Raw genomic sequence first — 72,089 nt, 5'->3', positions numbered from 1 at the left:
AATGACGACACTCCACCACCACCACCACCCCCTCAGTTCGATCCCGCTATGTTCCAGGCAGCTATTACTGCTGTTGTGGCTGCCGCGATGTCACATATTAATCCTGGCGGATCTGGCGGGCAGGGAGGTGGTACTCATCCCCAAAATCATGAAGGTGGTCGGGGACACCAGAAGGAGTGTTCCTATAAGGACTTCATGAACGCGAAACCCACATCTTTCGACGGCAAAGGAGGGGTTATTGCCCTGACCCAATGGTTCGAGAAGATCGAATCCATTTTCGAAATCTGTTCCTGTTCTGAAGCCAACAAAGTAAAATTCGCCGCTTGCACTTTCGCCAACAGAGGACTGACCTAGTGGAATGGTCGGGTCAAATCCCTAACCCTGCCAGTGGCGAATGCTATGGGTTGGGAGAGTTTAAAGGAACTCATGCTGGCTGAGTACTGCCCACGGGGCGAAATGCAGAAACTGGAGCACGAGCTCTGGACCCTAAAGATGAAGGGTTCCGACATTGCTGCTTACACTTCTAGATTTGAAGACCTAGCACTTCTTTGCCCGGGAATGGTCACCCCGGAAAACAAAAAGATTGAGAGATACATTTGGGGACTGACACAACCCACCAAAGGAAATGTCTTGGCTGCTAGGCCAAACACCTTTGACAGTGCTAAGTGTTTGGTGCAGACTCTCATAGATCACGAAGTTGATCTTGATAATGTGACGGCCGCTCCTGAGCCAGCAAAAGGGAGTGGTGAGAAAAGAAAGTTCTGGAAGCAGCGAAAGGGCCAGTCTTCGCAGGAGCCCTCAAAGAAACAGCAAACGGTGGCAGTCCACGTTGCTACTACTCCTGCCGCTGCTCCTGCCATTCAAGCACCTACGAGTAGATATGTTGGTACCCTTCCTCGGTGCGACAAGTGTAACTATCATCATAATCCCGGCCGATGCCGAGAAATGTCATGCACCAGCTGTGGCAAAAAGGGGCACACAGCTCGAGCTTGCAAGACACCGGTCCAACCAACCAACCAGGCATCTGGAGCAGGCATCGGTCAAGCCTGTTATGGTTGTGGAGAAGTCGGGCACTACAAGAGAAACTGCCCCAAGGCAACAACAACTGGTAGCACGGGGAGAGTGCTAGCGATGGGCCAAGAAGAGGCAGTTGCAAATCCCACCGTTGTTTCGGGCACGTTCCTCCTCGACAACTCTTATGCATGCATTCTTTTCGATTCTGGTGCGGAGAGAAGTTTTATTAGCCATGCATTCAAACATCTCCTCAAACATAAACCTCAACCACTAACCCATACATTTACCGTCGAGATGGCTAACGGTGAGAAAGAGAGCACTAATGATATATACGTAGGCTGTACCCTTACCTTGAACGATCATTCATTTCCTATCGACCTTATGCCAGTTTCCATAAAAAGCTTCGATGTCATCATCGGCATGGATTGGTTGAGCCCCAATCATGCTGACATCCTTTGTTACGAAAAAGCTATCCGTCTCAATCTTTCCTCTAATTAAACTCTCATGATTTACGGCGATAAACTCAGTTCAAACCTCCGCATCATTTCGTGCATCAAAGCCCAGAAACTTCTGCGAAAGGAGTGTCATGCATTCCTAGCCCATGTCATTAAAGAGAAGCAGGAAGTTAAAGACCTCCAGAGCATCCCCGAAGTCTGCAACTTTCCCGATGTTTTTCCCGAAGATCTCCTGGGAATCCCTCCCGAGCGCCAAGTCGAGTTTTGCATCGACTTAGTCCCCAGAGCTACCCCCGTAGCTAAATCCCCATACCGATTAGCGCCAGCAGAAATGCAGGAGTTATCCAGTCAGCTCAATGAGCTGCTCAGCAAAGGAATCATCAGACCGAGTTCCTCACCCTGGGGAGCCCCAATCTTATTTTTGAAAAAGAAGGATGGATCCTTTCGGATGTGCATTGACTATCGCGAACTGAACAAGCTTACAGTCAAAAACCGTTACCCTCTTCCTCGAATCGACGACCTTTTCGATCAACTTCAAGGAGCCAGCTACTTCTCCAAAATAGACCTAAGATCAGGGTACCATCAGCTGCGAGTCCATGAGAGTGACGTTCCTAAGACAACATTTCGGACTCGGTTTGGTCACTACGAATTTGTAGTAATGCCCTTCGGTCTAACCAACACACCGGCGGTATTCATGGACCTGATGAATCGGGTGTGCCGTTCTTTCCTAGACAAGTTCGTAATCATGTTTATCGACGATATACTTGTTTATTCCAGAAGTGAGGAAGATCACCGACAGCACTTGAGATCGGTGCTGGAAACCCTAAGGACGGAGAAGCTGTACGCGAAATTCTCCAAGTGCGAATTCTGGATTCGAAAAGTAACCTTCCTAGGTCACGTGGTAAGCGAGGAAGGCATACACGTGGACCCCTCCAAAATCAAAGCGATAGAGAACTGGTCAGCACCGAAGACACCCACAGAAATCCATCAATTCTTGGGTCTCGCTGGCTATTATCGCAGATTTATCCAGAATTTTTCCAAAATTACCAAACCCCTAACCACTCTGACTCAGAAAGGTGTACCTTTCTGTTGGAGTGAAAAGCAAGACACTGCGTTCCAAACGTTGAAGCGGGCCCTATGCAGCACACCTATCTTGTCTCTGCCCGAAGGAACGAAGGACTTCGTTGTCTAGTGTGATGCATCCAATCAGGGCCTAGGCTGTGTGCTCATGGAATGGGGAAAAGTCATTGCTTATGCCTCAAGACAGCTGAGAGCACACGAAGTCAACTACACAACGCACGACCTGGAAGTGGGAGCAGTGGTTTTCGCATTGAAGATATGGAGACATTATCTCTACGGACTCAAGTGCACTATCTGTTGGATTAGATGTCTAAGCCCATAACTATTATTGGTATGTACTTGACCCGAGAGTAGCATGGTCCATTTGGGTTGCATATCATCAGGACAATTTGTTAGGATGGACTTTTGAGAGAAGGTTATTTATGGTTTATTAATATATTATAAGTTATAGTATATTAATATGAAATCATATGTTTTAATTAGTATCGATCAAGAATTAATTTGGAATTAATTTAGTGATCAAAAGAGACTAATTAAATATATGGGGACTAATTATGATAATTAGTTATATTTATATGTGTTGGGCTTATGATCCATGTTGGACCAAGTTTATGTATGGATACATAAAGATTTGGGCCACATGAACCATGGATCATAAAACACATAGGTATGGATTATGGGTTATACCCATGACCCTTGGAATCCTACATATAAATAGGTTACTCCATAGCCAAAATCACCACTTCTTTTCTTAGAGAAATATGGAGGTGTTTTGGTGCATGGAATTCTCTCTCAAGAGCCACCTTTGTCCTAGGTGTGTTGTGATTCCATTTGAGGCATTTCATACAATTGGTGCTAAGCTCTTAAGGCCAAATACATCAAGACTTCCAGCCACATAAAAGGTATGTTTCCCTAACTAGTATATTATATGGTTTATGTCAAATGCATGCTAGTTATAGGTCTAATGCCTTGGAAACCATTTGCATGTATAATTTGTGAAAACATAGATCCAAGGTATTTAGGGTTGTATGTGCACCATAGGATGTTGTATTATACCAAAATCCAACAGTGGTATCAGAGCCATGGGTTGTTTTCTATTATATTTGATACAAATGTATTTTTTTTTCAAGTTGAAGGAAAAAAAAGAAAAAAAAACATGAAGTTTGTCAAATTTTATGATAATTAGTTGATTTTATGAAAAACTAATTATTTATAAAATTTAAGTCACTTTACTACAAGAGTTGAATTAGGTCAATTATTTAAAAGATAGAATGATATGATTATTTTATTTGTTTTAAAAGTTTGATCTAAATGGTTTTAAGGAGTTACAAATTTTGTCATAAAATTTTGGAACTCAAAAGTTTTTTTTAAAGTTATGATCTTAAGAGTTTTGAAACTTCCATAAGTTATGGATGTAAAATGTCTCATTTATTAACTCTTTAGGTTATGAATTCCAAGAGTCTTCAAAGGATAATTGTCAAAGTTTCAAGATTTGTATTAGTTTATATGATTATCTAATTTCTTGAAAATTGTTGATGTGAATTATCTTTACTTATGAGTTTAATCTAGATCATAGAAAAATTATTTGATTATTGTGTTAATTGGAATATTTGATCTTAATGGTTTTTATGAACTCCATAACTTGTCCTCAAGTTATGGAAAGTGAAGAGTTTTTCTTTTTAAAGTGTCATTAAGTCTCATAGGCTATGAAAATAGAAGAGTCACTATTTTTAATGTCATCATTAAATGATTTAATGTCTTCCATAACTTGTCCTCAAGTTATGAAACTTGAATTTTTTTTTTCATTAAACCTTAATTAAACTCATAAGTTATGAAAAATCCAAGAGTTTTGAAAGGTTTCAAAACTTGTCCTCAAGTTTTGGAATTTGTAAAGTTACCCCCCATGTATACTTTAATTCCAAACTAGACCTTAGAATTTTAAAAGTTTAAAATTCAACCCTTATACTATTATTATAATTTTAATTATATAGATATGTATAAGATAAAGTCAATCTTACCATTAGTAGGCCTCATTCACAAAGCCGGTCTATAAGGGGGTATAAGGTTACTGCCTATAAAATGGCAGTTTAATGGGTGTCCACTCTCACCCACCGCTTCCTTGACTGGTGGAGGGTCGTTAGCCGAACGGGTAGGATAAAGACTATAATTCTCCCTTCATTAAAAGTATAATGATAAATACTAAGTAACTAAACACTTATAAATTCCCAATCTTAGTTACTTAGGAAAATGTGAAATGGTGCTAACCCATGAAATTACACTTTGCACCTTTGTTAAGTCGTTAGAGGAGCGTGTGTGGTTAACCGGCACACTAACATGGGACTGACAATGTGTGGCGAAGGGTAACTTAAGTTTATCATAGATTGGTGGAGCGTGTGTGGTTAACCGGCACATCAATTAGGTGATAAAGTTGAGGGTACCAAGTCAATTAGCATGGTTATTCACACCTTGTTTGTGATCCTCGGCATCCCAGTCACAAACTTGAGAGGGCACAATCGAGATTCAAACATGCCATTGAAAGTTCAATGTATCTCAAAAGATCTAGGAGTTTCAAATCCAATTAAAACTTAATTATATTTCGTTTTCATGGTGGAAATTGGTAAATCGTCATTTACCTACCTTCAACTATTTTATAGCTTGGATTACGGCATCCCTCTTCCGATTATAAATAGGTTGTTGGATCCTAGCCTTAATATTTCATATTGGGTGTTATATTAAGGACTTTAAATCAACTAAACTTGAATTTCTCCCATTATATTTGTCTAGTTCAGACAACTATGGTCTTCCCAAATCTTTAGGAACAAGCTTTCCTATTGAAGATGATATCCCACATGGCAATCAAGGTGAAAGATTAATCCCTTTGTTGTGCATTAATGGGACTGGAAATCATGCTTCACTTCCTCCACCTCCTCCAATTATTCTCCCTATCCCACAAGTTCAAATACTTGAAAAGTTCAAGGTCACTCAATCCCTATTGGCAAGCCAGGAGAGTCAGGTGTCGAAGTCTCGAGGTAGCTGGCTGTTGACTTGGTTCTTCAGTCACACCCTGATGACAGATCAAGACATGACCCTTAATGATCTTACCTATTTGCTTGATGCTGCTAAATTAGCAATGATTTGGGGCACTAGTAAAGCAAAATTTTATTGGAAGATCAACTTCCCAAACTTCCATGGACATTGACAATGGTAACATTAGAAGTCCAGAAAAGCTTTCTCTTCCCAATGGAAAGGGATCGACCATGGTCAAGTCATTTGACATAATGGTAAAGAGAAAGGATAAGTCTGAGATAGTCTCATGTGCCATTTCCAAAGAGTCCATATGTTTCTTTTGCCAAAAGAAGGGGCATTGGCTGCGAAGCTGCCAGATTTACCTGAAAGATCTGGTAAAGTCAAAAGTTTGACTCTACTTCAGGTAAAGTCCATTGTGTAACTCTATTAAGTTCCTACTTGGAGATTCTTATTACATGATGTGACTGGGTCACATATTGATGTCTTAAGAGTCAAAGAAAGGAGAGGAAGCTTAAAGGAAGTATATGCTGATTCTGATCGCGAAGATGGATTTCGGTCGCATGGTTCGGTGATCAGAATTTTCGACTGTTACTTAAAGAGTAATGATATATATTGCTTAGGAAAATATAACAACAAGGGTTTCATATGGATTGTAAGGATAAGAAGTTTTTCCGCAAAGTTTTAAAATAAAAGAAAAAGGTTTTATTTTTATTTATTTTAAGTATCCTTACAATGGCATTTGTGAAAAATTGTTGCTTATATGATTCCATTAAGAGCAATATTGGAAAATGGATTTGATTCTTTCATTTGTGGTAGTGTCTAAATTTGCCAAATAAGGAAAGATTCTCATCACCCAAGTTTCAAATTGGACCGAAACTCGGAATCATGCAAGTTGTATAGTATGATGAATGAGAACTTTTAGCTTTGGAAAAATTAAGACTAATTCCTTATGTGAACAAGGAAAGGACTAAAGGATCGAGTACATATTCTTGTGCACTGGTCAAGTCCATCACAAAATATCGATAAGACTATTCGTCATGATTTACTAAAGCTTAGTAAATATGGTTATACTTACAAGTTTAAGTATAATTCTGAAACATTGGAAAAGATTCAATGTATGTCAGAATGAATGAGAAGAATCAAGTTAGGCAGAAAGATAAAAGTTTCTCAAATCTGAAAAGATGGGAGAGTACTTTAGTATCATGTTTTGTGATCATCTTAATGATTAAGAAACTATATCACAATTAGTCCTCTAAGGTCATCTTAGTGCATTCTAATGGCTAAGAAGAGGAGTCTTGAATTGTTGAAGTGGTTAAATCAAGGAGATGAGTCATACTTCGTTCCAAAACAAGTCTTAGAGTCATACTCCAAGATTGTAACTTGAGTGATACGCCTTAAAGAAGGTTTATAACACTAGTCAAATGTAAGAGTAGATTATGTTCTACTCTTGTATATTTGAAATTGGTAAGTTGTGATGTTTTGGATAAAACAGAGACCAACTAAGGCCAATTGTGTGAAATGTTTGTCTTGATAAAGAATCTGAACTATCTCTTGAATATTTGACAAGAGAGTCTTATATGTCAAGAGGACAGCGGGAGTCCTATAGGTCTTGAAAGTCTCAAGAGCTAATCAAGGATAGAAACCTGATGTTCATCACTAGCACACGACTTGAGGTTTATAACCTATCGTGTTGACATTTATGTGCCTATTCCAGTTAAAGTTGGCTTTGCATATGAGTTCTGAAAGTTCTCAATTGGTTGCATAACAACTTGGAAGCAATGGCAGGCCCTTGTACTGCCAGGTGGCAAGAATTTAAGATTGCACAAGTTCAGTCCATATGAGTTTGGATTTGTCATTAACCTTGTCTTGTGATTATGGTTTTGACAAATTCATATGGATAGAACTCATACACCATAAAATCTAAGTGTCATAAGGTTTCTCTCCGATTCATGAAAATGATGGTGAGGAAATACTTTCACTAAGTAGATTTTAAGTAGACATCAATTGTGATATTTGCATTCTCAAAGTCGTTAGTGGAGCGTGTGTGGTTAACCGACACACTAACATGGACTTGTGAGAAATGGCAAAGGTCTAAACAATTGAGACTATGATTACGACATCCCTTTTCATAGTTCTTAAATTATTTAGACACACATGTGAACTATCTAAGAAAAAGTGTATGATTTTGATAAAGTTCTATCAAAGCATCTCGTATTAGAAATCTGAACTTTGGTAAGAAAGTCAATAAAGTATTGATTTCTAGAAGTACAGCTGATTTCTGGATACATGTCAAAGCTAGTGGGAGCATAAGTGTTATGATAATAATCATCATGTTAGTGGGAGCATGATTATTAAGTTTAGTATTGCAAGTTAGCAATGTTAATTATATAAAACAAAAGTTTCAATTCGTGGAGTTGCAGGGGTTGAAAAGTTGTTTTGCTATAATTAAGGGAGAGGAATTTATACTTCATTTCAATTCTAAAAGCTTAGATTGAGGTTTTAATCATCTTTAGTCAAGGATACATATATGAATTTTGTGTTGGAATGGCTCAACATAAGGAAATTCTATATATGGGTCCATTATTTGCGTTCTAAAATTCAATTATGATTACAACATCCCTTTTCATAATTTGAATTATAAGAACTTGGCAAATAGAAATAGAAATATTGTAGCAAAAGACTGGTTTAGTATCATGTCTTTATGTGAGACATCATGAATCGTGTCCCATATGCTTCGGATATAGGATCGATTGCGTGTGCTATAATATTCATCCTTTCTAAATTTTCCAAATGCTTAGGGCATTAAGAAGGGAAAATTCTAGAATTGGATATGACTAAAATGATTAAGCAATTTTCGAGGACAATGTAACGTTTACCAAAGATTGGTTGCTCAAGGACAGTTGGAAGTATAATGTTAATTTTGGAAGGACCATATTGATTTATTCTGTAAGGAGGCAACTCTTATTCAGAAGTGATAGTCAAAATGGAATATGGAAATGTTTCAAAGTTGGAAATTATTCAATCTGTGTAAGATTAGAAAACTTAATGCAAGAAGGATGTTTCCATGGAGTTGATCTTCATTGGAATACTCTGTAATGTCTGTTGACAAGTCTTTGTGACTTTGTGCATAATCATTACAAGAGGATCAGTGCATATAAGTTTAAAATCTAACAGATTTAAGTAAATGGTAGGAATTTGGAATTCTTACATTTACGATAAGGTTTTGGGACTGTGAAATGAGAATCATTGGAGTTATGTTCAATCGATCTATTTCACAAAGTAAAGATCATAAACAAACTTAGTATGTATACTTGGTGTATGGCATAACTAATGTTTGCACAAACATAGTATGCATACTTGGTGTATGGCATGACTAGTGTTTAGAAAACATAGTGTACATGCTTGGAGCATGGGACAACTAGTGTTTTAATTCAAGTATAAAGTTGATAATTTGAAACGGTATACAATGAATAATGTGTAATCATATGGTGATAAATAAAAGGTGTTTTATTTATATTCATAAGTTTTGAGACCATATTGGATTCGATTATTATTGTGTTTCACTTTGCATGTTTTGACTTCCAGAATAACTATGTCGTTCTTCTCGAATTACTAAGTTATTCAAACCATCCACAGTCGATAATACGTTGGAAGTAGGTATTAAGGCAAGACTGTCATGAATCGGGTTTGTAGATGTCCAAGGTAGTGGACATAGCAAGAGTTGCTGCAACATTCATGAGTGCTCATAAGTTCTGAGTATTGGATTCAACCCACGCTCATTTGAATCACTTCATGGATTTTATCACGAGTGAATCATGAGACGATAATATCTTATATTCTTCAAACCTAGAGATATGAGTTGTTACTATGAGTTGGTTATACATTGATTGCACGAAAACGCATTGGTAACTCGATGTTATAAAACGTGTCTTTGTGTATGATTCAACAAGTAGTAGAACAAGCCATATGAGTCGAAGTTTATCCATTCATTTTACCCTTAAAGGGATAAAAGCGATATCTGTGGGCCCCTCGATGATTTAGTGATGACACCCTAAGTGCTTGGCCAAGCTTGGACTGATTTGATTTGTTCAATTAGTCGGTCGTCATAAATCGGAAATCGGGAAACAACAAATGGATAGAGAGAATGATTATAATCCATGTCTCAGTCCATATGATATCTAGAATGGAGGAATATATGATCCCTTATCTAATGGACGCGTCATTGATTTGTTCAGAGTTCGACAGCGACTTTAAGAGCTACGATTGCTAGTCGGGTTATGAAGTCGTACTTGCAATAATAGTTTTAGACTTATCCAAGTGGGAGACTGTTGGATTAGATGTCTAAGCCCATAACTATTATTGGTATGTAGTTGACCCGAGAGTAGCATGGTCCATTTGGGTTGCATATCATCAGGACAATTTGTTAGGATGGACTTTTGAGAGAAGGTTATTTATGGTTTATTAATATATTATAAGTTATAGTATATTAATATGAAATCATAAGTTTTAATTAGTATCGATCATGAATTAATTTGGAATTAATTTAGTGATCAAAAGAGACTAATTAAATCTATGGGGACTAATTATGATAATTAGTTATATTTATATGTGTTGGGCTTATGATCCATGTTGGACCAAGTTTATGTATGGATACATAAAGAGTTAGGCCACATGAACCACGGATCATAAAACCCATGGGTATGGATTATGGGTTATACCCATGACCCTTGGAATCCTACATATAAATAGGTTACTCCATAGCCAAAATCACCACTTCTTTTCTTAGAGAAATATGGAGGTGTTTTGGTGCATGGAATTCTCTCTCAAGAGCCACCTTTGTCCTAGGTGTGTTGTGATTCCATTTGAGGCATTTCATACTATTGGTGCTAAGCTCTTAAGGCCAAATACATCAAGACTTAAAGCCACATAAAAGGTATGTTTCCCTAACTAGTATATTATGTGGTTTATGTCAAATGCATGCTAGTTATAGGTCTAATGCCTTGGAAACCATTTGCATGTATAATTAGTGAAAACATAGATCCAAGGTATTTAGGGTTGTATGTGCAGCATAGGATGTTGTATTATACCAAAATCCAACACTATCTTCACTGATCATAAAAGTCTGTAGCATATCTTCGACCAGAAGGAGCTGAACATGAGGCAACGGCGATGGGTTGAGCTACTCAGCGATTACGAGTGTGAAATCCGCTACCATCCCGGCAAGGCCAATGTGGTAGCCGATGCCCTCAGCCGGAAGGAGTACTCAGGTCGTAGAGTGAAGGCACTGACCATGACTATCCATTCCCATTTATCCGCGCAAATCAAGGAGGCTCAGCTGAAAGCCTTAAAACCAGAGAACATGCCGGGTGAAGCCTTGAGAGGAATGGAAAAGAACCTAGAAATCAAGGGAGACGGAGTCTATTATTTCATGGACCGGATCTGGACCCCAAAGTTCGGTGGTTACAGAGAGGTTGTAATGAACGAATCTCACAAGACTAGATACTCCGTTCATCCAGGCTCGGACAAGATGTACCTCGATCTCAAGAAACTCTATTAGTGGCCGAACATGAAAGCAGAGATCGCTACCTTCGTGGGCAAGTGCCTGACTTGCGCCAAGGTGAAGGTCGAATATCAGAAGCCCTCAGGTCTACTCCACCAGCCGGAGATACCTGAGTGGAAGTGGGAGAGAATTACTATGGATTTTATCACCAAATTACCCAAGTCTCCGAGTGGGCACGACGCCATCTAGGTAATTGTCGACCGACTGACTAAATCCGCCCACTTCCTGCCGATCAAGGAAAACTTCAAAATGGAGAGACTCACACGAATCTACATCCGAGAGATAGTTCGACTACATGGTGTGCCAGTGTCCATTATCTCCGATCGAGATAGCAGGTTCACTTCGAGGTTCTGGCAGTCACTGCAGAAAGCTCTTGGAAGTAAGCTGGATATAAGCACAGCTTACCATCCTCAGACAGATGGGCAGAGTGAGAGAACCATCCAGACCTTGGAAGACATGTTGAGAGGATGTGTCATTGACTTCGGTGAGTCGTGGGACACCCATTTGCCCTTGGTCGAGTTTTCCTACAACAACAGTTACCACACAAGCATCAAGGCTGCGCCTTTTGAAGCTCTCTATGGCCGCAAGTGCAGATCCCCTCTGTGCTGGGCTGAGGTGGGCGACACGCAGCTAGCCAAGGGGTAAGTCCTTGACAGCACTCTCACTGGCCCAGAAATCATCCGTGAAACCACCGAAAAGATCGTACAAATCCGGGAACGACTCAAAGCCTCACGAGATAGACAAAAGAGCTATGCCGATAAACGACGAAAACCCTTGGAGTTCCAGGTTGGAGACTGTGTCCTGCTAAAAGTCTCACCCTGGAAAGTCATGATACGCTTCAGAAAGCGTGGAAAGCTAAATCCAAGATACATAGGACCCTTCGAGATCCTCGCTAGGATCGATCCCGTAGCCTACAAACTTCGTTTACCGCAAGAACTTAGCAACATTCATCCTGTCTTCCACGTTTTGAATCTTAAGAAATGCGTATCCGACGAAACCCTTACGATTCCTCTCGACGAGATTGAGATCAACGAGAACCTGCACTTTGTGGAAGAACCAGTCGAAATCATGGATAGAGAGATCAAACGAACGAAACAAAGTCGCATCCCGATAGTGAAGGTTCGCTGGAATGCCAAGCGGGGACCCGAATTCACTTGGGAGCGCGAAGATCAGATGAAACAGAAGTATCTGCATCTCTTTCCTAATCCATGATTTGTATTCTATGTTCAAATTTCAGGACGAAATTCCCTCTAACGGGGGGCTGATGTGAAAACCCGAAACTTTTTCCGTTATCCTTACCCAGTTTCCATTAATAAAATTTGGGTTTTTATTTAATTTCGTCAAATTCCTTAGTTTGGGAAGGACTTCACGTTTTTAAATAAATCAATTCGGATTTATTTCCGTTCACGTTAGTATTATTTTTGGTCTAACGGAATATTCTAAGCTCAGTTCAATCGAGTTTTGGATTAAAAAACGAGGTTTTCTAAGTCAAAGCATAACATCCGGGCCGAACAACCCTTCGAGAGGAGTTTACGGCCGCAAACTCAGTTTACGACCGTAAACCCTGTTTACAACCGTAAACCCTGTTCACGGCCATAAACCCTCCACCCCACCCCTTGGCCGTAAACTCACCCCTATATAAGGGATGAGTGGCCTTCATTTCTCACTTTACACACTCCAAAAGCTTTCTCTCTCTACTCTCTCTCTCTCACTCTACAAACTTCGAATTTGCTCAAGGATCCTCAAGAATGTAAGTGATTCTTCACTTTGATTGTGTTTCTATCCTTATTCTAGTGATGAATCCATGTCTCATCTCCTAAATTTCATCATTTTCTAGATTTTCTCTCTCACCAAGAACACCAAGAACACACACTAGTTCTTGGTGGCTAAAAACCTCATTCCAAGCTTCTTAACAGTAAGTAACTACCATCTGTACTTGATATCTACTACAAACCATCGATTTTCGCCTAAAATTCGACCTGAAACACATGAACTGAGTGTTTACGGCCGTACACCCTTCAATGGCCGTAAACTCCATTTTTGGTCGATTATTGACCTTTAAACTCTTCCTTGAGCTGGGCACGAGGCTTAGAACACTTCCAGAAGGCTAGAAAGGACCTTGAAACACCGAAAATCGCACCTTTCACCAAGTGTTTACGACCGTAAACCCATGGGCCGTAAACCCATGGACCGCAAACACTTGGGCCGTAAACATATGGGCCGTAAACCCTGTTGGGCCGCAAACCCTTGACCGTACCCTCCTTTTATGACCGCAAACTCCCCATTTTCAAATCACATGCGATTCTAACACTTAGTTTCAAGTGTTTCCTGGTCCCTAGGATGATTTCCTTCCATAACAAATAGTGTTAAGCCATCAGCTAATGCATATATGTACTTTTACATGCTAAATAGGATCCGTTTGTGCCCGAGGCTTTATTTGACACTCAACAATTCCTAGCAACTTACACTCGAATCCCACGTCAAACTGTGAGTTCATACCCCTACGCTTTTTCCGAGTTTTTCATGTTTTCAGGGGGGAATACAAGCAAAAGTACAAGGAAACTTGTGCTCAAAGTATATTATTTTGTATTAAATAATTATATGTTCAGTATGCTTTTAACACAGAAAACAGTTTTACCAAACGATTAAGAAATCAACTCGTAGAAACAGTTTTCAAAACTAAAGCAATGAACTTGTGAATCTTGTCATAAAATGTGATATTTTATAAAGGATTCATACACATCATAAACAGGATTTTCGGTATTATTACATGCAAACTGTTAGTCTAAAGTTGGAGACACGTCCTTGGTAACACTCCCACCGAATTCGAGAGTGTAGGACTAACACTTGTAACCAGAATCACTTGTAGGGAGAGCGTGACTGTTGTGTATAGATCTATACGGGACCGACTATCCCGCACCTTACTGCTTGCTACAGTTGGACCGATAGGTCCAGGGGTGACAAAGTCATAAAAAGATATTGGCCCCGTTACGTGCCATATCAAGTCTAAGTACGGTTATGACACTCACAACCTATACAAAATTTACTTTTATAATAATGAAACAAGTGAACTAACCTCAAAGTAATAACCGATTTGATTACTATAGCGTATTAATAATACCCTTAGGATTTAGTTCACCACATATTTATTAGTTTTATTTATGTAATAAGGCTAATACATCTCTCATGTAGTGAACATGGTTTTTCAAGGAAACTACATCTAACGATACAAGTATGGTAGATACTTGTACACCTCAGACAAGAACAGATAACCAACTATCAGCTTTTAAGGAAAATATAGGATTTTCCTGGGATAACTCAAACTTACATAAACAGGCTGTTAAACAAATAACAAATGGATAATCAAACATCTTTCATAAGAAAATATAGGATTTTCTTGGGAAACACTTTTCAAAGGATCAAAGAAACATTTCTTTGACCAGAACTAAACGCTTATGAACTCACCAGCTTTATGCTGATATTTTAAAACTGCTTGTATTCTCAGGGCAACAATACACAGGTACTCTTGCCAACTTTTGGAGAAGACGGAGCATTTTGGAGTCACGTGTTTTACTTTCATTATATACTGTTATGTACAAAACTATGTTTTCAAACTGATGTAAATAATCATATTAATGTAATGGTTGTGTTTACTTAGCTTGCTATGATACAACTGTTGTGATACTACAAATGACATCACCCGCCCCCGGACGTTTCCGCCGTCCGTTCCGACGGTTCGGGGGTGTGACAGATTGGTATCAGAGCTATTGTTTATAGTGAACTAAGTATACCGAGCCTTACATGGTATACAACTATAAACACTAAGGGGCCGAAGTGCTCTGAAATAAAAGTATACTTTTAAAATACAAGTATTTTTGCAAAAAGTATACAAGTATACCTACATACCAGAAACAATATCATGAGTAGAACAAAACAAAAGTATTTGGATGCTGGACACTGCGGTTAAACCTGGGCAGTTATGAAATCATGTCTAGGGTCAATATAGCCTGATCAACTATATTCATTCGATACATGACCAACATGTGCTTGGGAGTGACTTTGGTGTTGCAACAGGCCTGAAACTTACCTAGTATCCATACAACAAGGTATCAAAAGAACAAAACATACAGCTTAAAATACTGTAGGAGTATTTTAGCCAGAGGCGAATACATTGTAGGAATTCATTCCTAGTGTTGCTACCTATTCGTTTCTTAGCGATGACTTACTTTCATTAGTAACCTTTCTTTGCTTATCGCTTGGTAGAACACTTTATTATCAGGATGGGATATATTTTGTTTCATATATCTTGAGGACTTACCATCCTCTTCTTCCTGGTTGTTTCTAGAACAAGATGCCTCCCCGACGAAGACCCATCAGAAGAAATTACGACACTTCACCACCACCACCACCCCCTCAGTTCGATCCCGCTATGTTCCAGGCAGCTGTTATCGCTGCTGTGGCTGCCGCGATGTCACAGATTAATCCTGGTGCGGATCTGGCGGGCAGGGAGGTTGTACTCATCCCCAAAATCATGAAGGTGGTCGGGGACACCAGAATGAGTGTTCCTATAAGGACTTCATGAACGCCAAACCCATATCTTTCGACGACAAAGGAGGGGTTATTGCCCTGACCCAATGGTTCGAGAAGATCGAATCCATTTTCGAAATCTGTTCCTGTTCTGAAGCCAACAAAGTAAAATCTGCCGCTTGCACTTTCGCCAACAGAGGACTGACCTGGTGGAATGGTCGGGTCAAATCCCTAACCGGGCCAGTGGCGAATGCAATGGGTTGGGAGAGTTTAAAGGAACTCATGCTGGCTGAGTACTGCCTACGGGGCGAAATGCAGAAACTGGAGCATGAGCTCTGGACCCTAAAGATGAAGGGTTCCTATATTGCTGCTTACACTTCTAGATTTGAAGACCTAGCACTTCGTTGCCCGGGAATGGTCACCCCAGAAAGCAAAAAGATTGAGAGATACATTTGGGGACTGACACAACCCACCAAAGGAAATGTCTTGGCTGCTAGGCCAAACACCTTTGACAACGCTAAGTGTTTGGCGCAGACTCTCATAGATCACGGAGTTGATCTTGATAATGTGACGGCCACTCCTGAGCTAGCAAAAGGGAGTGGTGTGAAAAGAAAGTTCTGGAAGCAGCGAAAGGACCAGTCTTCGCAGGAGCCCTCAAAGAAACAGCAAACAGTGGCAGTCCACGCTGCTACTACTCCTGCCGCTGCTCCTGCCATTCAAGCACCTACCAGTAGATATGCTGGTACCCTTCCTCGGTGCGACAAGTGTAACTATCATCATAATCTCGGTCGATGCCGAGAAATGTCATGCACCAGCTGTGGCAAAAAGGGGCACATAGCTCGAGCTTGCAAGACACCGGTCCAACCAACCAATCAGGCATCTGGAGCAGGCGTCGGTCAAGCCTGTTATGGTTGTGGAGAAGTCGGGCACTACAAGAGAAACTGCCCCAAGACAACAACAACTGGTAGCACGGGGAGAGTGCTAGCGATGGGCCAACAAGAGGCAGTTGCAGATCCCACCGTTGTTTCGGGTACGTTCCTCCTCGACAACTCTTATGCATGCATTCTTTTCGATTATGGTGCGGAGAGAAGTTTTATTAGCCATGCATTCAAACATCTCCTCAAACATAAACCTCAACCACTAACCGAAACATTTACCGTCGAGATGGCTAACGGTGAGAAAGAGAGCACTAATGATATATACGTAGGCTGTACCCTTACCTTGAACGATCATACATTTCCTATCGACCTTATGCCAATTTCCATAAAAAGCTTTGATGTCATCATCGACATGGATTGGTTGAGCCCCAATCATGATGACATCCTTTGTTACGAAAAAGCTATCTGTCTCAATCTTTCCTCTAATTAAACCCTCATGATTTACGGCGATAAACTCAGTTCAAACCTCCACATCATTTCGTGCATCAAAGCCCAGAAACTTCTGCGAAAGGAGTGTCATGCATTCCTAGCCCATGTCATTAACGAGAAGCAGGAAGTTAAAGACCTCCAGAGCATCCCCGAAGTCTGCAACTTTCCCGATGTTTTTCCTGAAGATCTCCTGGGAATCCCTCCCGAGCGCCAAGTCGAGTTTTGCATCGACTTAGTCCCCGGAGCTACCCCCGTAGCTAAATCCCCATACCGATTAGCGCCAGCAGAAATGCAGGAGTTATCCAGTCAGCTCAATGAGCTGCTCAGCAAAGGATTCATCAGACCGAGTTCCTCACCCTGGGGAGCCCCAATCTTATTTTTGAAAAAGAAGGATGGATCCTTTCGGATGTGCATTGACTATCGCGAACTGAACAAGCTTACAGTCAAAAACCGTTACCCTCTTCCTCGAATCGACGACCTTTTCGATCAACTTCAAGGAGCCAGCTACTTCTCCAAAATAGACCTAAGATCAGGGTACCATCAGCTGCGAGTCCATGAGAGTGACGTTCCTAAGACAGCATTTCGGACTCGGTTTGGTCACTACGAATTTGTAGTAATGCCCTTCGGTCTAACCAACGCACCGGCGGTATTCATGGACCTGATGAATCGGGTGTGCCGTTCTTTCCTGGACAAGTTCGTAATCGTGTTTATCGACGATATACTTGTTTATTCCAGAAGTGAGGAAGATCATCGACAACACTTGAGATCGGTGCTGGAAACCCTAAGGACGGAGAAGCTGTACGTGAAATTCTCCAAGTGCGAATTCTGGATTCGAAAAGTAACCTTCCTAGGTCACGTGGTAAGTGAGGAAGGCATACACGTGGACCCCTCCAAAATCAAAGCGATAGAGAACTGGTCAGCACCGAAGACACCCACATAAATCCATCAATTCTTGGGTCTCGCTGGCTATTATCGGAGATTTATCCAGAATTTTTCCAAAATTACCAAACCCCTAACCACTCTGACTTAGAAAGGTGTACCTTTCTGTTGGAGTGAAAAGCAAGACACCGCGTTCCAAACGTTGAAGCGGGCCCTATGCAGCGCACCTATCTTGTCTCTGCCCGAAGGGACGAAGGACTTCGTTGTCTAGTGTGATGCATCTAATCAGGGCCTAGGCTGTATGCTCATGCAACGGGGAAAAGTCATTGCTTATGCCTCAAGACAGCTGAGAGCACACGAAGTCAACTACACAACGCACGACCTGGAATTGGGAGCAGTGGTCTTCGCATTGAATATATGGAGACATTATCTCTACGTACTCAAGTGCACTATCTTCACTGATCATAAAAGTCTGCAGCATATCTTCGACCAGAAGGAGCTGAACATGAGGCAACGGCGATGGGTTGAGCTACTCAACGATTACGAGTGTAAAATCCGCTACCATCCCGGCAAGGCCAATGTGGTAGCCGATGCCCTCAGCCGGAAGGAGTACTCAGGTCGTAGAGTGAAGGCACTGACCATGACTATCCATTCCCATTTATCCGCGCAAATCAAGGAGGCTCAGCTGAAAGCCTTAAAACCAGAGAACATGCCGGGTGAAGCCTTGAGAGGAATGGAAAAGAACCTAGAAATCAAGGGAGACGGAGTCTATTATTTCATGGACCAGATCTGGACCCCAAAGTTCGGTGGTTACAGAGAGGTTGTAATGAACGAATCTCACAAGACTAGATACTCCGTTCATCCAGGCTCGGACAAGATGTACCTCGATCTCAAGAAACTCTATTAGTGGCCGAACATGAAAGCAGAGATCGCTACCTTCGTGGGCAAGTGCCTGACTTGCGCCAAGGTGAAGGTCGAATATCAGAAGCCCTCAGGTCTACTCCACCAGCCGGAGATACCTGAGTGGAAGTGGGAGAGAATTACTATGGATTTTATCACCAAATTACCCAAGTCTCCGAGTGGGCACGACGCCATCTAGGTAATTGTCGACCGACTAACTAAATCCGCCCACTTCCTGCCGATCAAGGAAAACTTCAAAATGGAGAGACTCACACGAATCTACATCCGAGAGATAGTTCGACTACATGGTGTGCCAGTGTCCATTATCTCCGATCGAGATAGCAGGTTCACTTCGAGGTTCTGGCAGTCACTGCAGAAAGCTCTTGGAAGTAAGCTGGATATAAGCACAGCTTACCATCCTCAGACAGATGGGCAGAGTGAGAGAATGTAAACTCACCCCTATATAAGGGATGAGTGGCCTTTATTTCTCACTTTACACACTCCAGAAGCTTTCTCTCTCCACTCTCTCTCTGTCTCACTCTACAAACTTCGAATTTGCTCAAGGATCCTCAAGAATGTAAGTGATTCTTCACTTTGATTGTGTTTATATCCTTATTCTAGTGATGAATCCATGTCTCATCTCCTAAATTTCATCATTTTCTAGATTTTCTCTCTCACCAAGAACACCAAGAACACACACTAGTTCTTGGTGGCTAAAAACCTCATTCCAAGCTTCTTAACAGTAAGTAACTACCATCTGTACTTGATATCTACTACAAACCATCGATTTTCGCCTAAAAATCGACCTGAAACGCATGAACTGAGTGTTTACGGCCGTACACCCTTCAATGGCCGTAAACTCCATTTTTGGTCAATTATTGAGCTTTAAACTCTTCCTTGAGCTGGGCACGAGGCTTAGAACACTTCCAGAAGGCTAGAAAAGACCTTGAAACACCGAAAATCGCACCTTTCACCAAGTGTTTACGGCCGTAAACCCATGGGCCGTAAACCCATGGACCACAAACACTTGGGCCGTAAACATATGGGCCGTAAACCCTGTTGGGCCGTAAACCCTTGACCGTACCCTCCTTTTACGACCGCAAACTCCCCATTTTCAAATCACATGCGATTCTAACACTTAGTTTCAAGTGTTTCCTGGTCCCTAGGATGATTTCCTTCCATAACAAATAGTGTTAAGCCCTCAGGTAATGCATATATGTACTTTTACATGCTAAATAGGATCCGATTGTGCCCGAGGCTTTATTTGACACTCAGCAATCCCTAGCAACTTACACTCGAATCCCACGTCAAACTGTGAGTTCATACCCCTATGCTTTTTCCGAGTTTTTCATGTTTTCAGGGGGGAATACAAGCAAAAGTACAAGGAAACTTGTGCTCAAAGTATATTATTTTGTATTAAATATTTATATGTTCAGTATGCTTTTAACACAAAAAACAGTTTTACCAAACGATTAAGAAATCAACTCGTAGAAACATTTTTCAAAACTAAAGCAATGAACTTGTGAATCTTGTCATAAAATGTGATATTTTATAAAGGATTCATACACATCATAAACAGGATTTTCGGTATTATTACATGCAAATTCTTAGTCTAAATTTGGAGACACGTCCTTGGTAACACTCCCACCGAATTCGAGAGTGTAGGACTAACACTTGTAACCAGAATCTCTTGTAGGGAGAGCGTGACTATTATGTATAGATCTATACGAGACCGACTATCCCGCACCTTACTGCTAGCTACAGTTGGACCGATAGGTCCAGGGGTGACAAAGTCATAAAAAGATATTGGCCCCGTTACATGCCATATCAAGTCTAAGTACGATTATGACACTCACAACCTAGATAACATAATTTACTTTTGTAATAATGAAACAAGTGAACTAACCTCAAAGTAATAACCGATTTGATTACTAGAGGGTATTAATAATACCCTTAGGATTTAGTTCACCACATATTTATTAGTTTTATTTATGTAATAAGGGTAATACATCTCTCATGGAGCGAACAGGGTTTTTCAAGGAAACTACATCTAACGATACAAGTATGGTAGATACTTGTACACATCAAACAAGAACAGATAACCAACTATCAGCTTTTAAGAAAAATATAGGATTTTCCTGGGATAACTCAACCTTACATAAACAGGCTGTTAAACAAATAACGAATGGATAATCAAACATCTTTCATAAGAAAATATAGGATTTTCTTGGGAAACACTTTTCAAAGGAGCAAAGAAACATTTCTTTCACCAGAACTAAACGCTTATGAACTCACCAGCTTTATGCTGATATTTTAAAACTGCTTGTATTCTCAGGGCAACAATAGACAGGTACTCTTGCCAACTTTTGGAGAAGACGGAGCATTTTGGAGTCACGTCTTTTACTTTCGTTATATACTGTTATATACAAAACTATGTTTTCAAACCAATGTAAATAATCATATTAATGTAATGGCTGTGTTTACTTCGCTTGCTATGATACAACTGTTGTGATACTACAAATGACGTCACCCGCCCCCGGACGTTTCCGCCGTCCGTTCCGACGGTTCGGGGGTGTGACAGTTTCTATCCTTACTCTCATTTGTTATATTTGTTATATGCTTATCTGTTGTACCTGTGATTAGGTATGTTTTTAGTAAACTCCTTGTCTGCATTGGTGTTATTTGACTCGGGGGCGAGTCGGTCGTTTGTATCTCAGTCTTTCAGTAGGGAGTTCAGTATGCCAGTAGGTGAGCTAGAGTGTCCGTTGCGAGTCTCCATCGCCAACGAACACGGGATTTCTGCTTCTTCGGTCTACCCAGGATGTGAGTTGGAGATTTTCGGAGTGTCCTTTCCGATAGACCTGATACTGATACCCATGGGGGAGGTGTGCGTGATTGTAGGGATGGATTGGCTTAGTCGTTTTGGTGTCATGATAGATTATGAGGGTCAGCGGGTGGTAGTTCGCACCCCAAGTGGGGGAGAACTGATCGTATATGGCGAGGGCACCAGAGTGGGATCGGGGTTCTGTTCAGCTGCCAGGGCTCGGCAGTATATTCAGCACGGGTGTGCGGGGTATCTAGCGTATGTGGTGGATACGCGGGTCGGGGATCCGACTCCAGTATCAGAGGTTCCAGTGGTTAGAAAGTTTGCTGACGTGTTCCCGGAGGAGTTACCAGGAGTACCTCCAGAAAGGCAGGTCGAGTTCCGGATCGACCTGGTGCCGGGTGCGGCTCCTATCGCCAAGGCGCCGTACCGATTTGTGCCACCCGAGATGCAGGAGCTGTCATCACAGCTGCAGGAACTGCTAGGCAAGCAGTTCATTCGATCTAGAAATTCTCCATGGGCAGCACCGATCCTCTTAATCAGGAAGAAGGACGGCTCGCACCAGATGTGCATTGATTATAGGGAGTTGAACAAGTTGACGGTGAAGAACCGTTATCCACTCCCGTGGATAGATGATCTCTTTGATCAGTTGCAGGGGGCGTCTTGGTTCTCCAAGATAGATTTGAGATCGGGGTATCATCAGGTTCGGGTCAGAGAGGAGGACGTGGAGAAGACCGCGTTTCGGACTCGTTATGGTCATTATGAGTTCGTGGTGATGCCGTTTGGGCTCACCAATGCGCCGGTAGTATTTATGGACCTGATGAATCGGGTCTGCAGACTGATGTTGGATCGCTGGGTCATCGTGTTTATAGATGACATCTTGGTGTATTCCAATACTCGAGAGCATCACAAGGAGCACCTCAGGGAGTTTTTGGGAGTTCTGAGATGAGAATGGCTATATGCCAAGTTCTCGAAGTGCGAGTTTTGATTACGGGAGGTCCAGTTCCTTGGACACCTCGTTAACCAGGATGGGATTTTGGTCGACCCGACCAAAATCGAGGCAGTCATGCAGTGGGAGATTCCGAAATCTCCCTCAGATATCAAGAGTTTTCTGGCATTGGCAGGGTACTACCGGAGGTTCATACGGGACTTATCCAAGATTGCAGTACCCCTCACTCGTCTGGCGAGGAAGGGGGTGGATTTCCGATGGGGCCCTGAGCAGCAGAGGACAATCGAGACCCTCCATCGGCGTTTGTGTGAGGCTCCAGTTTTGACACTCCCGGAGGGAGTTGAGGATTTTGTGGTGTTCTGTGATGCATTCATCACAGGTTTAGGGGCGGTCCTCATGCAAAGGGGACGCGTGATAGCCTACGCATCGCGACAGCTGAAGCCGCATAAGACGAGATACCCCGCTCATGATTTAGAGTTGGGAGCGGTGGTGTTCGCTCTCAAGATATGGAGACATTACCTATATGGGGTCTGTTGTACTATATACACAGATCACAAGAGCTTGAGACATATCATGGACCAGCCAAACCTGAACATGAGGTAGCGCAGATGGCTGGATGTAGTCAAGGACTACGATTGCGAGATCCTTTACCACCCCGGTAAAGCGAATGTGGTGGCGGACGCTCTGAGCCGCAAGTCAGCTGGGACTTCCACCCCAGTGATATGTATGAGGATAACAGTGGATTCTCCGCTTGTGAGTTTGATCAGAGATGCTCAGGTGGAGGGCATGCAACCAGAGAACTGGAAACTAGAGAGGATCAGGGGTAAGAACGCCCGGTTTGTGCAGGATAGCCGGGGGTTGTTGACCCGATGCGGTCGGGTATGGGTTTCGATGTCTGGTGGAGTCAGACAGACAATCATGGAGGAGGCTCATAAGTCTCACTTCTCTATTCACCCGGGGGCCACCAAAATGTACCGGGACTTGAGTTTGAGTTACTGGTGGTCGTGCATGAAGCGAGAAATCGCTTGGTACGTCGAGAGGTGCTTGACCTGTAGGATGGTCAAGGCCGAGCATCAAAGGCCGCATGGCAAGCTGCAGCCCCTGGAGATTCCCATGTGGAAATGGGAACAAATCACGATGGACTTTATTACCAAGTTGCCAAGGACGGCGAAAGGGTTTGATGCTATATGGGTCATCGTGGATCGATTGACCAAGAGTGCCCATTTCTTGGCCATACGGGAGAGTTCATCGGCCGAGAAATTGGCCGACGTGTATGTCCGCGAGATCGTGGCTCGCCATGGGGTTCCAGTCTCCATTGTCTCCGACTGGGATGTTAGGTTTACCTCCCGTTTCTGGAAGAAGTTCCACGAGGAACTGGGCATGCGGCTGCACTTTAGCACAGCATTCCACCCGCAGACCGACGGTCAGAGCGAGCGGACCATACAGACTGTCGAGGACATGTTGAGGGCTTGTGTCATTGACTTCTGTGGGATATGGGATTCCCACCTACCCCTTGCGGAGTTCTCCTACAACAACAATTATCATTCCAGCATAAGTGCCCCGCCTTTCGAGCTGTTGTATGGGCGGAGATGTCGCACCCCAGTTTGTTGGGGTGAGGTCGGACACAGGGTGATGGGACAAACGGAGGTAGTTTTGCAGACTACCAAGAAAATTCAGCAGATTAGGTAGCGATTCCAGACCGCTCAGAGTCGGTAGAAGAGTTACGCCGACAGACGCCGATATGAGTTAGAGTTTCAGGTGGGTGATATGGTACTCCTGGAGGTCTCACCCTGGAAGGGTGTGATCCGCTTCAGGAAGAGGGGGAAATTGGGTCCTCATTTCATTGGTCCATTCAGGATCCTTGCCAGGGTTGGCAAGGTGGCATATAGGCTAGAGCTACCAGAGGAGCTTAGCCGGATTCACAGCACTTTCCACGTTTCGTAATTGCAAAAGTGCATTATGGATCAGGAGGCAGTAGTGACGTTGCATGATATTCAGGTCGATGAGCGCCTGAATTATGTGGAGAGGCATGTGGCCATTCTGGAAAGGAAGATGAAAGTTCTGCGGAACAAGGAAATACCTTTGGTAAAGGTGCAGTGGGAGCATCGAAGGGGATCCGAGTAGACGTGGGAGCCGGAGGCTGATATGCGGGAGCATTACCCGACGTTGTTTACCTCGGCGGACTTCGAGGACAAAGTCTGGTTCAAGCAAGGGAGAATTGTAACGCCCCGATTTTTAGGTATTGGTTTATGTAATAATTTTCTTGGTTTCAAGGTCTAATTGACAAGTTGGCTGCCCCACTCGTCGAGTAGCAGCAGGTTGGTCCGCGTGTTTTAGTGATCTACTCGCCGAGTCCAAGAAGGGACTCGACGAGTAGGAACTGGCAGATGAAACCCTAAATACCGGGGTATTGCACCCTATTTAAAGGATTATTGGCCTTCCACGGCCTCCCCTTACAGCTCCTTGGCACCCTTAAACCCTAAATCGTGTGTGTGTGTGTGTGTGTGTTTCTTTGGTGTGATAGAGCTTGGAAGAGAGATCTTGGTGAGGAACACTTGGGGGAACAAGTAAAATCGAATCTAGGAACTCGTGGGAAGCAAAGATATACATCAGTTGACACTCTCTAGAAGGTATTAATCTGTCTCTTTGGCGCATCTCATCTTTAACCTCTTTTTGCGTGGGTTTTAGGAAAGGCTTTTGTGTTTGAGCCAAGATCTGAAGTTGCAACTTCAGATCTGGACTCCCTTTGGTCTCTAGATCCATAAAGGTAGTAGCTTTGGCAAGTATGAGCCTTCCCTCAAGTGTTGGACTTCATTTCAAGTTTAGTTTTGTCATTTTAGGGCCTTAAAGCTTTGCATGCACGTAAAGTTTGCAACTTTACATGATAAGCAGGCCTTGGAAGGTTGGATCTGCAATCTGGAGCCTTTGCATGGCTTAAAAAGCATCTGTATGGATGAAGGTCTGAAGGGACTCGACGAGTGGCATGGTCGACTCGGCGGGTCCGATGAAGTTGGTCGTGGGTTCGACGAGTCGGATGAGTAACTCGACGAGTCCGATGAAGATTGCCCTGGACTCGGTGAGTCAGTGAGTGACCCGACGAGTTGGTAAAATTAGGCAAGAACTCGGCGAGTAGTTGAGGGTGCTCGACGAGTTGAGGTTAACATGGACTTTTGACCTTGCCAGTTGACTTTGACTTTGACCAAGGGTTGACCAGTTGACTTCTGGGGGTATCTCGGGAATTTATGAACTTTGGGATGTGTTGGATATAGGTGGTGGAGTTGGTGGCAGTGATCCGAGAGTTGAGCTTTCTATTTCCATTCGGAAGTTGCAAGGTGAGTTATCCTCACTATACTCAAGGGTCTAAGGCACCAAGGTCGGCCCTTTGGATTTTTATCTTGTTATGTTATGCTAGTTTGATCTGTTAGATCGGTATCCTAGAGGGTAGGATAATATTATGAGGTATGTGGTATGATCTGTTAGATCGATATCCTGGTAGATAGGATGATATTATGTGCTATGTGGTATGATCCGTTAGATCAGTTGTTGTCTATAGACTGTTATTTGATTATCTGTTATATGTGCACATGTTTGTTTGGCGGTTGAGGCTTATCTGCTTTGTACGAAAGCCAATAGACCTGGGCATTCCAACCTGTTGGTTGTGGGCCGTGAGTATTCCATCCCGAGGATGACTGGACTCATAATATGTGGGCATTTCAACCTGTTGGTTGTGGACTTGGGGTATTCCATTCCGATGATGATTGGACCCATAGTATGTTGGCATTCCAACCAGAAGGTTGAGGGCCTGGGGTATGCCAACCCGATGGTTGACTGGACCCATAGTATGTTGTTTATGATTATATGTGTATTGTTGCGGGTATGGGTATTTTGGGGGAACTCATTAAGCTTTCGGGCTTACAGTTTCAGTTTATTGGTTCAGGTACATCAGGGGATCGTGGCAAGGCTAAGGCGTGATCGTACAGCTCCTCACTTTTTATGACTTTGTTTCTGGGATACTCTGATATAACATATTTTGAAAACAAGTTTGTAATGGTTAATAGATTTGAAATGTTTTTAAAAGTTTAAATTTGGCATGATTTTTATGGGTGTTACATAAACTATCTTATATGTTCTTTAGAAAAGGGTTAAAACCACAAAGCTACAAGGATTTTAAGACTTTTATGATGAAGATAAGGTTGTTCTAGCAAAATTGGTTAGATTCTAGTTATTTCACCATTTTTGTGGGATACAACCCAAAATATGTTGTTTTGACCATACATTTTGAAACTAGACAAAAATACCGTTAGAAAGGGGCAAAAGCTCGAAATGGACTTTTTCATACCAATTTCTCATACGTGTGTTAGATGTAAGTTTTTATGACATAATCTTATAAAAACATCTAGACAAGATAACTACTATATATTTATATAAATGATTATATAAATAGGCTTCACAAAACAATCATAATAAACTATAATTGGTATAGTTGGGAGTCGCAAACACTACTTTATCATTTCGGACGATGCATATAATTATTTAAAGGTATAATTATTTTTACACAATGTAATCACTATGGAAGAGTAATACTTTCATTTACAAGAAAAACGGTTTTCATTACACTAGACGTAAACCGGTTAATATAAATTTGTGAGACATTTGGCTTCACCGTACCTACCAGAGTACACACTAAAGTCGTGAATTATAACCAGAGTCTTGGTAAGAGAGTGTGACACTTGTGCATAGATCTATACGGGACTGACAACCCCGCAACCAAGTTGTTAGCTATAGTTAGACCGGCAGGTCTAGGGTGACAAATGTCTAACATTCTGACGCCTAAAGAACGTCGTAGCAGACCACTAGTCGCTAGCATGGTTATGATAACTAACATGGGGTATTAAAAATACATTTGGTTTACGGGGTTAACATACATTCAAATAGTTTTATATAAAGATAAAACTTCATAATACTATTTTCCAGTACAACAATACTTATAGTTTTGGTATTTGGATTTAAGACTTACAGTTCATTTTTAAAGAAAATATTGGATTTTCTGAAAGCACACTCTATCATTTTACAAGGAAAAGTTACCAATTTTTCTCATACAAAACTCTTATGAACTCACCAACTTAATTGTTGACTCTTTTCAAAACCACTTGTATTCTCAGGAAATTAGTGAACAGGTAATCCAAAGAGTTTCGAGGATGGGGCGTCGTCGCATCACGTTATTTACTTTTGACATATGAGTTTAATATCAAGTAAACAAGGTTTTGTGTACAATGTAAAATACTTAATTATCAATATGATGGTTGTATGGCTTTGATCACTATTATTCATTTGTTATGATACTGTACATGAAAGTCATCCACCCCCAGACGTTTCCGCCGTTCTGGTTTGGGGGTGTGACTGATATATAATATATTTAGTAGCACAAACCAAAAGAATTTGAAGTTGACATGGTTAAGGCATCGGGGACTTTTAAGTCTATAAGTTAGGCTCGTGTTCAAAACGCACTTGTACAATATTTTTTTTATTCTTAAACAGGAAAAGACCCTCGAAGTGAAACATCGCAAAAATAAGACCCGAAAAATTCGTTTTTAATTTAGTAAAACCAATATTTCCAAAACAACATCGATACAAGCCAAACAAAATAATGTGTCAAACATCATAACAATCAGAGTAAAACACAGAAAGCGGAACGAGGTGTTGTGTGCTCTGCAATCATCCCGAGCCCTTCCCCTTGGAACTGGAATTACCTGAAACATAAACTGGAAACCCTAAGCACAAAGCTTAGTGAATTCCCCACGACACTGCATACCAAATATATAGCACATAACGGGCCCCGCCCAAAGAGTATAACGGGCCCCTCCCTAACTCGCATAACGGGCCCCTCCTAATGCGTATAGCGGGCCCCGCCCAATGAGTGTAACGGGCCCCACACTAACTCGCATAACGGGCCCCGCCCACATACAATTCATACTACATAACAAGTAATAGCATACATAATAATCATTGGGCCCCGCCCAGTAAGCATAAAAGCACATACACACACTAGTGTCACACAGACAATGAGTATTCTAACATAACATATCATGGTTCGGCATTGGTGCCTTCGACCCGCTAAACATGGTGAGGAAACTCACATCGGACTGCTGAATCACACTGATAATCCTTGGTTGTTGGTTCGACAAATCTCCGAGCTATCAATATCAAATAAAACCCAAAAAACAATTGGAGTCAAATCTATATCCTTCAATCCATACTTAGGGTAAAAAGACTATTTTGCCCCTTACCTAGGTTGGTCCAAGACTAAGGCCCAAACTTTCTATCTAAAAGACCCAAAAACCAATTATCCATCCAAGGCCCACATATGGCCCAATTTTCCAAATTGGGCCCAAATCCTTACATGGACCTTACCCTAAGGCCCACTAATTTTTCCTAATCTAAACTCCTACATTCAGGTGGCCCAACAAGGCCCCAAGCTACTAAGACCAAAGAAAAGCCAAAACCGAAGCCCAGCATGTGAAGTCCACCTGACTGAGTACGCGGGGCGTACCCAGCACGTACACGCAGCGTACTCGCTTGAGGGCTTGTACGCTAAGCATACTTGCTTGTACGCCCAACGTACGCACCCATTCAGCCAAAATTCGATTTCAGACCTTAATGCATTAAAACATAGCCCCAAAACATATATTAGACTTCCTTGAGCTGGAAAATCATGTAAAGTTGCTAAATTTACGTTCATGCGTGGCTAAATGAAGCTCTTAAGCTTAGATATGACTTAACAAGTGACTTAATACATGTATGTGAAAAAAAATCCCATAAAGCTTGCACCTTTTTGCTTAAGGAGTCTAATACAAACTCAGGTCTAAAAGAATAAGCCCCTAAAACTACTTAACTCTTCCAACAACCCAAAAAGGGGACCAGAAGCATAATAAAACAAACTATGAAGTGATCTAAACATTTATAAGCCAAGATGCAAACTTGATACCTCATAAAGCTTGCACACAAGATGATGATTCTGGATCCAAAACCTTCTCACCAAGCAAAGCAACTTTAAGCCTCTCTACTTCCTTCATAAAGGAAAAAATGGGCACCAAAGACTTCTTAATAGCTCAAGAACACCACAAAGAGGCTTAAGGGTCGATTTTAGGGTTTTCGTGGCAATGAAGGTTGGTAAAGAGGCCAACCATGAGGACTTAAGGCCTTTATATAGGGTACAACAATCTAAATTAGGGTTTCAACATAACCCACGTATGCCCCGCGTACATATATGTACGCCCAACATACATGTTCGGAGTCCCATCCCAACCTCGCATCAGTATGCTAAGCATACCAAGTGGTACGCCCTGGGTACTTGCTTTACACCTTGTACGCTAAGTGTGCCAGGTGGTACGCCCTGCGTACTGCTCAAGGACCAAAATGCAAATATTTTAATAACAAGGGCAAATAAGAAACATACCATGCATCAGGTGTTACAATTCTCCCCCAATTGAATCAGACTTCGTCCTCGAAGTCTGTTGTCCCGAATAACTCCGGATAATGCTCCCTCATCTCATCCTCGGGCTCCTAATTCCACTCTGAACCCTTGCGGTGCTGCCATTGCACCTTCGCCAACTTGAAAACCTTGTTCCTCAAGGTTTTCGTCTTCCGATACAGAATCGCCACCGGTCTCTCAATATAATTCAAGCGGTCATCCACCTGAATATCCTCCAAAGATACCATTGCGAAATCATCCACTAATCATTTCCGTAGCTAAGAGACGTGAAACGTGCATAAATCTGACTGAGCTCGGCTGGAAGATCAAAACAATATGCAGCCAGACCCACTTGAGTCAAAACCCTGAAGGGACCAATATACCATGGCCCACCTTGCCCTGCTTCCTAAACTGGATGACACCTTCAGGAGAACCATATCTCCCACCTGGAACTCTAAGTCTAACCGGCGTCTGTCGGCATAACTCTTCTGCTGACTCTGAGCTATCTGGAGCCTGCTCTGAACCTGCTGAATCAGCTCAGTGGTCTTGAGTACCACCTCGGTACTCCCCATAACCCGCTGACCGACCTTGCCCCAACAAATCGGGGTCCTGCACTTCCTCCCATATAGAATCTCGAAAGGAGGTCGATCGATACTCATGTGATAACTGTTGTTATATGAAAATTCCGCTAATGGAAGATAAGTATCCCAACTCCCATCGAAATCCAGAACACATGCCCGCAACATATCCTCGAGGGTTTGAATAGTCCGCTCAATCTGACCATCGGTCTGTGGATGAAACGTTGTGCTAAAATGGAGACGAGTACCCAACTCGTCATGGAACCTCTTCCAAAACCTCGAAGTGAATTGGACATCTCTATCGGAAACCACTGATACGACACCCCATGACGTGTCACAACCTCCCGGATATAAATCTCAACCAACTTCTTTGTGGAGTCCAATACAAACTCAGGTCTAAAAGAATAAGCCCCTAAAACTACTTAACTCTTCCAACAACCCAAAAAGGGGACCAAAAGCATAATAAAACAAACTATGAAGTGATTTAAACATTTATAAGCCAAGATGCAAACTTGATACCTCAAAAAGCTTGCACACAAGATGATGATTCTGGATCCAAAACCTTCTCACCAAGAAAAGCAACTTTAAGCTTCTCTACTTCCTTCACAAAGGCAAAAATGGGCACCAAAGACTTCTTAATAGCTCAAGAACACCATAAAGAGGCTTAAGGGTCGATTTTAGGGTTTTCGGGGCAGTGAAGGCTGGTAAAGAGGCCAACCATGAGGACTTAAGGCCTTTATATAGGGTACAACACCTTAATTTAGGGTTTTAAAATAACCCATGTACGCCCCGCGTACATATATGTACTCCCAGCATACATGTTCGGAGTCTCGTCCCAACCTCGCATCAGTATGTTAAGCGTACCAAGTAGTACGCCCCGCATACTTGCTTTACAGCTTGTACGCTAAGTGTACCATGTGGTACGCCCGACGTACTGCTCAAGGACCAAAATGCAAATATTTTAATAACAAGGGAAAATAAGAAACATACAAGGATTCAGGTGTTACAATTCTCCCCCAATTGAATCAGACTTCGTCCTCAAAGTCTGTTGTCCTGAATAACTCCGGATAATGCTCCCTCATCTCATCCTCGGGCTCCTAATTCCAATATGAACCCTTGCGGTGCTGCCATTGCACCACCAACTTGAAAACCTTGTTCCTCAAGGTTTTCGTCTTCCAATACAGAATCGCCATCGGTCTCTCAATATAATTCAAGCGGTCATCCACCTGAATATCCTCCAAAGATACCACTGCGGGATCATCCTTTAAGCATTTCTGCAGCTAAGAGACGTGAAATGTGCTATGAATCTGACTGAGCTTGGCTGGAAGATCTAAACGATATGAAGCCCGGCCCACCTGAGCGAAACCCTGAAGGGACCAATATACTTGGGGCCCAGCTTGTCCTGCTTCCTAAACCGGATGACACCTTTCTAAGGTGACAGCTTCAGGAGAACCATATCACCCACCTGGAACTCTAAGTCTGACCGGCGTCATTCGGCATAAGTCTTCTGCTGACTCTGAGCTATCCGGAGCCTGCTGTGAACCTGCTAAATCAGCTCAGTGGTCTTGAGTACCTCCTCGGTACTCCCCATAACCCGTTGACCGACCTCGCCCCAACAAATCGGGGTCCTGCACTTCCTCCCATAGAGCATCTCGAAAGGAGGTCGATCGTTACTCGCGTGATAACTGTTTTTATATGAAAATTCCGCTAACGGAAGATACGTATCCCAACTGCAATCGAAATCCATAACACATGCCCGCAACATATCCTCGAGGGTCTCAATAGTCCGCTCAATCTGACCATCATAGTTGTTCTAAAATGGAGACGAGTACCCAACTCGTCATGGAACCTCTTCCAAAACCTCGAAGTGAACTGGACATCTCTATCGGAAACCACTGATATGACACCGCATGATGTGTCACAACCTCCCGGATATAAATCTCAACCAACTTCTCTGTGGAACTACTCTCCTGAATCAGAATGAAATGCGCGCTCTTGGTCTAACGATCCACGATGACCCAAATCGAATCCACTCCGAGCGCAGTCCTTGGAAGCTTCGTGATAAAATCCCATAGTGATATCCTCCCATTTCCATTTGGGAATCTCCAACAGCTGTATCTTGTCGTGAGGACGTTGATGCTAAGCCTTGACTTTCCTACAAGTCAAGCACTGCTCCACGTACCAAGCCACATCCCGCTTCATGCATGGCCACAAATAATCAGGACGAAGATCTCTATACATCTTCGTCCACCCGGGATGAATGGAGAACCTAGACTTATGGGACTCCTCCATCAGAATCTGGCGTACACCGCCCTAATACGGAACCCAAACTCGTCGATGCAGAGTCAACAATCTACGACTATCATAATCGAAGGAAGCCACCTGACCCACAATACGCTCGCTCTTTCGGTGCTCTTCCTTCATAGCCTCAACCTGTGCCTCACGAATCTACTCCAACAACGGAGTAATCACGGTCATCCTCAAACACATATCCCTGATCATAGTCGCGACCACCTTGCGGCTGAGAGCATCGGCCACTACGTTGGCCTTCCCCAGGTGATAAAGGATCTCACAAGCATAATCCTTCACCACATCCAACCATCGACGCTGTCTCATATTCACAACAACGGAGTAATCACGATCATCCTCAAACATATATCCCTGATCAGAGCCGCGACCGCCTTGCGGCTGAGAGCATCAGCCACTACGTTGGCCTTCCCCGGGTGATAAAGGATCTCGTAAGCATAATCCTTCACCACATCCAACCATCGACGCTGCCTCATATTCAGATTGGGCTGATCCATCAAGTACCGTAGGCTCTTGTGATCCGTGTAAATAGTACAACAAACCCCATAGAGATAATGTCGCCAAATCTTGAGGGCAAAAACGACGACCCCTAAATCCAAATCATGCGTCGGATATTTCGCCTCATGAGGCTTCAGCTGCCTCGAAGCGTAAGTGTCACACCCCCGAACCGGAGAAATGTCGGAAACGTCCGGGGGTTAGGGTGACTTCATCTTGTAATACCATCACAATGTATATAATTGAATCAAGACAACATCATCATCACACATACAATAATACAACAATCATTGTTTACATAAGTGTTTTGGTTTACAAGATTACATTCTCGAAATATAAGTGTACGATGATAGCAAAAATACATCAAATCCATGAGTTCTTGAAGGCCAACCTGTTTAACGATTTCCTGAGAATACAAATTATTTTGAAAATGGTCAACATATATAATGTTAGTGAGTTCATAAGCATATTTGTATGAAAATTTTGTATCACTTTATAAACACAGAAAATCCGATATTTTCTGTAAAAGAAATAAATGGTTTGAACGCTTTGTATCACATCTTGTATTAAGGCATGTGTGTTTTTTGTTTTGAAAATGTAATAAGAGTGTAATCCAGAAAATCCTATGTTTTTCCGTTGTAAGTAGAAAGTAATGTATAATGTAGGTTTTTCCCAGAAAATGTGATATTTTCTGCTTGTAAAAGTGTTGTGGTATTAAAACCCAAAGACTGTAAAATAGTGTTTTTATAGAATTGTGACTGTAGAAACATATATGTATTCCGTAAATTTTACAACGGAGTTAATTTCTATGTGAGCCGTTATAACCATGCTTGATGTCACAACTAGCATTTTTAGCTAGGAAATTCTATTTTCATGTAATCAATCAACTTTTGTAAGGCATGTACTCTAAGTGAATATCACTCAATGCTCATTCAAATACATCTGTTATGTTCAATTAAGGGTTGGAAACCCTAGAAACCACAGTTCAAGTTTACTATGGACTAGGATTTTCTTATTGGGCCTAATGGGCCAATAAGCCTTCAATTCGAATACTTTGGGCCTAGAACCCTTAAATGGGCTCTGAAGGGGCCCACATTCATAAAATCTAGTATGCTGAGCCATGCGGGCCTAAAATGGATTAGTTTATCCCTAATGGGCCTTGTTGGGCCATAAATAAATTAATTACCTCTAATAGACCATAAACCCACTCCTTTATACCATTATTGGGCCCATAAAGTCGGACTAAGCTTAGAACGGACCCAAGCTATCTATTCTCATTCCCTTGGCCCAAATCTCGGCCCAATATATATATATATATATATATATATATATATATATATATATATATATATATATATATATATATATATATATATGTGTGTGTGTGTGTGTGTGTGTGTGTGTGTGTGTGTGTGTGTGTGTGTAAAAAAAGAGAAAGATTAATGGAAGGATGCATGGATTAGGTAAATGACAACTCATAATTATACAACAAACATCTAGAAATCACATACATCCATTAGGTTTATTACCCTCCATGCAAAAGTCACTCTTTCCCTCTCTCTTTATTACCTTCGGCCGAGAGACAAGCCACAACACAACACACTCACACATTTTCAAACACTCTCTCAAACACTCAAGAACATCCCCCCCCCCCTTCCATAAAAAATTTTGAGATTTCTAAGTGCTTCAAGAGGATCCTTCACTAACATCATCAACCTTGGTAAGTTCTTACTTAGTTCTATGGGTTAACTTCTTGATTTCATCTACAAATCTCTTCTTAACCCCCATTATTTCGTGATCCATACTCTTGGACTTCATAGAACTCGAGATCAACTCAAGGAAGCTTGCTAGGATCAAAAACTCACTCCATTTCTTCTTCAAACCAAAAACAACGAAGCAATGTGAGTTTATACCCCCTTGTTTTCGTTTTTTTACATGTTTTTGGGGGAGAATACAAGTGTTCATGTGTAGATCTATGTATTGTTGCATGTTGTGTGTGATTTTCTTGGTTTATGTTGTGATTTTATGATAAATCTTGATGAATCTCGAATACTCTAACGAAAATGGGTGAGATTCATAAACTAAAACACTCTAAACATCATACTACAAGGATAAAAGTGTTATACATGCTTTAGATGTGAAAAGCAAAACAAAAATCTTGTATAAGGACCATTTTTGACAAGTAAACAAAAGATTGGGATAATTTTTTCCACTCACGGTTTTTGTAAGGATCAAAAGGGTCAAATTTGTATAAAAATGAGTTTGTATAACAACAATACCTTCCAAAGGACCAAAAGTGTAATATTTTGCATTATGGTCCTCAATTTGGGCCTTACGGCTTTTTAGGCCCAAAATTGCAAAAATATCAATTTTTGGGGATTAAAATGTTATTTAATCAAAACTTGAGCCAAAATTAAGAATAAATGAAAATAAGGGCTGAAAATGACACTTATTTCAAAATTGGGCCAAAAATGGTAATTTTACAAAATTTGGGCCGAAAATATCATTTTATTCAAATAAGGGCTGAAAATATAATTTTCTGCAAAAATGGGCTGAAAATGTCATTATATGTATTTTTGGGCCAAACCAGTCAATTACTAAACATTTGTGGCAAAAATATAAATTTTTATAAATTTATGGACTAAAATGTTATTTTTAATTTAAAATAGACCAAAATGACATTTTATGTAAAAATAAGCCTTTAAATGTTCAAATTAGTTCTTAAGGGACCTAAAGTGTAATTTTTAATAAATACGGGTTCAAATTATAGAATTTTGATGTATCTAACTAAAAATATCATTACAACAAAACACTGGACTTTTTATAACATTATGGATAAATGTTTCGACTGAATGAACTATACTATAGCAAATAAACGAAATACAACAACAGTAAGATTATTGAGCCTAGTACTTGCTATACATGCTTATTGGGCCTTCGTGATCCATTTGCATGTTTATTGGGCCCAATATATTCATTACATGTCTATTGGGCCTCAGTGGCCCAATTAAATGCTTAATGGGCCTAAATTAGCCTTTACATGTTATTGGGCCTTAGTGGCCCATTTACATGCTAATTTAGCATGGAATAATTCATCATGTGCTTAATGGGTTTTAATGTGCCCATGACATACTTAACAAGCCTGGAAATAACTTACACGTCTAATGGGCCATAGTTGTCTTTTCTTCATGTTTGTTGGGCCTTATCCTTTCATATTCATGTATCATCTGTGTTCGAAATTCTAAATACATATAACGTATACATATTCATGTGGCAATAATTGGAATCTAGTGAGACTTGTCGGTTGACTCCATTGAGTGTATGGCCGTAGCCTGTAGTTATAATCAGAGTCTCCTGGAGGGAGAGCGAGAGTTTGTGTATAGATCTATACGGGGGTGACTCCCCCACACCTGAGTTTTCGCTACAGTTAGACTAGGCCCGTCTAGGGTGACAAAACCTTGATCAAAAATCCGGCGTTTGGAAAAATGCCAAAACAGGCAAATCAGTCGCTATCACGCATGGTTATAACGACTCATATAGAGATCCATTACCATCACGACATTACAGAAATTAAAACTCGTAAGTCCTATTGATACAAAACAAATCATACAGTAGTGCAAGGACCGCAACATTTTTATAAATCAGAAAATATCGGATTTTCTGGGGGAAATACTATTATTCATTACCTTCTACTTACAACAGATATAATACAATGAAAATTTGGATCATTTATTTATACATGTTACTAATAATAAATTCACACTTGCATCTACACTCGATTTACACATCATTTTTCAGACTTTTACAGAAAATATCGGATTTTCTGGGTTTTTTACAAACAATACAATGACTTTCATTCAAACATGCTTATGAACTCACCAACATTATATATGTTGACCGTTTTCAAAATAACTTGTATTCTCATGTAACCGTTAAGCAGAAGAACCTTCAAGTGTGTGAATTTATTTTGTGTAATGTCAATCATCGTACAATTTATATTTTGGGAACATGTAACCTAAGACAATGTACTTGATGTGAACAATACCAGTTGTAACATGTAATGTTCGGTGATGATTGTGCTATGTTTCATGTATATTTATTGTGATGATATTTCAATTGATAGTCACACGAGCCCTCGGACGTTTTCGCCGTCTGGTTCGGGGGTGTAACAGGTTGGTATCAGAGCATTGTTTATAGTGAACTGGCATATCTAACCATACATGATATGCAACTATAAATACAATGGGACTAAAACACTCTGAATAAGTGCATACATTAAAAACTGTAACATTAAAAGTCTCTAGAGGGAATGGAACACTGTAATTAAACCCAGGCAGTTATGTAGTTATATTGGGGGTAAATATAGCCTGGTCAACTATATTTATTCAAAATATGACCAACATGTATTTGGGGGTAATTATGGCAGGAAATTGACCTAGAAACTTACCTCATATCCAAAACTTCTCTGGAATTCAAACATAAATAATGAAAATACTATAGGAGTATTTTGAAATTTTATATACACCCCTTTTACACACTTCTCGCTCCCAGTTTCTCGCGCAACCACCATGGATGGAGCGCATCAGGGCATTCTTTTCTATCAGAACCTTGTGGCCCACGGAGTAGTTGAGGAAGATCCCGTGGTGGAGGCAGCCCCTGGTGTCGGACCCGACGAATACGTGGATACGGACTATGAGTTTGAGGAATCCGATGAGGTCACAAAGGAGGATGGAAATGTGAATGAGACACCTAGTGAACCCCACCCCTCGAGAGTCCAATCAGATCTACCCACGATTCAGGAGAGTGATGCAGACTATATACGCTCTCTTGATGAAGAAATAACCAATCTCAAGCGGCAACTCTTTGCGGCCGAAGCTAGAGTCATTCGGGCCGAGCAAAGGGAAGATGTAATCACCCAAGAGGTGAACGAACTGGCCGAACTTCTGATATGTCAGCTCGATGATTAAGCACCATCGTCACCACTACTGATAGGAATTGTTCCTCTGTTTACTATTATGAGTACTAATATATGTAGGACCAGCCGTATCTCTCGCTAGTATTAAGTATCTTTTTATATATGCTACTTTATGTACTATTGACCTTATGTTTAAGTGATTACACTACTTATAGGGTCGTCATGCTGTCGGATTATATGTTTTCCTATGTACTGTATGCCTTCTGGCAAATTTTCATGTATTAAAAACAATTAGTATTAATGGAAATGCTTTATGTTTTCATCGTGATGTTGTTATCTGCTATGTGTTTTATTTCCTTGTTTTATGTTAATGCATGGAATCACTTAAATGCACACTCGATTCGTCGAGTCTATGGAATTCTAAACTCGGAATACGATATGTACTCAACATCTTTCCGTTCTTTGACAGAAAAATGCCTCAAAGACCCAACCGTGGAAACAACGCAACACCGACCCCGCCAGAAATAAACTCGGTTGCATTCCAAGCAGCAGTGTCCGCTGCGGTCACTACAGCACTTACGCAGATTCGCAATGGAAACAACGGAGAATGCAACGGACAAGGAACTGGAAGCACAAATCAAGGAACAAACCACGAAACCACACGAACCTGCACCTACAAGGATTTCACCAACGCCAAACCTCGAACCTTCAATGGAACAGGAGGCATAATAGCCCTGAAGCGATAGATTGAGAAGGTGGAATCAGTTTTTGAAATTTGCGGGTGTCCGGATGGGTGCAAGGTCAACTTTGCGGCCTGCACATTCACTCATCAAGCTCTCTCCTGGTGGAATGGCCACGTAGAGGCCATGACACTCCCGGTGGCGAACGCAATGCCATGGGAAGAGCTTAAAGAAATGATGTTGGCTGAATATTATCCAAGAGGCGAAATTCAGAAGATGGAACAAGAGTTGTGGAACCTCACAGTTCAAAACTCTGATATCGATGCATACATATCCAAGTTTAGTGAGCTATCTCTCTTGTGTCCCGGAATGATCACCTCAGAAGGGAAAAAGATTGAGAGGTTTATCTGGGGATTGACTGCACCTATCTAAAGGAATGTCATTGCGGAAAACCCTGAGACGTTTGATAGTGCCAAGAGACTGGCCAAGAAATTGTATGTTCATGGCAACAAAAAGGGTGCCAAAACAGGAGAGGCGGAGGTTAAGAAAGAAGGTGAGAGCAAGAAAGGGAAAAACAACAAGCGAAAGGGAAAACAAAACTCCGAATCATCAAAGAAACAACAAATTGTGACTGTCCATGCTGCAACTCAAGCTACCACCACACCACATGCTCCAACCTCATCCACGCCAAATGCTCCAAAGCAGTACTCAGGAAATCTCCCCAAATGTAACAAATGCAACTTCCATCATCAGGGGGGAATGCAAAGAGATGATTTGCACAAGGTGCAACCAGAAAGGCCATACAACAAAGTACTGTAGGACTCAGCTTCAACAAAACCAAATGCCAAACAATAACAACAACAACAACAATAACAACCACAACAACAACAACAACAACAACACCAATGTTGGGGCCATTCATACCTGTTACGGATGTGGGAGAACCAGGCATTTCAGGCGCAATTGTCCCAATGTTAACAATCAAGGAGCTGGGGGATCGGGAAGAGTTTTGACTTTGGGACAAGGTGAAGCAGTCCAGGACCCTACCGTTGTCACCGGTACGTTCCTACTTAACAACACATGGATCTTATTCGATAGTGGAGCATAGCGAAGTTTCGTTAGTAACAAGTTTAAACATTTACTAAAACAACGACCCCAGAAGCTCAATGAAACCTTCACGGTGGAAATGGCTAATGGGAAGACTGAATCAACTAAAGATATCTATATAGGATGCACGTTAACAGTAAACAACCACTCTTTCCAAATAGATTTGATGCCTGTAAATGTTAGGATTTTGATGTGATAATTGGCATGGATTGGTTAAGCCCCCATCATGCTGATATTATGTGTCATGAGAAGGCCGTTCGCCTTCATCTTCCCAATCACGAAACCATAATAATCTATGGAGATAAACCCGGCACAAATCTTCGCCTTATCTCGTGTATCAAGGCACAAAAGTGTCTACACAAGAAGAAGTACACATTCCTCGCTCACGTCGTAGATAAAAGCAAGGAAGAGATAAACATTTATAACATCCCAGCGGCGTGCGACTTTCCAGATGTATTTCCTGAAGATCTTCCAGGAATACCCCCAGAAAGGCAAGTCGAATTTCGAATCGACCTCATGCCTGGAGCCACTCCGATCGCCAAATCACCCTATAGGTTGGCTCCCGCTGAAATGCAAGAATTATCAAGCCAACTGAGTGAACTCCTGGATAAAGGATTCATAAGACCAAACTTCTCTCCATGGGGAGCTCCGGTTCTTTTCGTTAAAAAGAAAGACGGATCCTTCAGGATGTGCATTGACTATAAGGAACTGAATAAGCTCACCATCAAAAATCGGTATCCCCTTCCGTGAATCGATGATCTATTTGACCAGCTTCAAGGGGCTCGTTACTTTTCGAAGATAGATCTGAGATCCGGTTATCATCAACTCAAAGTCCGAGATGAGGACATTCCTAAGACTGCTTTTCGAACGCGATACAGTCATTACGAATTTGTCGTGATGCCCTTCGGTCTGACAAATGCCCCCGCTGCATTTATGGACCTCATGAATCGATTTTGCCTCCTATTCCTTGATAAATTCGTGATTGTCTTCATCGACGATATTCTCATTTACTCTCGAAGCGAAGAAGAGCATATCATCTCCGACGGAACTTAGAGACCCTGCGGGCTGAAAAGTTGTATGCGAAACTCTCCATATGTGAGTTTTGGATCCGCAGTGTAAGTTTCTTGGGTCATGTTGTCAGCAAGGAAGGAATTCATGTAGATCCTTCCAAGGTCAAAGCCATTGAAGGCTGGCCAATTCCGACAACACCAACAGAAATTCGCCAATTCTTGGGTCTTGCAGGCTACTACCGAAGGTTCATTCAGAACTTTTCCAAGATAGCCAAACCTCTCACCACATTGACACAAAAAGGCGTAACTTTCAACTGGACTGATAAGCAAGAGATTGCCTTCCAAACCTTGAAGCAAGCCCTCTGTAGTGCACCAGTGCTATCCTTACCAGAGGGAACTGAAGACTTCGAAGTCTACTGTGATGCTTCGAATCAAGGTTTAGGTTGTGTCCTTATGAAATGCGGGAAGGTAATTGCGTATGCGTCCAGGAAACTAAAAAATAATGAAGTAAATTACACCACCCATGACCTCGAGCTGGGAGCTGTGGTCTTCGCCTTGAAGATTTGGAGGCACTACATTTATGGTACCAAGTGCACCATTTTCATCGATCATAAAAGCCTCCAACACATTTTAAATCAAAAGGAACTAAACATGAGGCAGCAGAGATGGGTTGAGCTGCTAAATGATTACGAGTGTGAGATCAAGTACCACCCAGGCAAGGCTAACATGGTAGCCGATGCCCTGAGCCGAAAGGAGTATTCAAGTCATCGCGTGAAAACTCTATCAATCACCATTCAATCTCACCTAACCTCACGTATCAAGGAAGCCCAATTGGACGCATTGAAACCGGATAATGTCGCTAGTGAATCACTACGGGGAACGGATAAGGGATTTGAAGTTAAAGATGACAGAACTCACTACTTCATGAACAGAATCCGGGTTCCTAAGATTGGGGGATTCAGAGAAGTAGTCATGCATGAAGCCCACAAGACGTGATACTCTATTCATCCTGGGTTAGATAAAATGTATCTGGATATCAAACAACATTATTGGTGGCCAAATATGAAGGCAGAGATAGCCACTTACGTGGGCAACTGTCTTACTTGCGCCAAGGTAAAAGTGGAATACCAAAAACCCTCGGGATTATTGCAACAACCAGCGATACCCAAGTGGAAATGGGAAAGGATAACTATGGACTTCGTGACCAAATTACCTAAGACAGCAGACGGATTGGATGCTATTTGGGTAATCGTCGATAGGTTAACAAAATCCGCTCATTTCCTACCAATAAAAGAATCCTACAAGATGGAAAAGCTGACCCGAATTTACATCAAAGAGATCGTGAGGCTCCATGGAGTGCCAGTGTCTATTATCTCGGATCGAGATAGTAGGTTCACTTCAAGATTCTGGCAATCTCTTCAGAAGGCAATGGGAACACAGCTAGATATGAGCACTGCCTATCACCCACAGACGGATGGTCAGAGTGAACGTACCATCCAGACACTTGAGGACATGCTCCGAGCTTGCGTGACTGACTTCGGCAAGTCATGGGATGCTCACTTGCCTCTAATCGAATTCTCATACAACAACAGTTATCACACGAGCATCAAGGTTGCTCCTTTCGAGACTCTTTATGGTCGTAAATGCAGATCGCCTCTATGTTGGGTCGAGGTGGGTGACACCCAACTAGCAAAAGGGTAATCACCGAACAGTACTTTAACAGGACCAGAAATTATTCGTGAGACAACTGAGAAGATAATCCAAATCAAAGCTCGACTCCAAGCATCACGAGACCGACAAAAGAGCTATGCTGACAAGCGGCGAAAGCCATTAGAATTTCAAGTCGGGGATCGCGTGTTATTAAAGGTCTCTCCTTGGAAAGGAATGGTTCGCTTTGGGAAACGGGGAAAACTGAACTCGCGATACATTAGACCATTCAAGATTCTTATCCGGATTGGTCCAGTGGCTTACAAGCTGCAACTACCTGCTGAGCTCAGCAACGTACACCTCGTGTTCCATGTCTCGAATCTAAAAAAGTTCCTATCATATGAAACTCTTGTCATTCCTTTGGAAGAGATCGAGATTAACGAGAATCTTCTGTTCGTCGAAGAACCAGTCGAGATATTGGACAGGGAAGTGAAGCGTACAAAGCAGAGTCACATTCCAATTGTGAAGGTTCGATGGAACGCTAAGCGTGGACCGGAATTCACATGGGAATGCGAAGACCAGATGAAGCAGAAGTACCCTCACCTATTCTCTCATCCGTGAACCTATCTTTCGAAAGAATTTCGGGACGAAATTCCCTCTAACAGGGGGATGATGTCACAACTAGCATTTTTAGCTAGGAAATTCTATTTTTATCTAATCAATCAACTTTTGTAAGGCATGTACTCTAAGTGAATATCACTCAATGCTCATTCAAATACATCTCTTATGTTCAATTAAGGGTTGGAAACCCAAGAAACCATGGTTCAAGTTTACTATGGACTAGGATTTTCTTATTGGGCCTAATGGGCCAATAAGCCTTCAATTCGAATACTTTGGGCCTAAAACCCTTAAATGGGCTCTGAAGGGGCCCACATTCATAAAATCTAATATTCTGAGCCATGCGGGCCTAAAATGGATTAGTTTATCCCTAATGGACCTTGTTGGGCCATAAATAAATTAATTACCTCTAATGGACCATAAACCCACTCCTTTATACCATTATTGGGCCCATAAAGTCGGACTAAGCTTAGAACGGACCCAAGCTATCTATTCTCATTCCCTTGGCCCAAATCTCGGCCCAATATATATATATATATATATATATATATATATATATATATATATATATATATATATATATATATATATATATATATATATATATATATATATATATATATATATATATATATATGTGTGTGTGTGTGTGTGTGTGTGTGTGTAAAAAGAGAAAGATTAATGGATGGATGCATGGATTAGGTAAATGACAACTCACAATTATACAAAAAACATCTAGAAACCACATACATCCATAAGGTTTATTACCCTCCATGCAAAAGTCACTCTTTCCCTCTCTCTTTATTACCTTCGGCCGAGAGACAAGCCACAACACAACACACTCACACATTTTCAAACGCTCTCTCAAACACTCAAGAACATCCCCCCCCCTTCCATCAAAAATTTTGAGATTTCTAAGTGCTTCAAGAGGATCCTTCACTAACATCATCAACCTTGGTAAGTTCTTACTTAGATCTATGGGTTAACTTCTTGATTTCATCCAAAAATCTCTTCATAACCCCCATTATTTCGTGATCCATACTCTTGGACTTCATAGAACTCGAGATCAACTCAAGGAAGCTTGCTAGGATCAAAAACTCACTCCATTTCTTCTTCAAACCAAAAACAACGAAGCAAGGTGAGTTCATACCCCCTTGTTTTCGTTTTTGCATGTTGTGTGCGATTTTCTTGGTTTATGTTGTGATTTTGTGATAAATCTTGATGAATCTCGAATACTCTAACGAAAATGGGTGAGATTCATAAACTAAAACACTCTAAGCATCATACTACAAGGATAAAAAGTGTTATACATGCTTTAGATGTGAAAAGCAAAACAAAAATCTTGTATAAGGACCATTTTTGACAAGTAAACAAAAGATTGGGATAATTTTTACCACTCACGGTTTTTGTAAGGATCAAAAGGGTCACATTTGTATAAAAATGAGTTTGTATAACAACAATACCTTCCAAAGGACCAAAAGTGTAATATTTTGCATTATGGGCCTCAATTTGGGCCTTATGGCTTTTTGGGCCAAAAATTGCAAAAATATCAACTTTTTTGGATTAAAATGTTATTTAATCAAAACTTGAGCCAAAAATGAGAACAAACGAAAATAAGAGCGGAAAATGACACTTATTTCAAAATTGGGCCAAAAATGGCGATTTTACAAAATTTGGGCCGAAAATGTCATTTTATTCAAATAAGGGCTGACAATGTAATTTTCTGCAAAAATGGGCTGAAAATGTCATTATATGTATTTTTGGGCCAAACTCGTCAATTACTAAACATTTGTGGCGAAAATATAAATTTTTATAAATTTATGGACTAAAATCTTATTTTTAATTTAAAATAGACCAAAATGAAATTTTATGTAAAAATAAGCCTTTAAATGTTCAAATTAGTTCTTAAGGGACCTAAAGCGTAATTTTTAATAAATACGAGTTCAAATTATAGAATTTTGACGTATCTAACTAAAAATATCATTACAACAAAACACTGGACTTTTTATAACATTATGGATAAATGTTTCGACTAAATGAACTATACTATATGTCACACCCCCAAACCGGAACGGCGGAAACGTTCGGGGGTTGTTGACGTCATGTGTAGTATCACAACAATTGTATCATAGAAAGCATAGTAAACATAACCAAACATTGACTATATATATATATATATATATATATATATATATATATATATATATATATATATATATATATATATATATATATATATGAAAAAGGTTTACATTTGTCTTAATACATAATTTCGTTCATATCAAAAGTAAATAAAAAGGCGTGACTCTAACGCTCCGATTTCTCCAACTCCTGGAAGTACCTGTCTACTAATTCCCTGAGAATACAAGCAGTTTTGAAAGAATATCAGCATAAAGCTGGTGAGTTCATAAGCATTTAGTTTGGTGGAAAAATGTTCTTTGATTCTTTTTGAAAAGTGTTCCTAAAAAAAATCCTATATTTTCTTATGAAAAGCAGTTTTGAAAGAGTATCCATTAGTAGAAAGTAAACCATCAGTTTTAGAAATGCCAGTGTTATCCTGGGAAAATCCTATATTTTCCCTAAAAACAAGTTATCCGTTCTAGAGGTAGAGACGTAAGTTTAGAAATCCCTTATTACTATCAGTATGTATAAAAGTAGTTTTATTACTCAAAATAAAACAATGAAGAGTAGAGTCCGTAAACCAAAGTTAGTTTATACTTATTTGCGAGTCGTATAACCATACTTGATATGACCTAGAGACCAACGTTAAGTTAAATGACATTTGTCCACCACAGGCATGCCTGCCTAACTGTAGCTAGCAGTTCTGGTGTGGGATTGTCAGCCCCGAATAGATCTATTCACAAATCTCACGCTCTCCCTCCAGGGTACTCTGGTTATACTATGATAGGATTTAGTTCAGTACACTGAAGGTACATTATTGAAGTAGAGCCTTACAATTATGTATAATCTAGTTTACTAGCGAGAAAACAGTATAAAACAGTAATTATTCTTGAATAAATGTACTTTATACTTCTGAGAAAACATATAACATAAACTAAATCAGCCATAGTTTATATATATTCATCCATGAAATCTGATTTGGTAGAAACTGCCTAAAGGTTATCCCAAACTATACCCATTATAGTTTACTAGTGTTGTTATGGAAAATGTTTTGTAAAACCTTTCTGAAAGCTATGAAGTGAGATTTCCAAAATAACAGTTTCCCTTATGCTCAATATGTTACAAAAGGGATAAAATATTCGGGTAAGTTATTAAACATTGAAATCGTTGAGTTGTATTAATAAGTTTAAAACTTAATAAAATACTTTGAGTTTGGCTTGTATTCCCCCCTGAAAACATTAAAAATACGGAAAAATGTAGGGGTATGAACTCACCTGTAGTGAGTGGTTCTGACGTGTGGTTGGAAGAGGAGTGCAGAGTGTCAGGTGTAACCTTGAGCACACAATGATCCTAATAGACACATATAGACATGTATGTGTATGAATTTAGTGTATAGACGATTAAATAAGAAAGGTAACACCCTTATTGGCTAGGAAACTCTAAGATTTATGGGATACAATCACATATGATTGCATAACTAGGTTATATGGCCACCCTATAGAGTTTACGGTGAATGAGGTATGTCCATTGGAGTTCACGGTCCAAGTGTTCATGGTCTTAGGTGTTCACGGTCTTAGTGTTTACGGTTCATGGGTTTACGGTCCAATGACCTTACGGTCATGGAGTTCACGGCCTAATGACCTTACGGTCATAAGGTTTACGGTCCATGGGTTCACGGTCCATGGGTTTACGGTTCATGGGTTTACGGTTCATGGGTTTACGGCCCATGAATATACGGTCATTGAAGGGTGTACGGTCTAAGGAGATACAACCATAAACTCATCAATCTTGCACAAATGATGGTTTTCAAGGGCTTCATTCAAAGGCATCGGATTCTACGGACCATGCTTAGCCTTAGGAAGGGTAAAAGCTATAAGAACACCCTTTATAAGGGTTTACGGTCTATGAAGATTCATAGGACCATAAACTCTTTTGTTCAAGAAAAGAGTGATGATCTTAAGTCCAAAATGAAGGATTTTAACTCGACAGATGTAAAGGAGGATGGTACTTACGATTTGGAGGCAAATGGGGGTGTTTTCGGCCCAAAAGCACTTAAGTGTTCTTGATGTTCTTGAGGATCTTGAAGATCTAGACTCAAAAGATGAGATTTGTGGATGAATTCAAAAGTGAATCAAGAAGAAGAGATGTATTCACTCAAAAAGGGAAGGAAACACTTACATTTTAGGGGATTTTCAAGAAGATCCTATGATACTTGAGAGAGTTTTCGAGATTCTAGGCTTGAAATGGAAGAAATGATCAAAAATGATCATGAAATATATATATATATATATATAGGAAGGAGTTTACGGTCACCCTGACCGTAAACTCAAGGGTCCTGACCGTAAACGGGTTTACGGTCTACACGAGTTTACGGTCGTAAAATCGTCCTGACCGTGAACTCGGTGTTTTTCGAAGAAGTTTCAAGTTTTTCGCGTGATTCCCGGTTCATTCCGACTCGTATAAAATAAATATTATTTATTTAAAACGTAAAGTCTTTCTCAAACTAATAAATTTGACGGAATTAAATAAAAACCCAAATTTTATTAACGAAAAACTGGGTAAGGATAACAGGAAAAGTTTCGGGTTGTCACATCATCCCCCCGTTAGAGGGAATTTCGTCCCGAAATTCAAGAATAGAGTACAATCGTGAATTTAGAAAAGAAGAGGGTACTTCTGTTTTATTGAATCCTTGCGCTTCCAAGTGAATTCAGGTTCCCGCTTGGCATTCCAGTGAACCTTCACTATCGGGATGCGACTTTATTTCGTTCGTTTGACTTCTCGATTCGTGAGTTCAGATGATTCTCACACAAAGTGTAGACTTCCATCCAGTTCGATCTCATCGAGGGGAATGACAAGTGTCTTGTCGGACAAACACTTCTTTAGGTTCGAGACGTGAAAGACAGGATGTACGTTGCTAAGTTCTCGAGGTAAACTTGCTAACCCGGTCGGAGGATATGATTACAGGTATCTCATGAAAACGGATTACTTCTCGAAGGTGTACACGGGTGAGTCTCTCTCCTTTTTGTATTCGGGCTCTCACTAGATGTTTCAGCGGATCTTCATTGTTGTATTCGCTAGTTCTGATTCATACTCTTCGCATGAATACTTTCGGGTTTCAAAGAGAGATGAACTTTCGAAGTTCGCATATAGTTTGTCGTTACGAGCGATGGGAGTTTTGCGATTGAACGATTTAAGACAAAAGGGTTTGGTATAACATAGACTCATTCGAACTAAGCGGGATGATGTTGTAGAATCGCGCGTTAAGTTAGTTTGGAAGGATCGTTTTGTTAGAACATTGATGCCCTAGATGAATGTCTCTGGTGTTTTCTATGTTGGACTCGAAGTTAACAGGTACTACTAACACGAGGGTTCTGGTGTTTTGAAACTATGAACTTTCATGAAATGGTTCTTACTAGATCTCTCTATGATCGTTTGGTGTACACAAGCCGTGTATAACTACAACTGACCCTAGCGTATTCACTAAGCTATCATAATTTGCTCATTAGGGCTTTAAACCTTATAAGGATTTCGTGATTTAATTTGGACGAGGAAGTAATCACGATTATGAGCAAAAAAAAAAAAAATTTTTGGGTTTTCGAAAACGTACCAAAACATAGCAGGGTTCTTTGATGCTTCCTCATTCCCTGAGGTCAGACTCCTCCTGTTTCCTCATTGTTCTTCTCTGTTGGGCAGTCTATTTTGATATGTCCCATTTCGCCACATGTACAGCACACTTGAACTATGCTAGCGTCGGTAGTGGAAGTGATGTGTTAAGTCGGGGTCTTTGCGAAGCGAGCTTCCTGGCCATCCTTAGCCCTTGGACAATTTCGTTTGAAATGTCCAGGTTCGCCACAATTGTAGCAAACCTGACCCATCTTTACACCAGTAATCGAGGTGTTTGGCTGTGCCGGTGCCCTGCAGTAACGAGTGGCGTGTCCTTGCCTGCTGTAGTTCTTACATCGCGATTCGCAGCATTTTCCTACGTGGTGGAAGTTGCATTTCTCGCAATATGGAAGTTTTCCAGCATATTGCCGCGCTGGCGTTGGCATTGGTTGGGCGGATGTGGCGGCTGTAGGAGCTATCTCGAGTTGTCGTTTCTTGGCAAGTTTCTGAGACAACTTGCGCTCCCTCTTGTTCCAAAATTTTCATTTGGCGCTCTTAGGTTTGGGAGTTGGAGTGCCCTCCTGAATAAGCCCTTGTTGGTTTCCTGGTGTGCTTCTACAGTTCAAGGTGTGGAAACTGTTCCCATTCCCATTTGGGTTGTTAGCGTTAAGAACAGCTAGGGCGGCTGCTACGGCTGCTGTGACAGTAGCTTGGAACGTGGCTGAGTCCATCTGAAGGACTGGTGTCTTACTGGTGGGTTGGTTACGTTCCTTCGGAGACATAATTCTGCTACATGACAAGAAAAGAAGCTTGTGAGCAACAATGGTTGCCTCTGGATGTATTCTAAATGTTTATCTATGTACTACGATTTCCCGTTTTGCTATCTGACTTTCACTGACTCGACTCACATCCCCAAGATGTGGTCCTAGCAAGAATAGAAAAGATTCGGACACAATAAACTTCACATACAATAAACTTACGAACTCCGTGTTGTTCAGCTCATTGAGCTGGCTGGATAACTTCCCCCATTTTCTCCGGCTCTAGGCGATATGAAGGGTTAGCAACAAGGGTAGCTCCGGGGATCAAGTCTGTTGAAAAATGTTTTTGTATGTGACCTTGTACGTGACCATCACTGAAATAAGATGAACTTTTTTTGTATTATCTAACAAATATTATCAGTTATTTCAGGTTGCATGAATGCATGATGAAAACGGAAAATACGAAATCGTGCGAAAAACGGAAAATACGAAAACGTGTGAAAGACGGAAAACGCATAAACGAGAAAATTTAGTTGTGCGACTAAACGGTTTCAACAATATATATATATATATATATATATATATATATATATATATATATATATATATATATATACACACACACACATATATGTACATATATATGTACTATGTATATATATGTATATATGTATGTTGTATGTTAAAAAGTCAACAATGTGGAAGTAGTCAACAAGGAATAGTCAACAAAGCAATGGAAATGTGAAGCAAAACCCACACCCACGTTTTTGACTCCTACTCTACCACAACTTGCAGCCAACTCTTTCACTTAAACTCAAGTGCATGAAGATATTTCTTACTCATATATGTATACGTGAGTTTGTATGTATGAAAGTGTGTGTTCATTTTGTTTTCTTGTAACACTTCCTACAAACACTCCCAAGAACATCACCAATCTTCATCTTCTTCAACACCAAGATAAATCCCTGGAGAAAGTGAAGAACACCAAGATCAAACAACAATGAAGTGAAGAACATCAAGATCATCAACAATGAAATGAAGAACACCATCAACCATCTTCATCTTCTTCATTGAAACTCAAGGTTCTTCATCTTCACTACCTTTGTTCATCACACCATACACCACCAAACACTTTCCTTACATCAAAACACCAAAACACAACCATGAAACACCCCAAAACCTTCTGCATCAAGATCAACCACAAAACCCATCACTATTCATCATCATCTTCATAGAAATTTCACCACCATCACCACCTTATATCAACCTCCTTCCAACCTCTAAACAACCTTGAAAACATCCTCAAAACACCATAACACCATTACCTTAGCCAAAACATCACAAACAAAACTTACCTTCAAATCACAAAAATCCCGAAATTGACAGCTGCGTGAACACGCCCCGTGTTCAGCATGCCTTATATCAGACACGCCCCGTGTACCCCTCTGTTTGTATCTGTACATCAACACGCCCCGTGTTAAAAACAAGCCTAAAATCAACACGCCCCGTGTTCAGCATCATCATCAAGAAAACCCTCCAAAACTCTCCTAATCCTTCCTACACGACCCGTGTCACTTATGCCTTATCATACACGACCCGTGTGCATGTTTTTACCCAAAAATACCTCAAATACAAATACATAAACTCATGTATTTTGTACCCTTTTGTAAACAACTTGTTTTATATAAAACCGAGCTTTGAATGAACTCTTTGTTACTTATCAAACACCGAATTGATCTTTGAACAAATATCGACCAGTCGTTCCAAGAGTCCCAATATCGATTAGTCGTTCAAAGAGTCCCAATATAGACCAGTCGCTCCAAGAGTCCCAATATCGACCAGTCATTCCAAGAGTTCAAATATCGACCAATCATTCCATCAGTCCAGTTCAGTCAATTTATTGACGAACCTACTTGATATATATTTATATACTTATATACTTTATTATAGCTTTATGTCATTTAAATATAGTCATTTATATTATTTATAGTTTTACGTCATTTAAATACAGTCATTTATATTATTTATAGCTTTACGTCATTTAAATACAGTCATTTATATTATTATAGCTTTTAGTCATTTATAGCTTTCATATTTATACTTATTCCGCATTTATTATTCTTATATATATCTACATCTTATATCTTTAACTTATATATCTGTCACACTGTAACTGGTAACCGAGCCTGTTGTTGTGGTGATCAGATTTTTATATTTCCAACAATCGGTATCTGAGCTGATATAAAAGGAATAATATCCAACAATTGGTATTAGAGCTTGTGTGATTTACCTTGAAATTTTTGTCGAAAAACTTTTGGTTATAGCGTTTATAAACCTTCCGTAAGCTTTTCTTTAAAAATTTCATTTTAATATCACTTGTTCAAAATCCTTTCAAAAAAATGTCTTTGGCAAATTACTCCAACATGAACTCTGTCTCCATTGCAAATAGCTTAGGATCTGGTTCACGGGCACCCATACTTATTCCTGAAGAGTATAATTCGTGGGTTGGCCGTATGAATCTTCATCTTAACGCTATAAATGAAGATGTATGGAAATGCGTAGAAGGAACATATATTACTCCAGAAAATATGGCTACTCTTGCTACAAATCAAGCCACTCAAACCAAAATCAGAAGAAAGTTGGAACTCCAAGCCAAAATGGAACTTGTGTCTGGAATACCTCACAGTATTCTAAGTCAAATGGATGACATTATAATGTTAACCGCAAATCAAATTTGGGAAAATTTGAAAAATCGTTTTTGTGGAAATAAAAGAATTATCGGAAACAAAAGAACATCTGTTTTGAATGAATTCGATAATTTCAAAATGCTTTCATCAGAAACCATCCATGATGCTCACGATAGGTTCAATCTTATTATGGTCAAAATGAACAATTTGAGTATCAAAAAGACAAAACATGAGATAAATCTCAAATTTTTAAGCAATCTTTTCGAAAGCTGGAAAATGGTTAAACTCATTATTCAGGGAAATCCAGCTATTCATACTGAAACTTCGTACAATTTGTATGGAGAACTTCAATCGTATGAATCCTCGATTGACCCACCAACCACTTCAACTTTTGGAGGACCACTTGCTCTTGTGTCCACAACTTCACAAAACCAAACACCTTTCAATGATCAAAACTTTAATCATTTTAATCAGGCTACATCTTTTCAAAACCAAGCCTTATGGAGAACTTCAATCGTATGAATCATCGATTGACCCACCAACCACTTCAACTTTTGGAGGACCACTTGCTCTTGTGTCCACAACTTCACAAAACCAAACACCTTTCAATGATCAAAACTTTAATCATTTTAATCAGGCTACATCTTTTCAAAACCAAGCCTTCGAGTCTGATTCGAATGATGAAGCAGACTATCAACAATTGTGTGTGTTGGTTGCAAACACAAATCTCCAGAGATTTATCCCAAATCATGGTCAATCAAATTTTAGACTAAACTTTCAAAAGAGACCATCTTTTGGATAAAATAACTCAGGTTTTCAACCAAGACCATCTTTTGGACAAAACAACCAAGATTTTCAACCTAGACCTTACTTTGGACAAAATTCTCAAAGACCTTCCTACCATAATAACTCAAACCAAGGTTTTCAAAATCAGGGATTTCAAAACAATCCCAACTCAAGTCATAATTACAATCCAAATAGCAGTTTTCAAAATCAAAACAGAGGTCTCCAAAATCAAGGTTACAACAATCAAAACAATGGTTTTCAAAACAACCAAAATTTTGGATTCCAACAAAACCATTCTCAACCTTCTCAACAAACCCAAACTCAAGCACCTGAAAGACTTCCGATTAAGAGTCAAAAGGATGACAGTGATGAAGAAGTGATCATTAGTCACAATTGCAAAGGAACAAATCACTATGCCAGAGAATGCCGAGCCAAAAACAAAACCAAAATCACAGACTCAGCATACTATGCTCAAAGAGCCGGTGAACTGAAGAAACTGGAAAACCAAGGAAAACAAAGAGCATTGATGGCAATCCATGAACCAAGCGTGGAATACTGGCCAACTTCTGATGACGAAGCTGACAATGAACAAGCACAATCAAACTTCTGCTTCGTAGCTGGTGTTGATATACCTTCAAGAGCTCCCAACGTCATAGAACACGTATGGTCTATGATCTCTGAACTTGGTTTTTCCAAAACAATTTTTGAGTCCCACATAACCAAAATTGAGACTAGTCTGGAAGTTGATCTCAAAACATATCATGACACAATGGTTAATTATGATATATGCAAATCTGAGTTACAAACCTTGCAACTCAAATTTGGAGAATCAACAAGAACAAAAAGAAAATTGGAAAGAGACGTTGAAAGAAAATCAGAAGATTATAATCACGTCTTGGAACAATTAAATCGGACCCTAATTCAGAAAAGGGATTTGGAACAAAAAAAGCAGTCAGTCATTTCTTCTGAAATAAAAGATGTTTTAGAAATGGAAATCCTTCAGTTGAAACAAGACTTTCAAGAATCAACTGACAAATACAATATTTTAAATGAAAAACTGACTGATTCTTTAAAACAAATCAATTCTCTTGAAACTGAGAATAAAAGACTGATATGGAATATGGATTCTATCAAAGTTGCTAGAAAACTAAGCGATGATATTTTCACCAAGGCAAACACCTTAGGAACTGGCAAAATTGATACGAATTACAGACCAGGAATTGGAAGAGAATCCTTTGAAATAGAACAAGCAAAACAGGAAAACATGACGAATTGTGAAAACTCTGAATCCACTCTACCAGATCTTTTCACATCTGTTAATGAGGAAGATTCAGATGACGAAACAGTTATCAACTGTAGCCCAGATGATACTGCTTTCACTGTTTCCAAAAAGTCTTTCAAAAGAGTTGTAAATTCTGAAACAGACTCTGCTAGTTCTTTAACTCACCAAATCAAACATACCGATGGAACCACCAAACTCAAAAACTTTTTGAATGGAGAAAATTCCTCTTATGAGGATGGTAGTACTTCTGTACCAACTGCTTTTCCTACAATGAGTTCATCAAATGTTGGAAAAACTAGCCCGGGACAAAAATACTCCAAGAAACAACAAACAAGCAAAAAATCCATTCAAGTCAACAAAACCCCACTTTTCAAATCAAAAGCTTTTGAAAACAAACCAAAGAAACCAGTTCAACCCTACTTTGTACCACATAAACAGGTTTCCAAACAAAAACCAAAACCTTTTCTAAAACCTTTTGAAAACCGCTTTCAAGATATTACTTTTAATCATTCAAGGAACTTTCAAAAACCATCACATCAGAAAGTTTCAAACCATCATCATCAAAAAGCTTTTCAAATCCGCCATTCACATCCCAGATATGAAGAAAACTTTTCAAACAAACCTTCACATCTAGGATATCTTTCACCAAATCACAGATCTTATCAACCCACAGATTTTCAAAAACAAATCACATTTTGGGTAAACTTGATGAATCAAATCAAACCTCAACCATTCCATCATCATAAACCAAACTCTTACAACAACGCGGAGTTAAATGCTAGAAATTCATTAAGCAAAGAACCCAAAATAACAACTGACAAACCAGGACCCATTCAGATTTGGGTACCTAAACTTTCTGTCTGATTGTAGATACTTAATGCTGGAGAACCTAATGATGATACATGGTATATTGATAGTGGCTGCTCCAAGCATATGCCACACGTCACTTCAAACCTATACAAACCAAAATGATGCAGATCAATTCGAGGGGGAACCACCAACACATACTTCCTCTTTGGAACAAACACCAAATCCTCCTTTGAACACCCCATCCCCAAATAGCCAAAACAATCCCGATGCATCATTTATGGGGGAATCTTCAAACCTAAGGCTCTCGATGAAACAAAGTTTCAATACTTCCTAGTCCGTCTAGGAATGTTAAATCCAGATAACATCCATCCTTAAAATTTTACTTTTTGTTTGTATAAAAGTGTGTTTACTTTCATTCAAAAAGAAAATTCAAAAACAACTGAAAAGTGCTTTCTTTTCAAAAATACCAAAAACATTCAAATAACCAATACTTCCAAAAACATTCAGATAAACAAATCTTCAAAAAGATAATAAAAGACTTACCATAATAAGCTTTTATAGAACCTTGTGATTAATCGTCTCTTGACTTAATTTTCAGATGCTTATGCTCGATGAAGATTTTAAGTCATATTGATTCTCAATTGGAGTGAAGGTTCAAATCTCCTACTTTTCATAATGTATATAACTTTATTTCCTTCAATTTTATTTCATTATTGATGATTTTAAAAAGGGACATAAGGTTAGGAGGTTCAGATGAAAGCAAAAACCCATGTGAGAATTTGTGCCTCGTCAATCTGAATCATTGTGGAATTCATTTCTTGTGAGCTTAGGTGTGTCACTAATGCTTATAAGGTATAACCGATTATACCTTGTCACGGTCTCATTTTTGCTTAGATATCAAAATGATCAGGGACGATACATTCATTTCTTACATACTAGACAAACTGTCTTTTATGCCACCAATCCCTACCTAGATATAAGCCAACCAAAAATGAAGTCTTGAGATCCCGTGATCCATCAACAAGAAAAGACGAAACAAAAAAAGGGATTTCAAGAATCACTTATCAAAGAAAAACAAAGATCTATCCACATCCAATCTTCAAAGACGAATCAAGATAAAGACAAATCAACAAAAAGGCCAAATCATTCACCGAAGAAATACCAAAGAAAACAAAAATATTCTACATTTGGTATTTTCAAACAAACTTTTCAACCAAATGGTTATTTCAAAACAAACATCATAAGATCCCGTGATCTGTTTTTAACCATTTTTCACAAAAGAAGATATCTTAATCCCGCAAGACAGATACTCTCAAAAAACCCAATTTTCTCAAATATAACAAATTCTCGATGCTAAAACAAAATATCTTTTTACAATAAATCGATATTGATCAACAAACAGGATACCATCAAAGAAGAAGCTGCAACAACAATGGATTTCTCGGGATACTGTAGCCTTCATCACTGAAGAATCTTAGTTGCAAACTGCACTATGAAAATTGCTAAACCCCTCAACATGTATTTCCCGACGGAGAGAGAGTGAACGTTAATGGCATGAATGAAGAAACTCGCTGAGTAATGTCGAAACCAGTCTTACGTGATTGATTATCTAATAATGAGACTAAGTGACTTTCAGGAAAAGCATAGCTGAACACCTCCAATATGAGTGTGAGTCGTCAGAGAGAGATATCACTCATTTTTAGTGATCATTAACCTGTTCTGCTGCCAGAAGAACCAGACACCCAAGTGAAGTGTGAGCTATACCTATGAGCGTTCATCTGAATCGACCTGTTAGACCACTTGTCGTCATTAATAATGCTATAAAATATTAGGAAATTTCTTTAGATACATATATGGCTACCCTTTGATAACCGAACCCGAGACTTTCATTCGGAAACAAATTTCTGAAAATCATTTACATAAGATATGTTAAACCAAGTCACAAACTTTCAAATCAATTACTATGGTTTTATATATATCTTATCAATTGACAAATCTTTTATCTCGAATCTTCAAAAGTTAAACTGTCAATGTGATTATATCATACCTGTCCTTATTTCAGCAATGATCACATAGGGGGAAATTGTTGAAAAATGTTTTTGTATGTGACCTTGTATGTGACCATCACTGAAATAAGACGAACTTTTTTTTGTATTATCTAACAAATATTATCAGTTATTTCAGGTTGCATGAATGCGTGATGAAAACGGAAAATACGAAAACGTGCGAAAGACGGAAAACGCATAAACGAGAAAATTTAGCTGTGCGACTAAACAGTTTCCACAATATATATATATATATATATATATATATATATATATATATATATATATATATATATATATATATATATATATATATATATATATATATATATATATATATATATATATATATATATATATATATATATATATATATATATATATATATATATATATGTGTGTGTGTATATATATATATGTATATATATATATATATACACACACATATATGTACATATATATTTACTATGTATATATATGTATATATGTATGTTGTATGTTAAAAAGTCAACAATGTGGAAGTAGTCAACAGGGAATAGTCAACAAAGCAATGGAAATGTGAAGCAAAACCCACACCCACGTTTTTGCCTCCTACTCTACCACAACTTGCAGACAACTCTTTCACTTAAACTCAAGTGCATGAAGATATTTCTTACTCATATATGTATACGTGAGTTTGTATGTATGAAAGTGTGTGTTCATTTTGTTATCTTGTAACACTTCCTACAAACACTCCCAAGAACATCACCAATCTTCATCTTTTTCAACACCAAGATAAATCCCTGGAGAAAGTGAAGAACACCAAGATCAAACAACAATGAAGTGAAGAACATCAAGATCATCAACAATGAAATGAAGAACACCGTCAACCATCTTCATCTTCTTCATTGAAACTTAAGGTTCTTCATCTTCACTACCTTTGTTCATCACACCATACACCACCAAACACTTTCCTTACATCAAAACACCAAAACACAACCATGAAACACCCCAAAACCTTCTGCATCAAGATCAACCACAAAACCCATCACTATTCCTCATCATCTTCATAGAAATTTCACCACCATCACCACCTTATATCAACCTCCTTCCAACCTCTAAACAACCTTGAAAACATCCTCAAAACACCATAACACCATTACCTTAGCCAAAACATCACAAACAAAACTTACCTTCAAATCACAAAAATCCCGAAATTGACAGCTGCGTGAACACGCCCCGTGTTCAGCATGCCTTATATCAGACACGCCCCGTGTACCCCTCTGTTTGCATCTGTACATCAACACGCCCCGTGTTAAAAACAAGCCTAAAATCAACACGCCCCGTGTTCAGCATCATCATCAAGAAAACCCTCCAAAACTCTCCTAAACCTTCCTACACGACCCATGTCACTTATGCCTTATCATACACGACCCGTGTGCATGTTTTTACCTTAAAATACCTCAAATACAAATACATAACTCATGTATTTTGTACCCTTTTGTAAACAACTTGTTTTATATAAAACCGAGCTTTGAATGAACTCTTTGTTACTTATCAAACACCGAATTGATCTTTGAACAAATATCGACCAGTCGTTCCAAGAGTCCCAATATCGATTAGTCGTTCAAAGAGTCCCAATATAGACCAGTCGCTCCAAGAGTCCCAATATCGACCAGTCATTCCAAGAGTTCAAATATCGACCAGTCGTTCCATCAGTCCAGTTCAGTCAATTTATTGACGAACCTACTTGATATATATTTATATACTTATATACTTTATTATAGCTTTATGTCATTTAAATATAGTCATTTATATTATTTATAGTTTTACGTCATTTAAATACAGTCATTTATATTATTTATAGCTTTACGTCATTTAAATACAGTCATTTATATTATTATAGCGTTCAGTCATTTATAGCTTTCATATTTATACTTATTCCGCATTTATTATTCTTATATATATCTACATCTTATATCTTTAACTTATATATTTGTCACACTGTAACTGGTAACCGAGCCTGTTGTTGTGGTGATCAGATTTTTATATTTCCAACCATCGGTATCTGAGCTGATATAAAAGGAATAATATCCAACAATTGGTATTAGAGCTTGTGTGATTTACCTTGAAATTTTTGTCGAAAAACTTTTGGTTATAGCGTTTATAAACCTTCCATAAGCTTTTCTTTAAATATTTCATTTTAATATCACTTGTTCAAAATCCTTTCAAAAAAATGTCTTTGGCAAATTACTCCAACATGAACTCTGTCTCCATTGCAAATAGCTTAGGATCTGGTTCACGGGCACCCATACTTATTCCTGAAGAGTATAATTCGTGGGTTGGCCGTATGAATCTTCATCTTAACGCTATAAATGAAGATGTATGGAAATGCGTAGAAGGAACATATATTACTCCAGAAAATATGGCTACTCTTGCTACAAATCAAGCCACTCAAACCGAAATCAGAAGAAAGTTGGAACTCCAAGCCAAAAAGGAACTTGTGTCTGGAATACCTCACAGTATTCTAAGTCAAATGGATGACATTATACTGTTAACCGCAAATCAAATTTGGGAAAATTTGAAAAATCGTTTTTGTGGAAATAAAAGAATTATCGGAAACAAAAGAACATCTGTTTTGAATGAATTCGATAATTTCAAAATGCTTTCATCAGAAACCATCCATGATGCTCTCGATAGATTCAATCTTATTATGGTCAAAATGAACAATTTGAGTATCAAAAAGACACAACATGAGATAAATCTCAAATTTTTAAACAATCTTTTCGAAAGCTGGAAAATGGTTAAACTCATTATTCAGGGAAATCCAGCTATTCATATTGAAACTTTGTACAATTAGTATGGAGAACTTCAATCGTATGAATCCTCGATTGACCCACCAACCACTTCAACTTTTGGAGGACCACTTGCTCTTGTGTCCACAACTTCACAAAACCAAACACCTTTCAATGATTAAAACTTTAATCATTTTAATCAGGCTACATCTTTTCAAAACCAAGCCTTATGGAGAACTTCAATCGTATGAATCCTCGATTGACCCACCAACCACTTCAACTTTTGGAGGACCACTTGCTCTTGTGTCCACAACTTCACAAAACCAAACACCTTTCAATGATCAAAACTTTAATCATTTTAATCATGCTACATCTTTTCAAAACCAAGCCTTCGAGTCTGATTCGAATGATGAAGCAGACTATCAACAATTGTGTGTGTTGGTTGCAAACACAAATCTCCAGAGATTTATCCCAAATCATGGTCAATCAAATTTTAGACCAAACTTTCAAAAGAGACCATCTTTTGGACAAAATAACTCAGGTTTTCAACCAAGACCATCTTTTGGACAAAACAACCAAGATTTTCAACCTAGACCTTACTTTGGACAAAATTCTCAAAGACCTTCCTACCATAATAACTCAAACCAAGGTTTTCAAAATCAGGGATTTCAAAACGATCCCAACACAGGTCATAATCACAATCCAAATAGCAGTTTTCAAAATCAAAACAGAGGTCTCCAAAATCAAGGTTACAACAATCAAAACAATGGTTTTCAAAACAACCAAAATTTTGGATTCCAACAAAACCATTCTCAACCTTCTCAACAAACCCAAACTCAAGCACCTGAAAGACTTCCGATTAAGAGTCAAAAGGATGACAGTGATGAAGAAGTGATCATTTGTCATAACTGCAAAGGAACAAATCACTATGCCAGAGAATGCCGAGCCAAAAACAAAACCAAAATCACAGACTCAGCATACTGTGCTCAAAGAGCCGGTGAATTGAAGAAACTGGAAAACCAAGGAAAACAAAGAGCATTGATGGCAATCCATGAACCAAGCGTGGAATACTGGCCAACTTCTGATGACGAAGCTGACAATGAACAAGCACAATCAAACTTCTGCTTCGTAGCTGGTGTTGATATACCTTCAAGAGCTCCCAACGTCATAGAACAGGTATGGTCTATGATCTCTGAACTTGGTTTTTCCAAAACAATTTTTGAGTCCCACATAACCAAAATTGAGACTAGTCTGGAAGTTGATCTCAAAACATATCATGACACAATGGTTAATTATGATATCTGCAAATCTGAGTTACAAACCTTGCAACTCAAATTTGGAGAATCAACAAGAACAAAAAGAAAATTGGAAAGAGACGTTGAAAGAAAATCAGAAGATTATAATCACGTCTTGGAACAATTAAATCAGACCCTAATTCAGAAAAGGGATTTGGAACAAAAAAAGCAGTCAGTCATTTCTTCTAAAATAAAAGATGTTTTAGAAATGGAAATCCTTCAGTTGAAACAAGACTTTCAAGAATCAACTGACAAATACCATATTTTAAATGAAAAACTGACTGATTCTTTAAAACAAATCAATTCTCTTGAAACTGAGAATAAAAGACTGATATGGAATATGGATTCTATCAAAGTTGCTAGAAAACTAAGCGATGATATTTTCACCAAGGCAAACACCTTAGGAACTGGCAAAATTGATACGAATTACAGACCAGGAATTGGAAGAGAATCCTTTGAAATAGAACAAGCAAAACAGGAAAACATGATGAATTGTGAAAACTCTGAATCCACTCTACCAGATCTTTTCACATCTATTAATGAGGAAGATTCAGATGACGAAACAGTTATCAACTGTAGCCCAGATGATACTGCTTTCACTGTTTCCAAAAAGTCTTTCAAAAGAGTTGTAAATTCTGAAACAGACTCTGCTAGTTCTTTAACTCACCAAATCAAACATACCGATGGAACCACCAAACTCAAAAACTTTTTGAATGGAGAAAATTCCTCTTATGAGGATGGTAGTACTTCTGTACCAACTGCTTTTCCTACAATGAGTTCATCAAATGTTGGAAAAACTAGCCCGGGACAAAAATACTCCAAGAAACAACAAACAAGCAAAAAATCCATTCAAGTCAACAAAACCCCACTTTTCAAATCAAAAGCTTTTGAAAACAAACCAAAGAAACCAGTTCAACCCTACTTTGTACCACATAAACAGGTTTCCAAACAAAAACCAAAACCTTTTCTAAAACCTTTTGAAAACCGCTTTCAAGATATTACTTTTAATCATTCAAGGAACTTTCAAAAACCATCACATCAGAAAGTTTCAAACCATCATCATCAAAAAGCTTTTCAAAACCGCCATTCACATCCCAGATATGAAGAAAACTTTTCAAACAAACCTTCACATCTAGGATATCTTTCACCAAATCACAGATCTTATCAACCCACAGATTTTCAAAAACAAATCACATTTTGGGTAAACTTGATGAATCAAATCAAACCTCAACCATTCCATCATCATAAACCAAACTCTTACAACAACGCGGAGTTAAATGCTAGAAATTCATTAAGCAAAGAACCCAAAATAACAACTGACAAACCAGGACCCATTCAGATTTGGGTACCTAAACTTTCTGTCTGATTGCAGATACTTAATGCTGGAGAACCTAATGATGATACATGGTATATTGATAGTGGCTGCTCCAAGCATATGCCACACGTCACTTCAAACCTATACAAACCAAAATGATGCAGATCAATTCGAGGGGGAACCACCAACACATACTTCCTCTTTGGAACAAACACCAAATCCTCCTTTGAACACCCCATCCCCAAATAGCCAAAACAATCCCGATGCATCATTTATGGGGGAATCTTCAAACCTAAGGCTCTCGATGAAACAAAGTTTCAATACTTCCTAGTCCGTCTAGGAATGTTAAATCCAGATAACATCCATCCTTAAAATTTTACTTTTTGTTTGTATAAAAGTGTGTTTACTTTCATTCAAAAAGAAAATTCAAAAACAACTGAAAAGTGCTTTCTTTTCAAAAATACCAAAAACATTCAAATAACCAATACTTCCAAAAACATTCAGATAAACAAATCTTCAAAAAGATAATAAAAGACTTACCATAATAAGCTTTTATAGAACCTTGTGATTAATCGTCTCTTGACTTAATTTTCAGATGCTTATGCTCGATGAAGATTTTAAGTCATATTGATTCTCAATTGGAGTGAAGGTTCAAATCTCCTACTTTTCATAATGTATATAACTTTATTTCCTTCAATTTTATTTCATTATTGATGATTTTAAAAAGGGACATAAGGTTAGGAGGTTCAGATGAAAGCAAAAACCCATGTGAGAATTTGTGCCTCGTCAATCTGAATCATTGTGGAATTCATTTCTTGTGAGCTTAGGTGTGTCACTAATGCTTATAAGGTATAACCGATTATACCTTGTCACGGTCTCATTTTTGCTTAGATATCAAAATGATCAGGGACGATACATTCATTTCTTACATACTAGACAAACTGTCTTTTATGCCACCAATCCCTACCTAGATATAAGCCAACCAAAAATGAAGTCTTGAGATCCCGTGATCCATCAACAAGAAAAGACGAAACAAAAAAAGGGATTTCAAGAATCACTTATCAAAGAAAAACAAAGATCTATCCACATCCAATCTTCAAAGACGAATCAAGATAAAGACAAATCAACAAAAAGGCCAAATCATTCACCGAAGAAATACCAAAGAAAACAAAAATATTCTACATTTGGTATTTTCAAACAAACTTTTCAACCAAATGGTTATTTCAAAACAAACATCATAAGATCTCGTGATCTGTTTTTAACCATTTTTCACAAAAGAAGATATCTTAATCCCGCAAGACAGATACTCTCAAAAAACCCAATTTTCTCAAATATAACAAATTCTCGATGCTAAAACAAAATATCTTTTTACAATAAATCGATATTGATCAACAAACAGGATACCATCAAAGAAGAAGCTGCAACAACAATGGATTTCTCGGGATACTGTAGCCTTCATCACTGAAGAATCTTAGTTGCAAACTACACTATGAAAATTGCTAAACCCCTCAACATGTATTTCCCGACGGAGAGAGAGTGAACGTTAATGGCATGAATGAAGAAACTCGCTGAGTAATGTCGAAACCAGTCTTATGTGATTGATTATCTAATAATGAGACAAAGTGACTTTCAGGAAAAGCATAGCTGAACACCTCCAATATGAGTGTGAGTCGTCAGAGAGAGATATCACTCATTTTTAGTGATCATTAACCTGTTCTGCTGCCAGAAGAACCAGACACCCAAGTGAAGTGTGAGCTATACCTATGAGCGTTCATCTGAATCGACCTGTTAGACCACTTGTCGTCATTAATAATGCTATAAAATATTAGGAAATTTCTTTAGATACATATATGGCTACCCTTTGATAACCGAACCCGAGACTTTGATTCGGAAACAAATTTCTGAAAATCATTTGCATAAGATATGTTAAACCAAGTCACAAACTTTCAAATCAATTACTATGGTTTTATATATATCTTATCTATTGACAAATCTTTTATCTCGAATCTTCAAAAGTTAAACTGTCAATGTGATTATATCATACATGTCCTTATTTCAGCAATGATCACATAGGGGGAAATTGTTGAAAAATGTTTTTGTATGTGACCTTGTATGTGACCATCACTGAAATAAGACGAACTTTTTTTTGTATTATCTAACAAATATTATCAGTTATTTCAGGTTGCATGAATGCGTGATGAAAACGGAAAATATGAAAACGTGCGAAAGACGGAAAACGCATAAACGAGAAAATTTAGCTGTGCGACTAAACAGTTTCCACAATATATATATATATATATATATATATATATATATATATATATATATATATATATATATATATACACACACACACATATATGTACATATATATTTACTATGTATATATATGTATATATGTATGTTGTATGTTAAAAAGTCAACAATGTGGAAGTAGTCAACAAGGAATAGTCAACAAAGCAATGGAAATGTGAAGCAAAACCCACACCCACGTTTTTGCCTCCTACTCTACCACAACTTGCAACCAACTCTTTCACTTAAACTCAAGTGCGTGAAGATATTTCTTAATCATATATGTATACGTGAGTTTGTATGTATGAAAGTGTGTGTTCATTTTGTTATCTTGTAACACTTCCTACAAACACTCCCAAGCACATCACCAATCTTCATCTTCGTCAACACCAACATAAATCCCTGGAGAAAGTGAAGAACACCAAGATCAAACAACAATGAAGTGAAGAACATCAAGATCATCAACAATGAAATGAAGAACACCATCAACCATCTTCATCTTCTTCATTGAAACTCAAGGTTCTTCATCTTCACTACCCTTGTTCATCACACCATACACCACCAAACACTTTCCTTACATCAAAACACCAAAACACAACCATGAAACACCCCAAAACCTTCTACATCAAGATTAACCACAAACCCATCACTATTCATCATCATCTTCATAGAAATTTCACCACCTTATATCAACCTCCTTCCAACCTCTAAACAACCTTGAAAACATCCTCAAAACACCATAACACTATTACCTTAGCCACAACATCACAAACAAAACTTACCTTCAAATCACAAAAATCCCGAAATTGACAGCTGCGTGAACACGCCCCGTGTTCAGCATGCCTTATATCAGACATGCCCCGTGTACCCCTCTGTTTGCATCTGTACATCAACACGCCCCGTGTTAAAAACAAGCCTAAAATCAACACGCCCCGTGTTCAGCATCATCATCAAGAAAACCCTCCAAAACTCTCCTAAACCTTTCTACACGACCCGTGTCACTTATGCCTTATCATACACGACCCGTGTGCATGTTTTTACCCAAAAATACCTCAAATACAAATACATAAACTCATGTATTTTGTACCCTTTTGTAAACAACTTGTTTTACATAAAACCGAGCTTTGAATGAACTCTTTGTTACTTATCAAACACCGAATTGATCTTTGAACAAATATCGACCAGTCGTTCCAAGAGTCCCAATATCGATTAGTCGTTCAAAGAGTCCCAATATAGACCAGTCGCTCCAAGAGTCCCAATATCGACCAGTCATTCCAAGAGTTCAAATATCGACCAGTCGTTCCATCAGTCCAGTTCAGTCAATTTATTGACGAACCTACTTGATATATATTTATATACTTATATACTTTATTATAGCTTTATGTCATTTAAATATAGTCATTTATATTATTTATAGCTTTACGTCATTTAAATACAATCATTTATATTATTTATAGCTTTACGTCATTTAAATACAGTCATTTGTATTATTATAGCTTTCAGTCATTTATAGCTTTCATATTTATACTTATTCCACATTTATTATTCTTATATATATATCTACATCTTATATCTTTAACTTATATATCTGTTACACTGTAACTGGTAACCGAGCCTGTTGTTGTGGTGATCAGATTTTTATATTTCCAACAATCGGTATCTGAGCTGATATAAAAGGAATAATATCCAACAAAGTCAACACAGGATTCAACTTGACGCTCGGGAGGAATCCCTGGAATGTCTTTGAGAATGACATCGGGAAAGTTGCAGCCTTCGGAGATGCTCTCGAGGTCTTTAACATGAGCCAGGAATGCATGGCATCCCTTTCGCAGATACTTTTGTGCTTTGGCGCAGGAAATGATACGAAGGTTCGAACAAATTTTTACCACTGTAACCAGTGAGGACTTCGTTAGAGGAAAGATTGCGACGAATCGCTTTCTCGGAGCAAAGGACATCAGCACGATTTGGAGCTCAACCATCTCATGCCGATTATGACATCGAAGTTTTTCATGAAGACTGATATGAAATCGATGGGGAAAAGGAATGATCGTCGAAGTACATCCTATGATACATGTTTTGAAGACAAAACAGTGATAGGACCTTGATAAAGTTGCTTAATTTGCATGCTACCGATCTAAGGTATACTTTTAAAAATGATGATCTTTAACTGAAATATGATTGTTGCCATCATAACCTAAACTGAGATTACACATATTTCGGAAACCTTGACCTAAGAGTAGGTCTAAGTCATACTAATAGAGAGAAAATCTTGGCAACATGATAGACAGAGATGTTTAAGGAAAAGAGCTACTCAGAACATAGATATAAAAGTTATTCCTTAGACCAAAAAGGAAGGATGAGTATAGTATCCCCCTATCGGCGACAGGTACTCCTCAAGTGAAACCTTAATTCGGCCATTTGACGCTCCACACCAAGCAGGCGTCTCTCGTACTCAGTCTGGCGTGCGCGGAGCTCTATGACTTCGGCTCGGGTTGTAGCTAACTCTTGCTGTAGAGCTTCAGTGTTCCTTGCAGCTCTCGCTTTAGACATCTCGAGGCGACGAATGCGATCCGTGCTGGCGTTTGAATCCGCTTCGAGCTCCATGGTTCGCTGAAGGATTGCCATACCTAGCTCCACATTGCAAGCCACACATCGTATCAGGATTGGAAGGGCCCTGTCTGCGGGTCCTCCTTCGTTCAGATTGTAGAAGTTGCGGTTTCCATTGTATGGGAGGGGTTGGTCTTGCTCGTGGCTCCACCTATTCAAACTCCCGACCCACATAGGCGTTGGACCTTGGAATTCAACTCAAGGGTTAGGATTTGGTATTGGGGTTACTTGAGGTATGTTCTCGACTTCGGGTTCTGAGTCAGTCTCTTCAGGAAATGGTTCGGCGAAGTCATCATCCAATGGAATTTCATGGTTTCCTTCTGACTCTGGCTCGATCCATCCATAATCGCCAGGAAGATGGAATCCAGCCATGCTATCTACGCGAGGTGATGGTAAAGGAATAGTTAATAGGCATCGAATCCTATAATACTTCCAATGTATTATAGCTACATGATTGATCCTTGAATAATAGATTCTTGGGTAAGTTTCCGGCTTAGTCGTTATAGCATCCTAAAATACTCCTACAGTATTCTAATCCTTATGTTTAGCTCTAGAAGTCCTCTGGTATCTAGGTAAGTTTTAGGCTTGCCGCAACACCACAGTCACTCCCATGCACAAGTTGGTCATGTCTCGAATGAATATAGTTGATCAGGCTATATTGATCCTAGACATGATTACATAACTGCCCAGGTTTAACCGCGATGTCCAACATCCAAATACTTTTGTTTTGTTCTACTTATGACACTGATTCCGGTACCTAGGTATACTTGTATACTTTTTATAAAAATACTTATATTTTTGAAAGTATACTTTTAGTTTAGAGAACTTAGGCCCCTTAATGTTTATAGTTGTATACCATGTAAGGTTCGGTATACTTAGTTCGCTATAAACAAGGGCTCTGATACCAATCTGTCACACCCCAAACCGGAACGGCGGAAACGTTCGGGGGTGGTTGACGTCATGTGTAGTATCACAACAATTGTATCATAACAAGCATAGTAAACACAACCAAACATATATATATAGATATATATATATATATATATATATATATATATATATATATATATATATATATATGTATGAAAAAGGTTTACATTTGTCTTAATACATAATTTCGTTCATATCAAAAGTAAATAAAAAGGCGTGACTCTAACGCTCCGATTTCTCCAACTCCTGGAAGTACCTGTCTACTAATTCCCTGAGAATACAAGCAGTTTTGAAAGAATATCAACATAAAGCTGGTGAGTTAATAAGCATTTAGTTTGGTGGAAAAATGTTCTTTGATTCTTTTTGAAAAGTGTTCCTCAAGAAAATCCTATATTTTCTTAAGAAAAGCAGTTTTGAAAGAGTATCCATTAGTAGAAAGTAAACCATCAGTTTTAGAAATGCCAGTGTTATCCTGGGAAAATCCTATATTTTCCCTAAAAACAAGTTACCCGTTCTAGAGTTAGAGACGTAAGTTTAGAAATCCATGATTACTATCAGTATGTATAAAAGTAGTTTTATTACTCAAAATAAAACAATGAAGAGTAGAGTCCGTAAACCAAAGTTAGTTTATACTTATTTGCGAGTCGTATAACCATACTTGATATGACCTAGAGACCTTTATAACGTTCTTCAGGCGTTAAGTTAAATGACATTTGTCCACCACAGGCATGCCTGCCTAACTGTAGCTAGCAGGTCTGGTGTGGGATTGTCAGCCCCGAATAGATCTATTCACAAATCTCACGCTCTCCCTCCAGGAGACTCTGGTTATACTATGATAGGATTTAGTTCAGTACACTGAAGGTACAGTATCGAAGTAGAGCCTCACAATTCTCTATAATCTAGTTTACTAGCGAGAAAACAGTATAAAATAGTAATTACTCTTGAATAAATGTACTTTATACTTCTGAGAAAACATATAACATAAACTAAATCAACCATAGTTTATATATATTCATCCATGAAATCTGATTTGGTAGAAACTGCCTAGAGGTTATCCCAAACTATACCCATTATAGTTTACTAGTGTTGTTATGGAAAATGTTTTGTAAAACCTTTCTGAAAGCTATGAAGTGAGATTTCCAAAATAACAATTTCCCTTATGCTCAACATGTTACAAAAGGGATAAAATATCCGGGTAAGTTATTAAACATGGAAATCGTTGAGTTGTATTAATAAGTTTAAAACTTAATCAAATACTTTGAGTTTGTATTCCCCCCCTGAAAACATTAAAAACACGGAAAAATGTAGGGGTATGAACTCAGTGACTGTAGTGAGTGGTTCTGACATGTGGTTGGAAGAGGAGTGCAGAGTGTCAGGTGTAACCTTGAGCACACAATGATCCTAATAGACACATATAGACATGTATGTGTATGAATTTAGTGTATAGACGATTAAATAAGAAGGGTAACACCCTTATTGGCTAGGAAACTCTAAGATTTATGGGATACAATCACATATGATTGCATAACTAGGGTATATGGCCACCCTATAGAGTTTACGGTCAATGAGGTATGACCATTGGAGTTCACGGTCCAAGTGTTCACGGTCTTAGGTGTTCACGGTCTTAGTGTTTATGGTTCATGGGTTTACGGTCCAATGACCTTACGGTCATGGAGTTCACGGCCTAATGACCTTACGGTCATGGAGTTCACGGCCTAATGACCTTACGGTCATAAGGTTTACGGTCCAAGGGTTTACGGTTCATGGGTTTACGGCCCATGAATATACGGTCATTGAAGGGTGTACGGTCTAAGGAGATACAACCGTAAACTCATCAATCTTGCACAAATGATGGTTTTCAAGGGCTTCATTCAAAGGCATCGGATTTTACGGACCATGCTTAGCCTTAGGAAGGGTAAAAGCTATAAGAACACCCTTTATAAGGGTTTACGGTCTATGAAGATTCATACGACCGTAAACTCTTTTGTTCAAGCAAAGAGTGATGATCTTAAGTCCAAAATGAAGGGTTTTAACTCGATAGATGTAAAGGAGGATGGTATTTACGATTTGGAGGCAAATGGGGGTGTTTTCAGCCCAAAAGCACTTAAGTGTTCTTGATGTTCTTGAGGATCTTGAAGATCTAGACTCAAAAGATGAGATTTGTGGATGAATTCAAAAGTGAATCAAGAAGAAGAGATGTATTCACTCAAAAAGGGAAGGAAACACTTACATTTTCGGGGATTTGCAAGAAGATCCTATGATACTTGAGAGAGTTTTCGAGATTCTAGGCTTGAAATGGAAGAAATGATCAAAAATGATCATGAAGTATATATATAGGAGGGAGTTTACGGTCACCCTGACGATAAACTCAAGGGTCCTGACTGTAAACGGGTTTACGGTCTACACGAGTTTACGGTCGTAAACTCGTCCTGACCAAGAACTCGGTGTTTTTCAAAGAAGTTTCAAGTTTTTCGCGTGATTCCCGGTTCATTCCGACTCGTATAAAATAAATATTATTTATTTAAAACGTAAAGTCTTTCTCAAACTAAGAAATTTTACGGAATTAAATAAAAACCCAAATTTTATTAACAAAAATTGGGTAAGGATAACGGGAAAAGTTTCGGGTTGTCACACTATAGCAAATAAACGAAATACAACAACGGTATGATTATTGGGCCTAGTACTTGCTATACATGCTTATTGGGCCTTCGTGATCCATTTGCATGTTTATTGGGCCCAATATATTCATTACATGTCTATTGGGCCTCAGTGACCCAATTACATGCTTAATGGGCCTAAATTAGCCTTTACATGTTATTGGGCCTTAGTGGCCCATTTACATGCTAATTTAGCCTGGAATAATTCATCATGTGCTTAATGGGCTTTAATGTGCCCATGGCATACTTAACAAGCCTGGAAATAACTTACACGTCTAATGGGCCATAGTTGTCTTTTCTTCATGTTTGTTGGGCCTTATCCTTTCATACTTATGTATCATCTGGTGTTCGAAATTCTAAATACATATAACGTATACATATTCATGTGGCAATAATTGGAATCTAGTGAGACTTGTTGGTTGACTCCATTGAGTTTATGGTCGTAGCATGTAGTTATAATCAGAGTATCCTGGAGGGAGAGCGAGAGTTTGTGTATAGATCTATACGGGGGTGACTCCCCCACACCTGAGTTGTTCGCTACAGTTAGACTAGGCCAGTCTAGGGTGATAAAACCTTGATCAAAAATCCGGCGTTTGGAAAAATGCCAAGACAGGCAAATCAGTCACTATCATGCATGGTTATAACGACTCATATAGAGATCCATTACCATCACGACATTACGGAAATTAAAACGCGTAAGTCCTATTGATACAAAAC

The sequence above is a fragment of the Lactuca virosa genome, chromosome 3 (assembly GCF_052849685.1).
Source record: "Lactuca virosa cultivar CGN04683 chromosome 3, Lactuca_virosa_CGN04683_v6, whole genome shotgun sequence".
NCBI classification, from domain to species: Eukaryota; Viridiplantae; Streptophyta; class Magnoliopsida; order Asterales; family Asteraceae; genus Lactuca; species Lactuca virosa.
This window is presented reverse-complemented; position numbering follows the sequence as displayed.